Source organism: Gobio gobio (assembly GCF_949357685.1).
Source record: "Gobio gobio genome assembly, chromosome: 19".
Classification (NCBI taxonomy): domain Eukaryota; kingdom Metazoa; phylum Chordata; class Actinopteri; order Cypriniformes; family Gobionidae; genus Gobio; species Gobio gobio.
In genome coordinates, this window is record NC_137112.1 from 42952606 (window position 1) to 43024694 (window position 72089).

The 72089-nt window shown below is 39.8% G+C and overlaps 2 protein-coding genes across 3 annotated transcripts; both read left to right on the top strand.

Annotated features, from left to right (window-relative positions):
* Nucleotides 1-1432: 1432 nt before the first annotated feature.
* Nucleotides 1433-9151, top strand: LOC307143638 (uncharacterized protein; the record flags this gene model as incomplete). Its single annotated transcript, XM_079845365.1, has 12 exons — nt 1433-1487; nt 2221-2508; nt 3205-3246; nt 3338-3388; nt 3484-3546; nt 3768-3845; nt 4005-4023; nt 4204-4255; nt 5253-5322; nt 8396-8491; nt 8852-8901; nt 9003-9151. The coding sequence occupies 12 exons, from the start codon at nt 1433-1435 to the stop codon at nt 9090-9092; spliced, it is 954 nt and encodes a 317-aa protein (XP_079701491.1). The 3' UTR covers nt 9093-9151.
* A 4476-nt stretch (nt 9152-13627) lies between these two features.
* LOC307143366 (uncharacterized protein) lies at nt 13628-46987 on the top strand. 2 transcript variants are annotated; one of them, XM_079844876.1, is made up of 13 exons: nt 13634-13756; nt 22701-23000; nt 23359-23409; nt 24730-25026; nt 40314-40364; nt 40460-40522; nt 45272-45349; nt 45511-45529; nt 45664-45703; nt 45803-45872; nt 46232-46327; nt 46688-46737; nt 46839-46987. In XM_079844876.1, exons 1-13 carry the CDS (start codon nt 13702-13704, stop codon nt 46926-46928), a joined length of 1260 nt encoding a protein of 419 aa, XP_079701002.1. In that variant the 5' UTR covers nt 13634-13701; the 3' UTR covers nt 46929-46987. The 2 variants fall into 2 exon arrangements, with proteins under 2 accessions (XP_079701003.1, XP_079701002.1); XM_079844877.1 differs by lacking the exon at nt 40460-40522 and having other exon boundaries at nt 13628-13756.
* The last annotated feature ends 25102 nt before the right edge of the window (nt 46988-72089 follow it).

Genomic DNA, 72089 nt, shown 5'->3' on the forward strand with positions numbered 1-72089 from the left:
GTTTATTAACTGCTAGAGCGCAAAAAGTTACGAACTGCAGCTTTAATTTAGTGTCATATGTGCGGTCACCTTCTATATATTAGTATTTACATCAGCTTGTGGAAAAGCTTCTTGTGATGAACTTTGAATTTATTTATCATTTAACTTTCTCTTTGCCATCATTGTTATTATGGTGGATGTCATATATAATACAAAACATATTTGAGTAGCAGCGTGGCCTTGCTAATTCAGCAGAAGAGATGTTGAGATTTTTAAAAAAATATAAATTAGTTTAAATTATACAATTTACAGGTTGTTTTTTAAATATGTAAACATTTTTACAGAAAAGCAACCACCGCTTTGTAATAATGACAGGATTTTTGTAGTGTTATTTTCTGTTAAACAACTGTCTGTTCAATGAGCAACTAATGTTTTAGTCTGAAGATGAAGATAGACAAGGCCAAAATAACAGCATTGTTTATTCTATGCAAAACTCAGGCAATCCATAATGATAGCACAAACAAAACAGTGTGCAATAGCAATACCAGCCAATGAACTGAGGAAACTGAAGGACTTAAAGGGTTACTTTAGCAATTAGCATTAAAGGGATAGTTCACCCAAAAATTTAAATTAGCCCATGATTTACTCACCATCAAGTCATCCTAGGGGTATATATGACATTTTTCTTTCAGACGAATAAAATCTGAGTTATATATATATAAAAAAAAGGTCCAGGCTAATCCAAGCATTAAAATGGCAGTAACTCAGTTTTTGAAGTCATGCAACTGTCCATCAAATAACGTGCTCCACGCAGCTCTGGGGTGTTATTAAAGGCCTTCTGAAGCGTTTGTGTAAGAAAAATATCCATATTTAAAACTTTATAAAGTAAAGTTTTGGCCGACCAGCCGAAGGCGAGAGATTAAATACACATTCATCTTCCCAGCGCTGAAGTACCCCTTTAAACTCAAATACAGACAGGTGTGTAATTAAATGAAGCTGGAATATCCATGGCAACCAAGGACTGGCGGGAACAAAGGAGCACAAGAAACAGGTTCATATGAGAAACAAACTAAAACTCCATGAAAACAAAAGAAAAACGCAGACAGAACGTGACTCACGGTCTGCTGCTTTTATGCAGAGTAAACATACATAATAAAGTGACCACTGAGTGAACAATGTATTCCACATTATTAATTGTGATAGTATGATCTAGTCTTTCTTAAAGTCTATTAATGGTTCAGTTACTTTTGTTACTTTTACAAAACTACCTAGTCTGTGAGCCTACAAACAAATGTTACATTTGTGCCAGTTCTGCTGTACATGTGGTCACATGATGTACGCTCATCTTCATAGTTCTGAATGCACAAGTATTTAATAGTTTCCTGTGGTCTGATGTGTTACTTCCTATAATTCACCCATTGTGTGAGTCTTTTCTCTTTTCACTCTCGCTGTAATGGAGTTGTTCATCTTCATTGCTTTTCAGCTCCTTATGGAGGTTCAGTCTTATAGTAAGTGGTTTCTGCTGTTTAATGTTGATTAAATATTGAATGTCCACATTTTAAATAATGTCCACATTTGTAGTTAAAAAAGTTTAATGTTGTAAAATATTTCAGCATGTGTGATCAGTAGGTTTTTGTTTCAGTAGAGCAAACACATGAACTTACAACCTCTGCTTTAAGGCATATTAGTTTTAGTTAGCAATGTCATTACAATGTTTTAAACTGATTGCTATTACCTGATTAAGCTAATATTTGGGTAACTAGAAATATGGAGAATATCTATATTATTTGGACATGTATTTGGAAAATCCACTGTAGTATTTTATATTTATTTTTTACTATTACATCCGCACATGTTCATATGAAAGTAATTCTGGGTGTTACCAGAAATTGAGAAGAATCCAGCTATCGAAAATAGAATCTTTTTAAAAAAGGGAAAAAAATTATAATTTTTCCCATAGATTTCACTATTCATTGTATAGTTTGGTGCTGTTGTAAAGCCATTAGGGATTAGATTAAGCCAGGATTAGGCTTTAGTTAAATTAAATTAGGACATTTAAGTATCTTTTTATTTAGTTATAACAGCTCAAACATGCATTTTAGACTGGTACTAGGCCGTTACTGTTAAAGCAGGCATTCATTTGTTTAAAGGTTAAACCAAAACATGGACCGCAGTTGGAAAATTATGCTTGCACACATGTTCAGATCTAATGATTGATTGATCTGTTTTGTGTTGTTGCAGAAGCTCCTGTTGTAAAAGTATTTCCAGAAGTCCTAAGAGAGTCCAGCTCAGTGAAGATGATCTGTGAGACGCCAGCAGATGTTACAGTCAAACAGTGTCATTTCTACACAAACAGAGAACAGAAGAATATAAAATACAGTTGGAAGTGTGAGCTGGATCTCACTGATGCTGAAGTGCTCAGATGGGCAGATGTAAAATCACCTGCATCTGTCGACATTTCCTGCTACTATGAGGTGGACAATAATAAATCATCATCTCATTCTCCTGCTGCCACAGTGACGGTTCTAGGTGAGATATTTCACTGCTGTTCTTCTAAGTTAGAAACCGTTGTTGAAATGTGTTTAGTAACTATGGATTATTTCACTTGAGAAACCCACCATCAGTGTTAGTGATGTTACATCTATAGGGCACTTCTGGATGGATATTATTTATAAAGACCCTTTCAATTGGCTGTATAATGTAATGTTGAAAGGACAAATACTAAATAAGAGCCGAGTATGCTATAGTAACATAGGCTTCCATTATGTTTTCTTTATCACTGGACAGTAGAAAAGTGAAAAAGTTAGCATTTTATTCAAAGTAAACATAAAAAATGTCATGTAGATGTGTTATAAATAATTACCGTTAATAAGAAAAATCTAAGAAAAATAAGCGTGCGCACACACACACACACACACACACACACACACACACACACACACACACACACACACACACACACACACACACACACACACACACACACACACACACACACACACACACACACACACACACACACACACACACACACACACACACACACACACACACACACACACACACACACACACACACACACATAAATAATACAAAAAGATACTTTCAAATGTTTTAAATGATTATTACTACAATGTTTAGTTCAGTACAATGTTAAGATTTATGCCAATCTTTGTAAAGACATTTTTTTCATTTTAAATGCAACCTATGATGTTCTCACTGCAGTTTCAACAGCAACATCCACTCACAAAACTAACACAGAAACAAGTGAGTAAAGTTCAGTGTATCTGACAATAAAAATATTATTTCATAGTGTTTATTGTAATTCATAGCTCATTATTTTACTCATCAATTTCAGCAACAACGGCAGCCATTTCCACTACTGAAAGCCCAGTGTTCACCAGAGCGGGTAACTTTTATAAATATCAGTAGAACCCCATATAAGAAAAACTGAGTCGGCTGTGTATTTTATGCATGATATAATTTGAGTTCTTTCTGTTGCAGCGGTTTCTAGTGTTCACAATTCAGCTGCTGATCGTAATGCTCCACTCGCACCACCATCCAGAGGTTTTATTCTATATCTTTTTCTTCCATTTTTGAAATGATTTGACCATTTCATTCTCTTTCAGATCCCTGTAGAACATTTACTTTTTTCCATGCACACAATAAAAGCAAAACAAATCTGGATCATTTCAATTGTCAGGACTGATGCATCTAAAGCACCCATATTAATCATCTTAATGCATATAAACAAAACATGGATTAAAGTGTTAGTTTTCTTTTGACAGAAGAATGGTTTATAGTGCTGGTTTCCACTGGTGTTGGTGTAATTGTGACTGGACTCATCTGTCTTTGCTGGTTTGCATGTAAGTCAAGTTTACAATTGTTCTCTCTGTGCTGTTCAATATAGAAATTATCATGTGAAATCATTTATCATGCAAATGTATCATTAAAACTATAGAGTTGACCAAAGTGCTGTACAGGAGTAAAAACTCAACATAATACAGTAGCTCATTGTTTTCTAGGTAAAAAACGAGGAAAACAGTAAGTTTTATTTCATGCAATTAATTTAATCTTCTGTGATATGTATTGTAGGCAGTGTTATGTTAGTATCACTGAAATACTAATATCGTTTTTTTGTTGTCGAGCTGTATGTGCAAATGTTTATCACATTATATATGCATGCATGAAAAGATGCCATAAAGATTAATATTTTATTCTTAGCAATAAAATAAGATTCATACGATCAGATGTGCCCAGTCATGGAATCGGTATGGTGAGTATCTTTGCAATTACTTTTTCAAATCACAAAGTAATACATATTTATAATATCATAATGATTAAGAATGGCTGAAATTGACATGACCTTAAAGGGTTAGTTCACCCAAAAATGAAAATTCTGTCATTAATTCCTCACCCTCATGTCGTTAGACACCCGTCAGACCTCCGTTCATATTCGGAACACAAATTAAGATATTTTAGTTGAAAGCTGATGGCTGAGAAAGGCTTCAGATAGGCCTCCATTGGCATTCAGTACATTGACACTTCCAAGATCCATGAAAGGCACTTAAAACGTCGTTACAAAGTCCATCTCACCACAGTGACTCTACAATAATTTTACGATGCGACGACAATAGTTTTTGTGCGCAAAAAAAATCAAAATAACACCTTTATCCAACTTGTTATTGCCTTCCGTGTGTGCCTCCACGACGCATGCGCGAGAATATGACGTAGCGCCAGCGTTCGGGAATCCATGAAATGCACACTTAAGCCCCATTTTGAGAACTACACCGAGACCTAAAGCACGATCAATGTAGAATCCAACAGCTTATACGCGCTTCTTCCTCTCCTTGTAAACAAATCGCTTCTGGGTGTAATGTGTCCGAACGCCGGATCTGCGTCATATTCTCGCGCATGCGTCGTGGAGGCACACGGAAGGCAATAACAAGTTGGATAAAGGTGTTATTTTGATTTTTTTTTGCGCACAAAAACTATTGTCGTCGCATCGTAAAATTATTGTAGAGCCACTGTGGTGAGATGGACTTTGTAACGACGTTTTAAGTGCCTTTCATGGATCTTGGAAGTGTCAATGTACTGAATGCCAATGGAGGCCTGTCTGAAGCCTTTCTCAGCCATCAGCTTTCAACAAAAATATCTTCATTTGTGTTCTGAATATGAACGGAGGTCTGACGGGTGTCCAACGACATGAGGGTGAGTAATTAATGACAGAATTTTCATTTTTGGGTGAACTAACCCTTTAATTATGTTTTTAGAGTTCTGGACCTGCAGAGACATATTCTCTGATCACTTCTGTACCGGCCACATCTCAGCCCATATCTGTAGGTGAGAGAACCTCATTCTCAGGAAATGATCTCAGATAACGGGAAGCTTAGTAACAGATTTCACCAAGAGAGATACATAAACCTGTTGAGTTAAAAACAACATACAGTGACCACAGAAACTGGTACCATTTCCTCTTTCAAGTATTCAGCAGACCAGCATTAATATTAACCACTCTCTTAAAGAAACTGGTACAAAGATCTCATCAGAAGTAAACAAGAAGATAATAAAGGTTTTAAGAGTTTAGAGATATTTTGCTTATTATGTTGGGTGTGGCTTTGGACAAATGGTCCAACTCCTACAGTCAATACAGGCATATGGGACAGTGATTCATGTAAATTCCCATTGTTAACACGTTTCCATTTGAAAGAGGTTTCTCTCTTGGTCACAGTATATAAGGAGAAGTAGGAAAAGGGTCAGGGCGCGATACTGTAACCAGTTCAGGCCATAACGCTGAGTGTCTCCTAGATGCTCAGCGTCATGTAATTTTCAGATGTCAGGTATGCATCTTTTACTCTTTACTTCAGAGTATTTGATGTTATGTATTGGTTATCTTTGAATTGATTATGTAATTGGCGTTATACATTTACCTGACTGTTAATAAGTTGTTACTTTTTGATTTATTCTGATTTACTCTGGAATTATTAACTATCTCTATTAGATTATGAAAGAGTATAATTTCAACAAAGGGTTAAACAGAATAATTCAATGTGTGGTTTACCATTAAATATAAATGACCAAGTAACCAATTGGCATTCTAACCTAAATTCGAGATTATGATACAATGGAGTCAGATAAAAGATGAATTGGGATTAAATCCTTTTTCCCAGCTGAAAAGACCGAATGCCCAGCGACCTTCACTCAAGGACCGTTATCCTCCATTGGAACGATTGAGCGGGCTTTGCAAATCAATAGTTATTTACTTTGGGGCCACTTACATGACACCATTTTCATCCAAAATAGAAAACTCTCAATGTGCAAATTATATACAGTGTACAGATGCATTGCATAGAATGGGAATGGCACATGGCCATGTTTACACATATTGTATAGTAAAATGGTATATCAAATTATTCTGTTATATCTTTCATAACATTGAGAATCATCTTTATACAAAGTTTGGATAAAAAAAGCTTGAAGCATAAAAATTGACTGGTGAATGAAAAAAAAATCCCATTGTTTTTGTCTATTCATGTCTTTTCATTTTCTCAATAAATAGTTCTGGTGTCCTCTACAGAGCAGAGGATATGGCATATAACATAGGATTTTTTTTATATACATTTGTGTTTTTTATGCTCCAAACAATGTAATGACCTAAAAAAAGTCTAAATTCACAAAACCTTTTTTTCTGGTTCTCAGGAAGATGATGTGTTAAAATACTAGTAACGCATTAAAGAAATGTAAAGGCAGACTAATAGATTAATAGACAATTTCTTGCAAAATATTTTCGAAAATCCAAGTACTGGTAAAAGTGAATAGTAAATAAATAATCATTCATTTTTTCTCACTGTACACTGCTATGGTGGAGCACATTTACTAGAGCACTCTCAGTCAGGGGCGTAAATCGCGGGGGGGACGGGGGGGACCGGACCCCCCCAATCTGAGGGCTGTCCCCCCCTAAAAACCATGCTGCGTATTGTAAATAATATAACAATATATACTTAAAATAAATGTGTATGTAGTAAAACAATACAAACGCAAACGGGACAAAAAAAAATGCATTTTAAGTTTAGAAACATTTTGAGTCCCCCCTCCCCCCTTGCCCCACAGTGGTTTGATCCACCGCGCACCTCAACTAACCTAGCGTTACCCATAGACCGTAAAAAACTACCACAAGTTTGGGGAGAGAACAAAGCTCTTCAGACAGCAGTTGTGAAACTCCAGTAAGCCTTTAAGGCTATTTTATTCACTTTAAACATCAGATGAAGTGATTATATTCTCTTTAATACAGATTAGGCAAAACACTGTTAACATCACTTGCCCACCGCGGCACCGTCGTTTTCATTTTTATAGTAATAAAATAATTTAGTTCAGTTAGAGAACAGACACAACAATTAAAAACTGAACGTGTCTGCTCAATACAGCACGAGCCGAACGGGCAAACAGCTGACAGACAAGATGATCGAAGATTTGGTTTCAAAGCGAAATGTAAAAGCGCCTATTTAAGGGAGTGTGTCCTTGTAGTTTTGTTGCTGTGTTGTTCATTACGAATAATAGGCTAATGAACCCGAAATTCAAGCAACCCGCCCCCAAATTCTAAAAAGTGGCGCTAATTCTAAACCGAAAGTATATGCGCACGGCCGTTCTGTCAGATCTGTGTAGGGTTTTGCTCAATATGAATCTGAATATCATAGTATAAAATACTATGTGGAGGACGCAAGATAATTTTATAATTATAATATGACTGCGTGGTGAACCTTAATTGTGTACCTTGATTGCAATGTAAGTCGCTTTGGATAAAAGCGTTTGCCAAAATGCATAAATGTATTTAAACAACTATCGCTTTGTGTTGTTGCTGTTCAGATAAAATTACAGAGTAAAGAAAAAACGGACATTAGATAATTTTTCAGTACACCAAAAAGCCAAATAAGTAGGTACGAAATGTTTTTTTTTGTTTTTGTGGTAGCCTATACATATCCTTACAAGTACGATTTTGGCTGTATTATTTGTGTCCCCTTCAAAAATTGCTCTTGAGAAATTTCATGTTTATTGTCCCCCCCAACTATAAGATGAAATTTACGCCCCTGCTCTCAGTGATTTGATTCTGGAACCGGGCCTGGGAAGTGTTCCCGGTTCCGGCTGACCATGTTAATGCAGTCTAAACAATCATTTGAAAAACAGAAATTGAAAATGTTCTATGCGTGTGCCAGGTTAAAGAGATGCGTTTTAGTCTAGATTTAAACTGACAAAGTGTGTCTGCTTCCCGAACACAATACAATAAACAATGAAAGTTGTGATGAGGGGGACTATTAAAGTTTCAATCTTTAGGTGATGCCATTTCACATCTGTCCTCTTGTTTTGGATGGTTTTCTATTGTCTCTGTTTGACTCTCTCTATCATGCTCTTCCTTCCAAAGGCCTCAAACACCCAGAGTCCCATAAGGACAGCACACCAGATCCCACAGCGACTTACTCTTTCATTATGTCTGAAAACTCTGTTTACCAGCCCTCAGGTAATAAACATGTTTCTTTCATTAAAGTGGTCATATCATGACAAATCAAATCGTTCTTTGTTCTTTACTATAAAAACACACTTTGGTTTCACAACTTACAACTTCCTCACTTGTCCAAAAACGGCATTTTTGATGCTCACAAAGCGTTGAGAAACTTAGCCCAACCGATCACGATGAGCTCATACGGAAGAAGTGGGACACACACAATTCATCATAACTGTTGCACAATGAGTCTGAGAAGAGATGATTCTGCTGTGCAAAGTGTCAAAGCTTAAAATACATTAAAGCTTTATGAAAGAGAGCTTGTTCATGAAGGATAAAACATGTTATTAACAGTGATATGATGCTTCTGCTTTACAGAAGTTTTGGTTAAAACTCAACAGAAACAGAAAAATACAGAGGAAAATGAGGTAATATGTGATCAGTCACCCCAAACCCACATAACCAACTGAACAGAAACAAACACATTCATCTTGTCTGTCTTTTCTATCTTCCTGTCTTCTTCCTTAAGAGTGTTTACCACCTGTACTGCACAATCCCTGACAAACCAGCTCACTCAAACGCAGAAGATCAAGTCTACAGTTTGGTGAAGATGCACTGATGAGCCTCAAGTCTTGTTTCATTACGTACATTCCCTGTAAATAAAGTATACTTGCTGACAAATAGATGTTTATTTTCATCATTTAGTGTTTGGTGTGGAATGCATCGTGAACTCTGTGACCACTCAGAAGATGTTCTCTGGCCAGGCTCTCTAGCTCAATATCGCCTTGTAAAAAAGGATCAATAAGTTATGACAACATATGTTTTTAAGTTAATTTAACTCATCAAAATAAGTTAAGCAATTTCAACTTTTTAATTTAAGTTATACAAGATTCAATTCAAAATTGTAAGTCAGTTTAATGTAAATTGTAGTATAGTAAGTTGAAATGACTAAATTTAAATTAAAGGCGGCAACTGAACTTAAGTTTTTAAGTTGAAATAGGTTGAATTTTTTTACAGTGTAAGAAGTTGAACTAAGCTGAACTAAAACATGTAATAATGAATAAAAAAATGAAGAGTTCAAATGAAAATGAAAAGGATAGTAGTCTATTATTGAAATGTCTTATTTTCAAAAATGTCACATTAGTAAATTCAATTAAATTCATTCTCTCTCTTGAAACCAACCCGGAAGTGACTTAAACTGTAATTCATCGACTGACCACTAGAGACAGGCTCTAAAAGGAAGTCAATCCCATAGACCCCACATGTTAAAATGCCCAACTTTACAGCAGAAAAAAAAAAATGTTTACAGTCTGGTACAAAAAGTGTTTTTGGTCGATATAGCTAATTTTGCCCTTCATGACAACTGTGAGGGGGGTGAATTTTTGTATAACTCATCCATTTAAATTATATTAGGCCTTAAAGTTCTACATAATTAAAGGCGTGGCCACTTGAGTGACAGGTGGATTGCCACTGCTGTCACGACTAGTCGTTTATCTGCTCCACCCACGCCCCGCCTTATCCAGGAGTGACGCTCGTTGACATGCTGCCATGATGGCGATGGCCATCAAAATGCTTCAACGGCTCCATCATTAAGTGTGGCAAGCAGCGAGGCCCAGGGACCGTGAGAGCGGGACGTGCCTCACAGAGGAGCTCGTCACATAAAAGGAGGAGCGACAACAGTGAAGGACGAGAGAGGACCAGGCCTGGACTTTGTCATGTTTTTGTGTGCGCAGCAGTCGTCCGTGAGGGCCTGCCACTTTTACTTTCTCAAAATACTTTAATCAAATAAATAAACAAAATGAATGTTCGCCGGTTCCCGCCTCCTCCTTCCCTGAACAAAGAACTTCATTACACTAAGCTTCCGACAACTCTTCCAGCTTCTATCTAAAAACATTTTCCCAGAAAGTTTGATTTAGACTAGTAAATAAGAGCACAATTATGATCATAATGAGGCTGTAAAAGCAGACTGGGTTTACCTTTTTGGCGTGATGACGTTTAATCTCCTCGACAGCCTCTGTAGTAGGGATGGTACCACAATCTAATACTGAAGTACCGTTATTAAATCGATACCATACAGGGTCTGAATTTTGGCGCGGGTATTGCGCATCATTTTACTCATTCTCGCACGTTTCGCTTTTATAACGCGAGAAATTACCGCAAATGTGTATTAGTAAAATGATCAACACAGATTATCAAATCAAATCAGTCAAGAGGAAAGTTTAGAGCAAATAGTAGCATTAGCTTTTAATTCAACAATAACGGAAAGAAACAAAGCAACTGCGTGAACTGAAACACATTCAACACTAGACCATGAGTAGAGAGAACTGAAGGACTTAAATAGACAAGTAAACAAACTCAATACAAAACAGGTGGGGACTAACATGAGTAACCAGCAGTGATACAGCCACCCGTTCTCTCAGGTCAGCTGATCAACTGCTCATGAATGTGCCCAAAACAAAGTGTAAGCTCAGAGGGGACGTGCCTTTGCTGTGGCAGCTCCTAAACTGTGGAATGATCTGCCTCTTCGCGGTCTATTTATAAACTGCAAACCCACCTTTACTCCTTGGCCTTTGACACCTGACGTTGATATTTTGTTTTATTTTATTGTTTCTATGGTTTTGCGGTTTGTCTCAAATCTGTTTTATTTGTATTTTATGTATTATGAGTTATGGATTTTTTGCTGTACAGCACTTTGGTCCACTTCGGTTGTTTTAAAGTGCTTTATAAATTAAGTTTGATTGATTGATTGACTCTGACAACTAATGATGACGGGAACATGGTGGGAACAAAGACACGCAAACGTCTATAATGAAAATGAAAGTGAAACGAAAGGTGTCTCCTGGCGCCGAAACAAGGATTGGTAGTTGAAGAGATCTCCAGGGTGGCACAGGTGGTGGGAGGACTGGTGGTGATAAAGACTTTGCGCTGAACCGTACCAGCCATGATAAAGTCTTTGAGCTCAGTTGGACCAGAGGCAATGAAGGCTTTGAGCTGGATAGGAACAGCCATGAAAAAGTTATTGAGCTGGGCAGGGCCAGCAGCAATGAAGACTTTGTGCTGGACAGGACCAGTGGCAAATGAAGACTCTGGACTGGGCGGATTCAGCAGAAGAAGGCTGTCATCATCCTCAAGCTCTTCTCTATTTCCCATTGGCTCATATGTAGAAGTCGGCACACACACTTGGTCAGTCTGGACAGTGACTCCAGGATGGACGTGGCTTCAAGCTCTGGCTCCGTTGTGGGCATTGGCTCAGGTCTGTGGGGGGTATCAGTGCCATCTCCAGCTCTGCGGTGGGCGCAGGCTCCTTTCCTGCCATGGGCTTAGCGCTTATGTCAGCCGAGGGTATGAGCACTGCAGACATCAGCGGATCACCTCTCCCCAGTTTCCTTTTCCCATGGTAAATATAGGGAACTGTAATAGTTAGCCCATGTCCAATAAAGAGATTTTAATGTGGCCTTGCTAATTCAGCAGATTTAATGGTTTAAAATGTTTTTGTTTGTTTTGTAAATCAGTTTATTCAATAAATATGCTGTCATTAAAATATATTAATATAAAAATATATTTTAGAAACGAGTAAAGATTCTGAAAGCATTAAAGGAAATCCCATAATAATTTAATATAGATTTACAGTAGTAACAATAAATCATATTTTATTATATGATATGCTTAATATCATATTTCTAAATATGAGGGTTTCATTATAAATATGGTGATTATCTCTAAGGTGGACACCCAACTTAATATATGATATTTACCATCTGAATCTAACCATCGCATGTCAACAAATGGAAAAGTCATCCAGATAAGTTTTTTTTTTTTTTTTTAAACCTTTATTTAACCAGGAAAAAGTCCCTTTGAGATGTAAATCTCTTCTACCAGGGAGTCCTGGCCAAAATGGAAGCACAGAGTAATCACAACAAAATAAAATAAGTACAAACGACACACAAAACGAGAAGTACAAAAATACAAAAAGTTCTGTCCAGCACACATACAATTACAGTTCTTAATAATTGCTAAAACATATAAAATTAAGTAAAACATGAACATGATTTTTTCAGATAAACCTCCAAAAGGTTTCTAAGAATAATTAAAGATGGAAGCACTTCTAGCATCAAAATACTCTGCATTTCATTCCATAGTCTAGGAGCATAAGAGAAAAAGGCTGTTTTGCCCAATTCAGAGTACGATATAGGCACAATTAAAAGTAATTTAGAGGATGATCTGGTTTTATAAGTACAAGTGTGATAAAAGACTACAGATGTATGGGGGCAATTTGCCTAACAGAGCCTTAGCAGTAAACAGCAGCAAATGCATTTTTCTCCTCTGATACAAGGAAACTCATACAAAGTACAATGATGGTTACGTGTAGGAACACCAGTCAAAAGCGTATTGCAGCATGATATATACAATCAAATTTTTTTAGTGAAGATAGGTTTGCATGCATATAGATCACATCACCATAATCCAGCAAACCGAGGAAACAACTTTGAATGATTCTCTTTTTAGCTTCAAAGGGAAAACTTTATGCACATTATTATTATCGTGTTAATTATTGTGGCTTTAGCCCTGACAGAAGGGGTGCCTTTTACCCCAAATACCATATTTATATTCGTCCATTATTGAAAAAGCAAGTTTTTGTGCCATCTAGTAGTTAAAATAAAATCAAAAGGCACCTTTAGCCACGTTGTGCCCTACCACTGAATCAATAATGTATTCCACTCTTTTTGGCAAATTTAAATGTTACGGTTACACTTTATTTTGATGGTCCCTTTTGAATATTCTGTTGACTATAAGTAGCGTTGCACCTACATGTCTACTAACTCTCAGTAGAATATTAGTAATGTATTAGTAGACTGGTAGGGTTAGGGTTAGAATAAGTTGACATGTAGTTGCAAAGTTACTTATAGTCAGTGTAATGTCTGTTGGATGACCATCACAATAAAGAGTTAGCAGATATTAAGCAGACGGTCTACTAATACTCTAGTGAGAGTTAGTTGACATGTAGTAGCAAAGTTACTTATAGTCAACAGAATGTTCAAAAGGGACCATCAAAATAAAGTGTTACCGTTACCTGTGACCCTGCTGTACATGTGGTCACATGACGTATGCTCATCTTCATAGTTCTGAATGCACAAGCATTAAAAATAGTTTCCTGTGGTCTGATGTGTTACTTCCTATAATCCACCCTTTGTGTGACTCTTTCTGTCTCTTTTCTCACTCTCGCTATAATGGAGTTGCTCATCTTCATTGCTTTTCAGCTTCTTATGGAGGTTCAGTCTTCAAGTAAGTGATCTTTGTTGTTTAATGTTGATAAAATACAGAATGTCCAGATTTTGTACTGAGAAAAGTTTAATTGTCAAAAATATTTCAGCATGTGTGATCATCAGCCTACGGTACATGTTTTAGTAGAACACAGCAAACCCATGAACCGACCTCTTTCTTTAAGGCATATTACTTTTACTTCAGCAATGTCATGAAAATTCATTCACTGTTGCAATAACCAGATTAAGTCAATATTTGAGTAATAATGCCTATTATTATTTGGACTCCTTTATGTAAACACCTTGTCTGGAATATCCACTGTAGTAGCTATTTTTTTTATGTGAACATAATTCTGGGTGTTACTTGATATAGGCATTTGAGAAAGTGCATTGAAGCATGTTTCTGCCATGGGTTAAAAAGTTAAAGGGATAGTTCACCCAAAAATGAAAATTAGCCCATGATTTACTCATCCTCAAGTCATCAGGTGTATATGACATTCTTCTTTCAGACGAATACAATTAGAGTTATATTAAAAATGTCCTTGCTCTTCCAAGCTTTATTATGACATTGATTTGTTGCTGTTTTTGAAGTCCACAAAAGTGCATCTATCCATCATATAACTGCTCCACACGGCTCAGGGGTTAATAAAGGCCTTCTGAAGCGAAGTGGCGCATTTGTGTAAGAAAAATATTCATATTTAAAACTTTATAAAAGTAAAGCTAAAACTAGCTTCCACCAGATCACCTTCCATATTCAGCTTACGGAAAACGTGTTGTGCTCTCGCAGTTCAAAATGCTTACGCTACGTCTGACGACATTGCACACCAGTTACGCTTTTTTTTTTCGATCTGGCGTTAGCTAGATATTTTACTTTATAAAGTTGTAAATATGGATATTTGTCTTACACAAACGCATCGCTTCACTTCAGAAGGCCTTTATTAACCCCGTTATATGATGGATATATGTACTTTTATGGACTTCAAAAATGGAGGAACATTCACTGCCATTATAAAGCTTGGAAGAGCCAGGACATTTTTAATATAACTCAGATTGTATTCATCTGAAAGAAGAATGTCATATACAACTAAGGTTGACTTGAGGGTGAGTAAATCATGGGCTTATTTTCATTTTTGGGTGAATTATCCCTTTAGTTGCGATAACCTTCTTATCTTGCAATTCTGACCTTTGTTCCTCAGAACTGTTAGATACAAACTTGCAATTACGAGTTATAAAGGCAGAACTGCGAGATGTAGGCCCTATAAACTTGCAATTGCAAGAAAAACAGTCAGAGTATCATGTATTATATATATATAAATGAAATTAAAATACCAAAGTCTACATTTTATCAGTCATTGTGTAGTTGGATGCTGTTGCAGACATGTATGAGTTTATAAAAGCTGAGTGATACTGTATATACATCTATAGGGCACTTCTGGACAGACACTATTTATAAAGACCCATATAGGAAAGAGTTGAATATGGTTAATCATAATCCCTGTGGTGTGTTGGGACTCATTCATTGTAGGTCATTATCACCCATGAAGTCATAAACAATAGTTGTGGGAGGCTGTTACTGAATAATTACAGAAAACTTCTTACACAGAATAACTAGTTCCTTTTCAGACAAACACCCAACCACAGTGTGACTTTAGCAAGTGAAATATCTGATACATTTAAGGAAGAGTCACTTGATGTGTTGATCATGTGATCAGGTTGAGATGTCAGAGCAAATCTAAGCTGATTGTGAGATCTTTTGAACTCTGTGACTACAAAAATAAACACATTAATGTTAAATAAATGTTGGAGTCAGACATATTTCATCAAAATATCTTTCTTATTAATTATGACTTGATTTATTATGATTTCTACACTTCACTTTATTCGATTATGTCCCCGTAGGGCAATTTGTTTTGCAACAAGAGCAACATACATACATACATAAAAACATAAAAATACCTAAAAAACAACACCACAAGACGGCAGCAGCCCAAAAGTTTACCTACTTCCCACAACTCCTCCCATTCCCGAATTTAACAAAGAAACCGCAGTAGGAATAAATTAATGTTTATACCTATTGCTTCTAACAGTGGGGAATCAGAATCTAAATCTAAGTCCCGAAGGTAGAAAATTAAATTCACACTGTAGGGGATGGGAAGAATTCATTAAAATGGATTGGGCTTTCCTTACAACCTGACAATTATACAAGTCAGTAGGGTAACTCTGATGAGTTCCTATAATTTTACTACTGGTATTGACTATTTTTACCACCGCATTCTTAGCTTTGACACTAAGACCGCCATACCAGCATAATAGAGAGAAAGTCACAACTGACTCAATGTAAGACTTATAGAACAAGATCATCAACGACCTGTCAATATTAAACTTTGACAATTTCCATAAACAAAACAGGCGTTGCTGTCCCTTTTTACAAATCATCTCCACATTGGAATTGAAATTCAACTTATTATCATTCACACACCCCAAATACTTGTAAGATTCCACCAATTCAACATTCTGCTGTTTAATAATTGTACTCAGTTGATCATTTTGATTACGTCTAAAATTGATACGCATATCCTTTGTTTTAGACACATTTATTTGCAGACATGCCCTGTCACACCACTGCACAAAATCATCCACCACTGGGCCATGGCCATTGTCATCAGCACCGAGGAGGCTAACAACAGCTGAATCATCTGCATATTTTAAAATAAATCTATGTTCATGCCTACTTCGGCAGTCATCAGTATATAAAATATATAAGAGGGGAGAAAGGACGCACCCCTGAGGGGACCCTGTGGAGGACGACAATACCCCTGACAGACACCCATTTACTCTAACTCTCTGTGTTCGATCAGTTAAAAAATCCAGAATCCATCCGACAATACTAGAGTCTAGACCAAAGCTCAAAAGCTTCTCTATTAAGATATGTGGTTGTATTGTATTAAAAGCTGATGAAAAATCAACAAATAAAATTCTAGCGTGAGTCTTGATTCCTTCCACATGCTTAAGTATCAGATTGAGCAGGGTAGCTGTAGCATCCTCCACCCCTCGCCCAGGCCTATAAGCAAAGTGAAGGGGGTCAAGAGAGTCTTCTTTCTTCGTAAGAAGCTCTTTTTTCAATAATCTTTCAAAACTCTTCATTACCAGGGAAGTTAAAGCAACTGGCCTAAAATCATTTAAAATAACTGGGCGAGTAATTTTTGCCACAGGAATGACAGTTGAAGTTTTCCATAATCGCGGCACCTTTTGTTGAGTGAGTGACAATTCAAAGATGTAATAAAAAATGGGTCCCAGTTGTTCTGCACATGAAATAAGCGTTCAACCCTCGATGTTATCAGGGCCAGGGCTTTTCCTGGCTTTTGAATGTTTAAACATATTACATCTTTTTCAGCAAAAGGGATAAGACCACTGCCACGAAACATTTCTTTTTTGCTCACTAATAATATCACCAAAATCATAAATATCAAACCTTGCATAAAACTCTTTAAATGTCTGTGCCAGTTTAAAATCATCACTAGTTCCTTCCAATACCACCTTAGAATGTCTGCTATGCTTACCAGCAACAATGGTTTTCAAGCCCTCCCAGACTGAGCCCAAATTATTATTCTTTAACTCCCATTCTATCTTTCCTTTATACTGCAACTTTGCTTTAGTTATTTCCAGTTTCACTTCCTTTTTCAGCCGATCCAACTCAATTTAATTTCCTTCCTGAAATGCCCTCTTTCTTTTTTTAAAAAGCATCTTAAGTGATTTAGTTATCCATGGTTTATCATACATTTTCACAGATCTTACAGGAATAACATTATCCACACAGTAGGTCACATAGCAGCTAAATCAGGGTATCTTGCGTCCATTCCAAATCCGTTTTCAATTAAAAAACAGAAAACGAAAAAAACAAATCATTTTTCTTTTTTTTTTTCATTATTTTCAGACAAACGAAAAACGAGATTTCTGCTTGATTTTTCGTTTTTCATTCAGAGGTAGAAAAATTTATAAACAGTTTGAATATTCGATTTCTACATGTGGGCGGGAATTATACGCCCTTTCTGCTGATTGGTCAGCCGAAGATCGAACTATTCCGTCATCGGTTCTTCCTCAGTTCCGCACAGCAGAACAAAAGTCCTGCGCTGCCAAAGCTGTGTGGATTCTTAATGCTTTTATTGCAACTACATTTCATATATTTTTCTCATCAACAACCAGACTAACGAATGGCTCGACACAACCCGTACTGGGGCAGAGCCTAGGCAGGGTTTTCTTCTGTAGACCAGCGGCTTTAGACCAGCAAAGTGTCAGGGGGTCCACGAAATAATTTGCTAGGCTATCCTACCGTATTTTCCTGACTGTAAAGTTAAGTTTTTTTATCACGAAACATGCTCTGATATATTCCATAATGACTTATATAATGTATTGAACATCAAATAATCTAAATGTTGACTTTTTTTAAAGTAGGCGCGTCTATTCGCTGTATTTTAGTTCATGTTTCTGGTGTGCGTCAGCCGCGTTTCCATTACCCTTCAAATTGCGCAAATTGAAATTGCGAATTGAAAATACGCCTAATGGAAACGCGTCAATTTCGCAAAAACTCCCATATATCGCAAAAAAGTTTTTACGCTGGCATGAGGTGGTTTTTCAGGCAATTCGAAAAAGGACATTTTCGCAAAACTGCAATGGAAACAGTTTTTTGGCATTTACAGGTCACCTGGTAGGCTACGGTCACGCATTGCTCTCACATAGGGCCTACATATAATTTTTTTTCCACTCAAGTATGTACGAGATCTTATGTCGTTAAAACTATCTATAGGCCTACTGACATATATTCAAGAAATGTATTAAAACAGAAAGACGCTATAGTTTTAGCCTTGCTCAAAGACTAGGTCAATCCATTCCCGACAATCTTGGTTTGCTTCTTATTTATTAAATATAGCCTGTACAGCCAAATAGTTGATTAAACATTGATCAAAATTAAAATACGGTTTATACAAAACGAAATTAATTTTAAAGAAAGACTTTCTAGAAAACACAATTCAATTGTGCTCAAAATCCATGTCTCCAGACATATGCGCATCTGATTATGTAGCCTTACTCATGCTGCTCACTTTTCATAATCAACATATGAAATTAAAAGATTATAATATTTAGACATAGCCAACTATATGAAACTAAATAGGCTACGTTTTCTTTAACCCTCTTTCCGACGAAGTCGTTGTCGCCTTTTGATGGATTTTTTTCCTTATTCCAGCGGAAACTCAAAATACTCCGTCATTTTTAGCCATACAGATAAGTGCAAGACATAATTATAAACTGTCAACTCTCTACTTTTATTTTTGTACACTCACGATAACAGCAAAGGCCGTGGACTCCGGGAACGGATTATTTTGCACTCCACTGACTCCAAACGCTGTCTTCATTTTTTCATTTCAAAAGCATTTCTAAATTCAGTTTATATTTCCAAAAAACGAAATTCCGAGCCAAAATAACGAAGTGGTAAAAAAAACGTTGAGTTACCACCATGCAAATTCAAACTTTTCGCTCGTCTCTGCATGTGGCAATGCGTCACAATAACCTGGCGTATGTAAAAGTCGATCATTCTTTACAGATGATGGTATGTTTGGACAGAAGACGAGTTCTTTATTAAACTCATAAAAAAACGATAGAATATAAAATGCCACAATTTATCATAACACCTCATATGTGCCGCTCAAGTATAAGGTGCTTTCCTTGCCATCAGTGCTATAACACGCACGTCTCTTTCCATTAAAAATAATAGCGTGCGGTGGCTGGGATATACATAAACCTAACAACATACGTAGCATGTTTTTTGGAATGATTTATCACGAGAGGAAAAAAAATGTTTTAGTCGCATAACATCAGTTAATGGAAACGCTGTCATTTCGCAATATTTTTTTGTCGACTTCTAGAAAATATCGCAAAAGTTTTGCGCAAATCTGTAATGGAAACGCGTAGAGATGTTCATATGAGACCGCGAGACGCGCTAAAGCAGCGCATCCTGTTTTCTTTATTTTACAAAAGCTTGACCTTTTGTAGTAATTTTAAATGTACACAAATAAAATGAATATTGTACTGCTTCCAATGAGGAAAAAATGAAGTGATGGCGCCGGAGACTAGCGCGCTCACATAACAGTTCTGGCATTGCTGACTTGACATCGCAGCCTGTTCATTATCAAAATAAAACCAAACATATAAAACGTTATTCTGCTTAGCCTTAATATATACAACAGACAAATTAAATTGTGCCAGTCAGTAGGCTACTTGCTTTTATTCCAAACTCACACCTATCTCTGCATGTAAAGATACCAATTTAGCCTATGCGCGTATGAGACTGGACGAAGCCTTCTTTACATAAATAGGCCTAGTAAATAAACAAATGTTACATTGCAAATATGGAAACTTTGGACCGAATGAAAGATGTCCGATACAGTCCAACGTCGATACAGTTTCTATTCAAATAATTTCATTTAGGCTTGGTATTTAAACTAAATGTTGTTTGTAATAAATGGCACAATATATAGGCTACTAGACTATTTTTATATAGGCTTCTATGTATATTTTTTTATTATATGGCTACTTATATTTTTCATTCTTGTTGTTTTCTTAAAGCAGCACTAGGTAACTTTTCAACCTTCATAATATATTTTCAAAACTCTTGTGATGATACATCGACTTACAATAGGTTGAATGACACGTCTGCCATAGCCTGACGGGGTCTGTATCGTTTTTAATCGTACTTTTAAACTTCGGGTTTCGGGTAGTAACCCGAGAACAAAAAGAACTACAAAATTAGACTGCTTTACGGCATATACGTCACTTCCACCACCATCCCCACTTCCTTAAATTCGGACGTGCGTGAAAAACTATCATTTGTTTGCCGAATGTTATAGTCATGGCCGAAGCAGCACAGAAAAATAAGAAAGCAAAGGTTTTGTCTGAGGAAAGCAAAAAGAGAAAACGAGAAAGTGATCGGATTAAAGGCAGGACGAGGATCAACATTGGGCCAGCGTTTGCTCGTTGCGTGAGCTGGAGGAGGAGGGGCTACATTCTGGCAAGTAAATACATAATACATACAAAATCATATTTTAGGATACCTAACATGTCTGTGATATTGGTTTATTTGTCTTTCCTCAAGCTTTATTGCAAATCGATTTTTCAAATTTGCAGATTCATCTATGGTAGCTTGATATTATAATATTGACGATATATGGTTATTTCCTACCACTCAAACAATGAATTGAAGTATCATATAGATTCTGTAAAACGGGAACCAATAGACTAGGCTACTATAATGACGCTGGCTTGTAAACGTGAGCATCGCGATCATTTGGCGTTTGAAAAAAATAAAACCCATGAAATTGTATTCTAATGACATGCTGAAACATATGCCACTGTACCTGGGATGAAGACATTTCACACGCGACGCAAGCAGAACACCTGAATGTGAACTCCTGCAGTGTTCAGGGCTATCATGGTTGTCATGTCAACAAATGCACGTGCGATGCATCCCCTGATGTAGAGTGACAGTTTACGACAGTAGTAGAGGACAATACTGTTTCACAACTGTAGGGGGAGCCCGAGAGCAAAAGTTACCTAGTGCGGCTTTAATAACATTAATTTAAGGATTTGTCATATAGCGAGGGGAAGTAAAATACGCATAGCCGTGTTAATAGTGTTTATTAGGCCTATATGTTAATGTTGTATTTTATACTAGGCTACTTCTGAATGTAGGCTAATAATAAAATGCAGATTTTACTACAATGCAACGTTCGCGTGTCTCTCTCTCAACATGACCCGGCGTGTGAATTAGGCTACACTCGGTGCGACTTTTCTGGCAAATAGGCTACGGTCAATTATAAAATATGCTGTATTATTACAAAATGCATAGGATGCATTATAGGCTATAGACATTGTGTTAATTATCCTCACCCACATTAACTTTGTCTCTGCCTAATTATATGGGGGTCATTGGACATTTATTTACTCAATATGAAATAAACTCAAAGTATAACTGCTGCGTATTTCCCGAACATGTCCCCGCCCGACTGGTGCGTTTATCTGCAGTTTATTACGTTTATTTAACCCATCGCAATTTATTGGAACTGAGTGAAATAGGGCACCTACAAAATTATGTTATGCTTATTACTTTCTTTTTTTCGGAACACACACACACAGACACAAAAAACAAGTAGAAATCGAATATTCAAACTGTTTATACATTTTTCTACCTCTGAATGAAAAACAAAAAATCAAGCAGAAATCTCGTTTTTCGTTTGTCTGAAAATAATGAAAAAAAGAAAAACGATTTGTTTTTTCGTTTTCTGTTTTTTTAATTTAAAACGTATTTGGAATGGACGCAAGATACCCTGATTCAGCTAACAACATCAGTGAGATCATCTATATCAACACAGGACTCTATAATATAAATATTTCCCAATCAGTACATTCAAAACAACCTTTTAAATTTGAAATTGAATCTTCAGTCCAGTTCTTAAACTGTCTGATTAGAGTTTTCCCCCTCTTTAGGGCTGTACGATACAGTGGGATAAGTTGGATACAATTATGGTCAGTCCCACCTAGTAACGGGGGTAAAGGGAGAGATTTATATGCACCCTTTATCGAACCATAACACAGATCTATAGTCATGTTATGTCTAGTTGGCAATAAAATGAACAGGATGGAAATAAAGAGCAATTGCTCGGTGTGTGACTGACAGCTAGTTTACATGAGTGCCAACTAAGTGTTAATATGATCGTACAAATGTTTGTATTTTGTTGAACCAACTAATACCACAAAAATCACAGAAATCATTCAATCTATTTCTTATGTCTGTGCTGTTGTTTCCTCTCCAAAATAACACTAACATAACATAACAGAAAGTTAAGCACGCAGATTTTGCTGCTTCTAATCTGAGATCTCAAGATGAAAACAATGTTTTTGTTTTTTTTCATTAGATCTTACTCAGGCCAAGTTAACAGCATCAGCTTCAGTTATTCTGGAAACAGACACAGTTCAGCTGAGCTGTGAGAATACTGAACATCTGAAGATGGGGATGTGTGGCTTTAACATAAATGGAAGAGAAGGAAACTCAAAACTGAGCACATCATGTCAGCTCTCACTCACTGGATCTCAGATCAGTATTTGGTCAGGAGGTCAGAGTTCATCTGTGAACATAACCTGCTACTACACTGTGATGGATTCACAACAACAAACACCATCTCCTCACTCTGATCCAATTACAGTAACAGTAAAGAGTAAGTTTAATACATTAATGTGAACCAATATGATTGATGTGATGTCAAGTTATGTGACGTATGGTATTTTGTATTCGAAGGACCTGTACCTTAACATTTTTTTTGTATATATTTTTGTATATATTTTTGTATGTATATATATATATATATATATATATATATATATATATATATATATATATATATATATATATATATATATATATATATATATATATATATATATATATATATATATATATATATATATATATATATATATATATATATATATATAAATAATTTTAATTTATATATAAATTATTTATATATAAATAATTTTAAATGACCATATAATGCTGGTGAATTGTCCCTGCAGGTTCAACTACAACCACCACTGCACATACAACTACAGCAGCCATGACAACCAGTAAGTTTGTGATAACACCTTTTCTGGTTATTGTGAACAATTTCCTTTTGAAAAGTGATTCCCCTTGCAATGTGCCAACAAATAAGGCAAATTAAACCATGTGTAAGTTAATTTACTCTTCCTCAGTGATAACTGTCACTGTGTAGAATTAATATGATTCAGATTCAGATTAAAAAAATTATAGCTGGGATTGATTTTTAAAGTATCTGTTCACCTGTAAATTATAGTGGAAGTCTTTGAAGGTAAGCGAGCAGTACACAGAGAATTCAGAAAGACAAGGCTCATGATTGTGCTGCTTTTTTCAACATGGTTACTAATTATTTATGAATTGTGTATCATTTTTCAAACATTCCATTTACTATAGCTACATACCGTGGTACTGTTTTTTTTCCTGCAGTTTGCACGGCAACTTCTACTCTTCCTTGTAAAAGAAGTATGTCAGAACATGGTAGGCTATGTAGATGCCAAGTTGCCAAGCAAATAGAAAAATTGTTTCGCTCCAAAATGATAAGTAATACTGGATGACCATTGCATGTTTCATCTAATATGTTAGCCTATTTTAGTGTATTTTTACACATACATAGAAAAATAATTTAGATCCATCCTCCACTTTCCAATTATCTATTATCATGGTTATTACTACAGTGATTAATTCAGTACAATATTAAGATTTATGCCAGTCTTTGTAAAGATAAGTGTTATTTTAAATACAACTCATGTTGTCAGTGCAGATTCAAGAGCAACATCCACTCAAAAAGCACATGTTCATATGAAAGTAATTCAGGGTGTTACCAGAAATTGAGAAAAGTGCAGCTGTTGAAAATATACATTTTAGGAAAAGTAGGGGGAAAATATAATTTTTCCAATACATTTTACAGTTTGGTGCTGTTGTAAAGACATCAATGAGTTTAAGGATCGGTTTCAAAGACAGGGTTTAGATAAAGTCAGGATTATTCTTTAGTTAAATTATGGCATTTAAGTATCTTTTATAAAAGTGCCTTAGAAAAAACATTACTGGCATGCATCTGGGTACAAAACAATGGCACTGACATATTTTAAGATATGTCAGTGCAGGATGCTTTTTTAGTTAAGACAGCTCAAACATGCATTTTAGACTGGAATAGGTATAAGCCATGAACAGGCATTCATACAATACATTGCACAATACATGAGCACGGGATTAATAAACCATCATCTCATTCTCCTGTTGTCACAGTGACGGTTCTAGGTGAGATATTTCACTGCTGTTCTGGTTTGGAAACTGTTATTGCAATGTTTTTGTTTTGTTTTTTTAATTATGAATTATTTGACTTAAAACAGGTTCACTTCAGAAACCCTTCATCAGTGTTAGTGACAATGATGTCCAGATCAACATAGCCTGTGAAATACCACTTTCAGTCAGAGATGATTTCAACTGTAGTCTCTACACTGAGGATGGTCTTCTGCACAGAAGTGTTTCTCAGAGGATTCAGTCTAGAGAACATTCCTGTGTGTTTCATTTAAGTCATAGTGAACTCTTCACACAGTCAGTGAACAGCAGACGGCTGAGCTGTGATTATTCACTCAACACTGAACCTGAGGTCAGATCACCACGCAGTGACACACACACTGTCAGAGGTGAGGACTTTTTACTGTAACAATTTAACTTTTTTTTTTTTCATACATCTGCAGAATTCTGATGCCAGTATAATTTATGTAGGTCATTAGAATGTTATGAAAGTTTACTCAATAAAAGAAAGGTTCAGTATATACAACAAATTCAGAAACTAATTCAGAAAAGTTGAATAATTCTGTGCATTACATCTATTCTGAATGGATACTATTTATAAAGACCCTTTCAATCAGCTGTATAATACAGAAACACAGAAAGGATAAATATACTAAAGAGTTGAGTATTGTTGATCACAATCCCTGTGGTGTGTTGAGACTCATTCATTGTGGGTTGGTGTCAGACTATGAAGTCAGAAACAACTGAAGCTGATTTTAGCAGTGGAAAGTTTGAATCAGTAAACATGATCTGCGAAGACAAACAAATGTTTCCTTCAGTGTGACTTTGGCAAGTGAACAAGCTGATACATTTAGGCAGGAAGGAAGAGTCACTTAAACTGATCATGTGATCAAAGTTGAGATGTCAGAGAGCCAGACAATATCTGACAAATCTATAGACGCTTATTGGGTCATTCTTTTCTGCAGCACCTTTTGAACTCTGAGACGTTACACAAATTAATACATGAATTGATTAATTATAGTTTTAAACAATGGCAATAAAATGAGCAAGATTAAAATAATGAGCAAGTGCTCATTGACAGCTAACCCTTCCGAAAATAAGTATACTTAAGTAATGTTCAAGTATATTTTTAAGTATACTTTATGTAGCAAGCATACTAATATCAATATGTACTAGTAGTACATTTGTAAGTGTACTATTTCAATACTGCTTGGTACTAAATTGGCCCACTTTTTAGTATATAAACGTATACGTTTAAGTGTACTATAAGTGTAACAGTAGTAAACTTTAAGTGCACAACTAGGTTTCTCATTTGTAGCCTACTGCATCTGTACAAGTGAATTTATAATTATATTAGTAGTGTACTATTTTAATACAAGTAGTAATTTGTTTAGTTTATGAAAGTAAACTTTTGAAGTAGTCTCTCAGTAAACTATTAGTTTAGTAGTTTATACTGCATGTATGAGTGAACATAACATTATACTTACAGTTTACTATTTATATATTATTTTTGCACTTTCAGTATACTACTATGTTCAAATGTAAAAACAAATTTATACTTGAAATATACCTTTAACTGTACTTTAACTCATTTTTAAAACATTTTATTCTAGCTTCATGCATTCTTTTTTTTATCAACACTTGAATGTGTGTAAGTTTCATAAAGAAAGGCAACATTTCAAACAAGAGGTTGAGAAAATCGCATTTTTGTCGAAGACTACGCCTTGATCAGATTCAGAACGATGATCAAAACACAGATGGAGTAGGCCTAGATTGAGTCCATCAACATCCCCAAAACTTCACAGTCGTTTCCTCTTCATGGGGTTCGACATTTCATTCAGTAACATTTTGATTTACATGCTGTTTAATGTTTAATGTTTAACCTTTGCGTGAGCAATTTTCCAACACTTGTTTCAGCTTCTTCTCCTGTATTTTGACCCTGAGATTCTGTACTAGAAGATGTGTCATAGCGCCCCCTACCGTATAAGAGTGAAAACATGGATATCAGGAAAATTCAGTCAATTGCAGGGAAAAGGCCAATTTATACTTCTGCGTCGAGTGTACGCCGTAGCTACGCCAGGCTGTGTGATGCGCGCGTACCCTACGCCGTACCCCGACGCACACCTCTCCAAAAATGTAACAACGCGTCAATTCTACGCGGACCGCAAGCGTTGTGATTGGCCTGCCAGAACCTCTCCCGCCTCAGGTCAATACATAAATACATCTGCGATAGGAGTGTGTGTGTCCAGAAATGGGATGATAGTTTCTTCCTTACGTCTGCTATAACATTATTTTGTAGTGCAGAGATTCTTTATGTTAGTAAATAAATACATAGATCCGCTGAGTATAGTTTATTTATTTTCTCATTAAAACCAAATATGTTAATCAGTGATTGCATATCAAGAACAGGGACACATTAGGGTACATTTCGTGAATGAAGTCTCCGCAACAGCAATCGATTGCTCGAGCCACCGCAAACGAAAACAGCGGCCACAAGCTCTGCATGATTTCACAAACGCATTCCAGCGCCAGATCGCCTTATTTAACTCTACTAATCAACTAGAGATGCTTAATTTGTATTAGATACAACAACACAAGCTGCAAGAAAAGCTGCTCTCTCACTGCTGATACTCCGACAATGAATGTACACATTCTACACAACAAGCTGCTTCTTCTTCGGCTTTTGTCTTTATTACACCATCATGCGCGAGGACACTGCCTACTAGCATCTGCATGTGTAATTGCACATTGACGTGGACAAAAATGCAGAAGTATAAATCAAAACCAACGTGTAACCAATGGCGTAGAGGGTACGGCGTAGGTCCGACGCAGAAGTATAAATTGGCCTAAAGAGTAGCCTGACGTCGTCATACTCAATTCAGAATAGACCCCTTCAATGTTTGTAAACATCGAAAACCTAGGTTGGGTGCGCACACAGTATGGGGTCAGAAAAACAACGCAATCTACTGTTATCATAGTGAAAGCGCTAAAGTAAAGATAGTCAGTAGCATGCCACAGGTCACAATTATTGCCAGATATCAAACTTCACCTAACTATTAAATCAGTCTACAGTTTACAGAAAACATTTTCCCCCGGTTTCACAGACAATGCTTAAGCTAGTCCTAGACTAAAATGCATGTTTGAGCTCTTTTAACTGAAAGAATCTTGCACTGACAAATCTTAAAATATGTCAGTGGCATTGTTTTGTCTCAAGATGCACACCAGCAATGTTTTTTTCTTGGGCACGTTTATAAAAGTTACTTAAATGTCCTAATTGAACTAAGGCCTAATCCTGGCTTAGTCTAAGCCCTGTCTGTGAAACCGGGCCTTTGTTTACTTATCATGGCTTAACTCTACCGTTGTTGTCACAATGTTGGCGCTAGCCTGCGGCTAACTACTACCACTTTTTGTAACACTACTCTTTTTACCTTGGCTTAGTCACTGAATTTCAGAGCACCAGGTAATGGGCCAGTAGCTTAGGTTTGCTACAGAGGGCAAGTATTTATAAGGCACATATAAAACACAGACAATGACTAGAAACGTACCAATTTATATTGTTTGTGCAAGATTAAATGAATATGCAAAAGCATCGTTAGCCAACTATGGTTGAAAGTTCCGTCATTATCAACATAGTTTAACGAGTCGGTGTTTCCCGAAACCATAGTTCGAACGAACATTCGCAAAGAGCATCGCAAAATTGTTGTTGGAACGACAGCTCTCGACCTGTGGTTAGAAGCATAGGTTCTTGTTTGCATGACTTGGACTTAATAAATCCTTATCTTGAGCAAAATAAGCAAGCTGACATTCAGTACAACCTATATCTTTTATTTCGACTACATACAGATTTCATTAATGTCTTTTATTTTGTAAAGAGATTTAAAGCACCTTTTTTGAACAGTGTGCATGTAGGCTACGTACGTGCCCTAGTAAGAACGAGCTTATGATTCAATCTGGAAATAAAGAAAAAAACGGAGAAAAGATACCATGTCCATAATTTATAGCAAAAAATCTGGCATGAATTCGATCTCAAACTCATTCATTAAAAGCAGTTACGCAAGTAGGCATTTTGTTTATTGGGACAATGGGATGGAATTAACTTTCTGACCCTGACATGCGCACTGCGAACTTTCCTGTGACATGAACTGTGAAGGGGTCTATATGAGTCTGATACTGCTTCATTGGACTGTGATTATGAGGCGTGTTTCAACCGAACCAGGAAAGACCTCAATTGGATAGACCTACAACCAATCAGAGCAACGGAGCGACGCATAACGTTAGTTGTCAACAGAACTCAACTGCACACATGCTGGAAGAAGTAGAAGAAGAAGATAAGTGTAAAAAAGTCTTTGCCGGTGTTATAAAAAAGAATTGGATCAAAACAGGGCAAATACATTAAAGATAATTAGCAAATATGACTATATGTTCAGGTGGAAACTGTCAAAACGGCAATCCCTCAGAAAAACACATGCATCATTTTCAACGTCAACAGTAAGAATAAGCCAATATAAGTGCAAAAAGTGGCCAATATAAGAGATCGAAATAAGCAATGTAAATAACAGGCCTTCACACACGGACTTCAACGAAATCAAACCAAGCGCTCTTTGGTGACGTGAATGCTTATGTTACTGTTTATCAATTGTCCATGATCGTATAAAGCCCGCTCTGACAATTTCATTGGTCAGAACAGCTCCTGTTCGAGCATAGTTGCTCCACAACAGATCAAGTCCAGACAGAATTTCCCGAACTCAAATGTTGTGGGCGGGGCTAAATTCGGCTGGCATCCCAGCTAGGGAAAGAGTAAAGTAGACTGTAAGAAAATTCCTATGAACAATGTGTTTGTAAATAAAAAAAAACATTATTATTATTAGTCGAACAACATTCTTTCCTGCTCATACTTGTTGAACATTATACTGTACATGACAGCAAATTTCACAATGTCTTTTCAACAGCATTAAATGTACGGTCCACTTCTGAAACCACAACATCCAGTAAAACTGGTAAATACTGATCACACATTTTCTGGTTAGATCAAATTTCAGAAACGATTGCGATGTTATTTTTATAGTAGACCTCCTTTCTAAAACAAACCTGCCAACAAACACAACAAAGGAAACCATGTGTTAGTTCATCCACTCTTCCTCAATGGTTAAAGTGACTGTGTGTAGAATTAATACGTTGGATTCAAATGACAGGTTCAAAAATATAGCTGGGGTTCATTTAAAGTTTATTTGTACATCTGTAACTCAAAGAGGAAGTCTTTGAAGGTAGACGGGAAGTACACAGAGAATTCAACAAAGACAACGATTGTGCTGCTTTTTTCAACATGGTGACCGCTATTATGTCTGCTCAAAATGTTAAGTCATGGATGAGCATGGATGATTCCTGTGTCTCACCCAATATGTTTGTCTATTTTGGTGTATTTTTTTTTTTACACACACAAATACATAATACAAAAAGATCATTTTGGATGTTATCATGGTTATAACTACAATCTGTAGTTCAGTACAATGTTAAGATTTAAGCCAGTCTTTGTAAAGACAATATTTTACACTTTACAACTTTATTTTACAGCCCTGTTCCCCATGTACATACATACAATGCGCCTCATTCACGAAACACGAGCAGAACGAATTTGTGTGTAAATCGTTCGTAAAGCCGCTCTGACGTACATTTTCGGATTCATGAAAATGTTCGTATTTTCAAAATGTTAGTTGGTACAAAGGAAATTTACACCTGTTCCCTACCACGTGTAAATGGTGCGTAAAACATTTAAACGTTCTATGTTCTAATTTAGGCAAAATAATGATATTGCATTTTGATGCACTATTTACCATAATAATATTTCAAGAGTTGATTTTTAACACATTACTGCCATGGATATTCTCTATAATAGCAAACAAAGTACCCTTACAAAGCGCTTTCAAGCGCCACCAGCTGGCCGTTTTCAGAAGAGCACCAGGCGTTTTTTAGCTGGCTAATAATGCTTTGGTGGACACACGATAATTGAAAATGTATTGCTAGGCATATGGTCAATTAGTCTCTTTAGCATTTATGCAACATACTGGAGCCAAACCTGAGAAAGAAGTCCCAAAGATTCCACAGCGTTTCTGCAAACTTGCAATTGTAACACATGGGCGGGGATTATGCTAATTATGAATGAGCATGCACGTGCATCCTATTTACGAATGTTTGGAATTCATTAATATACACAAGTTTAACTAATTAATATAATAAATTTAACCGAATCCGTGGTATACGAAGCGTTTGTGAATCTGGAGAAGAGTTTTCGTAAAGGTCCATTTTACGCGGCAATTATTCAGAATTTGCTCATATATTTACGAAAGTTACATGAATGAGGCCCATTGTGCGTATTACAGTAATTACAGGAACCTACCCCAAAACCTAACCTTCACCCCTGCAGTTACCTTATATTAAATTACCCAGTATTTTCATAGGTAAAAGTACACTGTAAAAGCTTCACAAACGAACACAGAAACATGCAAATAAAGTTTAGTGTACCTGTGTTTACGCGTCTGTTTGCAGCGGAGATGAAACTGGATCTAAGTGCAGCAGTATTTATTAATAACAAAATAAACTAATAGAAATACTCAGAATTCTCAGGGATTCAAAAACAAGTACAGAACAACCAGCTAATAGTGACAACGACAGAAAACTGAACAGGGGGGTATTCCAGAAAGCAAGGTTAACTTACCGTCACATATACCTTGAACTCTCAGTTGATTAACCCAAACCTTGCTTACTCGAGGTATGATGGTTCCAAAAATGAGTCCGGGAGTAAGTTCAGACAACTCAGAGTATGTTAACCGTGAAGAGACAAGACATTCTCAACAGAGCGACGAATCAATGATTCACCATGGAAACAGACGCTAAGAAAAAGCGCCCCATTCTACTTTCTCTTCTTCTTTTGTTCAATGGCGATTTACATAACCTACTTAGTGCACATCGCCACCTATTTGGTGGTTATGCAATCATCTTTTCGTTTAGTAAGTAATCTTTAAAAAATGATATTGTTTGTTTGATGCTAATAATAAAAATATTTTAATTAAATTAACATTTAAACTTATTTTTTATTTTTATTCTAATTCTTTAGAAAAAATATAATATTGTATATTATATAACTGAAACAAATTTGGTTATATTAATATAACTATATTAATTATATAACACACATCTGAATAGCTCTTAAGCAAACTAACCCTGGAACATAACCTGGTCCGGAGCAGGTTATGCTCAGAGAGTGAGTTGCTATGGTTACTTACATACCCTGAAAGTTACCTCCGTTTTTGGAACCGAAACTTGAGGTTATCCGCTTACTTATCCTTAAACATACCCGAGTATGTCACATAACCTGCTTTCTGGAATACCCCCCAGGACTTAACACTGTCAGTTCAAAATCGTCCCCTATAGGCTACCCTCATTCCCTACATTACTCCACTAACATAGTCCACTTGAAGGAGTGATTGAAAACGAGTGTGCCCGGGAAGGGCTGCCGCTTTTGCATAGTTTGTGCTTGATGTTTAATAATAAGAATTTGAAACTGGCAACTCCAGTAGTACTGGAAAGATATATCTTGAACTCTGTCATGGAAACAATCATGTATGAACCGTAATTAATGTAATAATCAATAAAAAAGGAATGTATACCTATTTGGTAAATGTATGGATGATTGATTCAGCTGCGGGCGCCATCTCCTGGTGAGACACAGGATTTATGCCGCCTTCACGTGCTATCGGAAATGCCTACTTCCCACTTCAGAAGTCATGATTACGAACTTGTTGCATTCAAGTGCTTTGTTGTCGGAATGAACAGGAATCAAGGAGGACATCATGTTTATTCTTGCCTATATTTATTGGGAAAATCTTATTAAAACCAAAATCATATGTAGTGTCACATGCATGCACTGAAAACCATAAACATTTACGATGCCAGATTCTGTCATTTCGGTCAAATGCAGACAATTTTCGCTTTGTTTAGAACATACAATAGCCGCCTACGCTTCAAATAATTACTTGTGTATGTAAATATGCACTACATTAAAGACAAGACTAGACGATCTAGCTGTTTTGGGGTAAAAACGAATACATCAGATACCTGTCACAGCAGTAGTTCTCCCCGTCACCATGTTTAAAGTTTATGGCACGCCCATCTTGGGAATTTGGGTATCAAAATTATTTCAGATCTTCCCAGTGTTAAACACGACATCAGAGGGCGTTCAAGTGCAATTTTTACCTCAGTATTTACGATAATTCCGATAGCACGTGAAGGCAGCATTAATTCAGCGAGTGACTCTCACAGTGCATTATGGGTATAGAGTGGTGTAAGTATGAATTCACTTTGTAGGCCATCCAGCAGTTAGCATCACGCTGGTTCTGTCAGGAAAAACCCAATAGGATTTTCCCATAGGCTTTTGGGTTATAGCAAAAAACAAGCTATCAACAAAAGTTTATGATACTTACATGTTTTGTCCATCAAGATAATTATCACAGATGAACACAACTTTTTGAAGCCTAAATGCAGTCGCCAGAAGTAAAAAGCTAAAAGGTAGGCTATAAAACGGACTACACCATGGTCCCACGACTTCAACGTTACCATCACTAAGTTTCCCATAACTCTTCCAGTGTTTATCTAAAAACATTTTCCCAGAACGTTTGAGTTAGAATAGTTTATAAGAGCAAAATTATGATCATAATGAGGCTGTAAAAGTGAACTGTCTTTACCTGTTCGGCATGATATTTATAATCTCCTCGACTGCTTTTGAAGTCCCATTTAGCCACTTGTTAGCAACCACCTTTTCCAAGACATGTAGCAGCTTCCAAAAAATCACGAGTGGAGTAATACTGATGTAACCTATTTTATGTCATAGAATAAAATGTGAAAGTGTCTTGAGCTTGTGTTCACCACAGACCTTATTTCAGCCATTTAAACAAAATCCCAATAAAAAAGAAAACATTGACTTTGGGACGAGGGAACCGGAAGTGCTAAAATACTAACTTGCTTCCGCATTTGGCCTACAAAGTGATGTCATACCTGCATCACTCTATTCTCCAGCCATTGACTGTACATTGGTTGGACACTCGTTATTGTGGTGCATTGTGGGATTAAATGAGTACACTCAATAACGTCCACTATGGTTTCGGACAACACTACAAATGGCTGTCCCCTCAAATAGTGCCCTATTTAAGGGTATAGGGGGCGATTTCGGACACAGCCAGGGTTTTAATACACAGCAAACAAAGCGAGGGTAAATTAACGAGGGTATTGAAGCGAAGGTAAATTAACTACACACACCTGAACAGAACGTCTCGGTTACGGATGTAACCCTCGTTCCCTGAGGAGGGAACGGAGACGTAACGTTAGTGACTAACGAATGGGGGTTTCGCTTAGAAGCCTATCAACTTCGAGTTTTGAGAAAACGCCCAATGGCGTGCCAATGCCATGGGGCATGCGGAATTTGCATACGTAGCTCCGCCTCACTGCGTGAGTATATAAGGAAGTACGAGGCAATATCGCATTATGTTACCTGCTTGAGGAGCCAAGACTGAACTCCTGCGTTCCAGGCAACACAGCTGATGTGGCAAGGGGACGTTACGTCTCCGTTCCCTCCTCAGGGAACGAGGGTTACATCCGTAACCGAGACGTTCCCTTTCGTTCAGTCACTACGACGTAACGTTAGTGACTAACGAATGGGGGTCCCAATATAATCCCGCCACTCAGCCGTCTTCCAGCGCCCTGCGTAAGTGTGAGTTCCCTGTCGTAAGACTAGTACGGACGAAGGACTCCCACTTAACACAGGATTACCAAGGTACACTGGGAAGCATATCCCAGTGAGGGAATGCCAAGATGCCTACCCGTGGGGAGGACTTAAGAGACACATATGACCCGGAGAGGGTTGCATATGGAAGATCTCTAGGGTACCAGCCGAAGGTGGATTTTTAACCCTAGGGGTGGCGGGGACACGCCAAGGGAAGAAACCCGCTCACTGCGGAGACTTACGGTGAAATACACATGTGGGGGTCGCCAGAGGGAACCATGCACATGGGGCACCTGGCCGGACATGAGGGTCTGGGCTCGAGAGGGCAGACTGAACTGATGTCGGCGTCGACAGTGCTGGAGGAGCTCAGGGCTCTCGGGGAGCTCACCTGAGGAAAATATCGCACGTATCCAGTCCGTGGAGTGGAGTGGCGAGCAAGCGAAGACACCTGAGCCTGGCCCATCACCGGCCCCTCGGGGGGGCGAGTACATAGTCGGACACTGGCTCCACTCGGAGATTGTAGAATCTGGCGAATGTGTTGGGTGTCGCCCAGCCTGCAGCTCTGCAGATGTCTGCTAGCGAGGCGCCATGCGCTAGAGCCCAAGAGGAAGCCACACTCCGGGTGGAGTGTGCCCTCACACCAAGGGGACATGGTCGGCCTTGCTGCTGGTAAGCCAAAGCAATGGTGTCCACTATCCAGTGAGACAGCCTTTGCTTTGAGAGAGCACTTCCCTTCCGCTCTCCACCGTAACAGACAAAGAGCTGGTCTGAGGTCCTGAAACACTGCGTCATGTCTACGTAGGCGCGGAGAGCGCGTACTGGACAGAGCAATGCCAAGGCTGGGTCTGCCTCCTCCAAAGGCAGCGCTTGCAGGTTCACCACCTGGTCCTTGAACGGAGTGGTGGGAACCTTGGGCACATATCCAGGCCGGGGTCTCAGGATCACGTGAGAGTTAGCCGGCCCGAACTCCAGGCATGCTTCGTCAACCGAAAATGCCTGCAGGTCCCCGACCCTCTTGACTGAGGCCAATGCGGTCAGCAGAGCCGTCTTCATAGACAGAAACTTAATATCGACCGACCGCAAAGGCTCAAAGGGAGGTCTCTGCAGAGCAGTTAGTACTACTGCGAGGTCCCAAGAGGGTACGAGAGGAGAGCGAGGAGGATTCAGTCTCCTAGCTCCCCTCAGGAACCTGATGACCAGGTCGTGCTGACTTACCTTTTTGTTCTCCTAGAGATCGTGGTGGGCAGATATTGCGGCCACATATACCTTGAGGGTGGAGGGAGACAGCCTTCGCTCCAGCCCCTCTTGGAGAAACTCAAGCACGGACCCGATCGGACATTTCCAGGGGTCTTCTTGGCGGGAAGAGCACCAGGTGACGAAGAGGTTCCACTTCAACGCATAGGCATGCCGAGTGGACTCTGCCCTAGCGGAAGTGATGGTGGCGACCACCGTAGGTGGTAGGCCACTCAAACCTGCCGGGTCCCGTCTAGGAGCCACACGTGGAGGTTCCAAAGGTCGGGACGCGGGTGCCAATGGGTGCCCCGTCTCTGAGTGAGGAGGTCCGGTCTCAGAGGAATAGGCCAGGGAGGGGCTGTCGCAAGGAGAATGAGTTCGGGGAACCAGGTCCGGCCGTGCCAGTACGGGGCGACCAAAAGGACCTGCTCCTTGTCCTCCCTGATCTTGCACAGAAGCTGTGCGAGTAGGCTCACTGGGGGAAACGCATATTTGCGTAGGCCCCGCGGCCAGCTGTGCGCCAGTGCATCCGTGCCGAGCGTGCCCTCGGTCAGGGAATAATACAGGCTGCAGTGGGAAGAGTCGTGGGAGGCAAACAGGTCTACCTGTGCGTCGCCGAACTGTTCCCAAATCAGCTGAACCGTCCGGGGATGGAGTCTCCATTCTCCCGGGAGATGCTGAAACCGCGAGAGCTCGTCGGCTGCGTGGTTCAGGACTCCCGGAATATGGACAGCACGAAGGGACCTCAGGCGCTTCTGACTCCATAAGACGAGATGGCGGGCGAGTTGAGACATGCGGCGGGAGCGTAGACCGCCCTGGTGGTTGATGTACGCTACTACGGCCGTGTTGTCTGTCCGGACAAGCACATGTTGACCCTTCAGCAACGCTCGGAAGCGGTGCAGGGCGAACCGTACTGCCAGCAACTCGAGGCAATTGACATGCAGGAGGCGCTGGGGTCCTGTCCAGGAGCCCGCGGCTGCTTGTCCATTGCACATGGCACCCCAGCCCGTGGCAGAGGCATCCGTCGATACGACAACATGCCTGGAAACTCGTTCTAAGGGCACACCGGCCCGTAGAAAGCTGAGGTTCGACCACGGGGTGAGTGTCTGTAAGCAGGCCCGAGTCACTTGGATCCGGAGCGTGCCAGACTGCCATGCCCATCTCGGGACTCGATCGCGAAGCCAGTGCTGAAGCGGTCTCATATGAAGCAATCCGAGCGGCGTTACCGCGGCTGCAGATGCCATATGCCCCAGGAGCCTCTGAAAAAGTTTCAGTGGAACCGCATTCTTGCTCTCGATTTGTCGGAGGCAAGTCAGCAGAGACTGCGCGCGCTCGCTCGAAAGCTGCGCGTACATGGCGACCGAGTCGATCTCCATACCGAGAAAAGAGATCCTCTGCACTGGGCAGAGTTTGCTCTTCTCCCAGTTGACCCGAAGGCCCAGACGGGTTAAGTGGTGGAGAACCAGATCTCTGTGTCCGCAAACCTGCTCTCGAGAGTGGCCTAGTATGAGCCAGTCGTCGAGGTAGTTCAGGATGCGGACCCCGTGCTGCCAAAGGGGCGCAAGGGCTGCCTCGGCGATCTTCGTGAAGACGCGAGGGGACAGAGATAACCCGAATGGGAGAACTGCGTACTGGTATGCCCGCCCCTCGAAAGCAAACCGTAGGAACGGTCTGTGTCGAGGAAGGATGGAGACATGGAAGTAGGCGTCCTTCAGGTCGATCGCTGCAAACCAATCGTCCGGACGAACGCATTCGAAAAGGCGTTTCGCAGTCAACATCTTGAACGGAAGCCGGTGAAGGGATCGGTTCAAGATGCGAAGGTCCAGGATTGGCCGTAACCCACCGGTTTTCTTGGGTACAATGAAGTAGGGGCTGTAGAACCCCGACCTCATTTCGGCTGGAGGGACAGGCTCGATCGCACCCTTCGCCAGTAGAGTGGCAATCTCCGCACGCATGACGGGGGCATGGGCCCCGGTCACGGTATAGCGGACTCCCCTGTAACGGGGAGGAGCCTGCGCGAACTGAATCGCGTAGCCGAGCCTGACGGTCCGGGCAACCCAGCGGGACAGCCCCGGAAGCTGAAGCCAGGCTTCCAGAGACTGCACCAACGGGGTCATACGGACAGTAGGCGTACCCCGGGTGGGGCAGCGAGGCAGCGTTACCGGCGCGGACAGGGGAGGCTGTTGGGCGTCCCCGGGTCGGAGCACGGTTAACGGCTGCGCCCTGACAGAGGAGACCAGGGAAGGACTCGCGTTCCACGGGGGTCTGCTCTGCCAGGGGGCTGGCGACAGAGAGGGACGAGAGTGGCGTGACCCGAGGGTGGCGCGCACTGCCGTCACCGATCTCTGGGGGCTCAGGGATGGGTTTGTCAGTTCTTTCTTTAACCACATTAGGGTGCTGCTGACCCGGGGGCCAGCAGCTGAACAAAAGATTCTCCCCCGGCCCTCCACCGGGGGAAGGAGCGGCCCTGCCGCCGTCTCCTGGAAAGAACTGCCCATCCCTGAGCCGTCCGCATCAGGAGCGCCGCTTAGCCTGGCGTTTCTTCGCGGGCTGCGGGGCTGGAGCGGACTTGGACGCCTTCCTGCGGCTGCCTCTGCGCGGCCCGGGTGGAGGCTGCTGCTTGGGTGGCGCAGAGGCGGAGGAAGCCGCGGGAGGACGTCCTCGGCGGCGAGCAGGCTGAGGCACCTGCGCGGGCGGTGGGGTGGAGGCAGCAGCTGACCGCCGGGGCAGGATGTATTTTATTGCCTCAGTCTGCTTCTGAGCGGCCGAGAACTGTTGGGCGAAGCTCTCGACCGCTCCGCCGAATAGCCCATCCTGTGATATGGGGGCGTCGAGGAAACGTGTTCGCTCGGCGTCGCGCATATCAGACAGGGTGAGCCATAAGTGTCTCTCCTGGACCACATTTGTGGACATCACCTGACCCAGGGAGCGCGCGGTCACCTTCGTCGCCCGGAGAGCGAGGTCGGTGGCGGCACGCAACTCATTGCTGAGCCCTGGATCAGCCCCTCTCTCGTGCATATCGCACAGCAACTTGGCTTGGTAAGCCTGAAGAGTTGCCATGGTATGCAAAGAAGCGGCGGCCTGCCCCGCAGCTCTATAGGACTTCGCCACCAGAGATGACGAAAACCTACAGGCCTTGGAGGGGTGCTTTGGGTCACCACGCCAGGACGAAGCGCTCTGTGGACACAGTTGCATCGCAACAGAACGTTCGACTGGGGGGACCCCAGTGTACCCATGAGCCGCGGCTCCATCGAGAGAGGTGAAGGCGGAAGAGGCCGCCAAACGTTCACGGGAAGACAACGGGGCCTTCCAGGAACGCGCGACCTCTTCATGCACCTCGGGGAAGAAAGGTATTGGAGGAGCGGCCGGACGGGTGTCCGAACGCGCCGCCCCCAAAAACCAATCATCCAACCGCGAACGCTCGGGCTGAGGCGGAGGGTTCCACTCCAGTCCAAGCGCTGCGGCGGCCCGAGAGAGCATGGCTGTCAACTCTGGGTCCGACTCGGGCAATGCTGGGACACCCGAAGGTGGCAGCACAGCCGAATCCTCATCCTCAGATGACTCCAGCCCACCTTGTGATGCGGCGATAGACATCACCTCCTCCTCCGCCGCGCCAAACGCCACAGTCGGGACAGCAGGAGCCGGCCCCGATGTAGACGCCTGAGCGCGGGCCGGGTCAAGTGCCTGAGAGGGGGGTGTGGGCCGAGGAACTAGCGTCGGAGCTTTATTCCACACCGTCACCCTCAGATCACCCTGGTCACCAGCCAAAGTGCCGCCTCCAGAGGAGACCGCAGATTGGGGGGGGACGGAGGGGACTCTCGTTCCGGCATCAGCACGGAATTCACGGAGTCTCGATCGTAGCACTGAGATGGCCAGGTTCCCGCAGAGAGAACATGAGTCATCCACGAGCGCTGCCTGAGCGTGCTGAAAGCCCAAACACGTCACACAGCGCTCGTGCCCGTCGAAAGAGAAAAGCGATCTACCGCACCCAGAAGTGCACGGACGAAACATCCTGAAAAGGACGCGTCACGTGCAAGCTCTTTTGTGAGAGGAAACTTCACAGTCGATGCCGAAGCGCCCAGGGAAACACACACCAGCTGGATGCAGACCACTGCACAGATCAGCAGGCAGGAAGTATGCGATCACTGGAACGCGCCGTCACACCAACACCGACTGGAAAGCTGCTCGTCTCGAAGAAGCTGACAGAGTCTCAGAAGGCTGTAGGAGTGAAGAGGTAGGTACTCTTGGCTCCGAAAGCAGAAACATAATGCGATATTGCCTCGTACTTCCTTATATACTCACGCAGTGAGGCGGAGCTACGTATGCAAATTCCGCATGCCCCATGGCATTGGCACGCCATTGGGCGTTTTCTCAAAACTCGAAGTTGATAGGCTTCTAAGCGAAACCCCCATTCGTTAGTCACTAACGTTACGTCGTAGTGACTGAACGAAAGGGAACTAACTCAACCAGTAACCAAGAAAAAAAACAGGGAACGGACGGAGGAGAACTGAACCAATTAAAAGGCTAGAAGATTAACAAGGAAATTCAAACATGAACACAACAGAGAAACATATCAAAACATTTTAAACGTGACAACCTGACAATACAAATATTATTTCATAGTGTTTATTGTAATTCATATAGCTCATTATTTTACAATTTCAATTTCAGCAACAACAGCAGCCATATCCACTACTGAAGCCCCAGCATCCACCAGAGCGGGTAACTTTTATAAATATCAGTAGAACCCCATATAAGAAAAACTGAGTCAGCTGTGTATTTTATGCATGATATAATTTGAGTTCTTTCTGTTGCAGCGGTTTCTAGTGTTCACAATTCAGCTGCTGAAACTAATGCTCCACTCGCACCACCATCCAGAGGTTTTATTAGGGGCCAAGCACCGAAGGTGCGAAGGCACCTATTGAAACCGTTCCCGTTCTTATTATTAGGGGCCAAGCACCGAAGGTGCGAAGGCACCTATTGAAACCGTTCCCGTTCTTATTATTATTATTCATCTTCTTCTTCTTCTTCCGCCACGAAGTCTATGGCAGCCCATAGAACCGTATGGTAAAAAGTTGTGAAACTTGGCACACTAATAGAGGACAGTCTGAAATGTCACCGTAGCAAATTTGGAGTCTCAAACTCAATCCCTCTAGCGCCACCATCAGTCCAAAATGTGACTCATGTTTATGCTAATAACTTTTGAACCATAAGGGCTAGAAACAAAATTCTTTTTTCCTCTGATTCCTTTGCTCAAGACGATTCGATTGCACCATATGACGTCATTTTCCGTCATAAAAATTTTCCCGCCATTTTGAATTTTTCGAAAAACCTACTTTTACGAACTCGTCCTAGACGGTTCATCCGATTTGCACGAAAATTGAACCAGATCATCTTCAGACCATGCTGACAAAAAATCTTGCAAATCAAGTTGATTCGTCAAATCATTTGCGATAAACGCGCAAACAAATTTTACGTAGCGGTTGCAAAAACACACTTAAGGCAATATCTCCGCAACGCTTTATCGTATTCAAACCAAACTTGGTACATGTCATCACAAGCATGACTTGAGGCAACATGCAGTGTTTCGGCGCAGCGCCACCTACTGGTCCGGAGATACAAAAAATGGCTGTTTTTGCTTATAACTTTTGAACCGTTTGTCCAAAAATCATAAAAGTGGTCTCGTTAGATTCAGGACGGCATGCCGAGTCGTCTGATATTCAATTTTACCATATCGGCCATTTTGGCTGTCGGCCATTTTGAATTATGTGCTAAAATGCTATATTTTACAAATGCATTAGTGTATTGTTACTAAACTCGGTATGTGACTTCCACTCCATGCCCTGAAGGTACTCAAAAAGTTTTGGGGCAGTGCCACCTTGTGGTCAAAAGTTATAACAAACTTGACAAAAATGCTAATAACTTTTGATTTAATTAGCTTAGTATAATGAAACTTGTCATAATACATTCATTGGCTCATGCCGATTCAATTGCATCCTATGACGTCATTTTCGGTCATGATAATTTCCCCGCCATATTTAATTTTCCAAAAAACCTACTTTTGCGAACTCGTCCTAGACGGTTTGTCCGATTTGCACAGAAATTGAACCAGATCATCTTCAGACCTTGCTGACAAAAAATCTTGCAAATCAAGTTGATTTGTCAAATCGTTTTTGATAAACGTGCACACAAATTTTACGTAGCGGTTGCAAAAACACTCATAAGGCTATATCTCCACAATGCTTTATCGTATTCAAACCAAACTTGGTACATGTCATCACAAGCATGACTTGAGGCAACTTGCAGCGTTTCGGCGCAGCGCCACCTACTGGCCCGGAGATACAAAAAATGGCTATTTTTGCTTATAACTTTTGAACTGTTTGTCCAAAAATCATAAAAGTTGTCTCGTTAGATTCAGGACGGTATTCAGAGTTGTCTGATATTCAATTTTACCATATCGGCCATTTTGGCTCTCGGCCATTTTGAATTATGTGCTAAAATACTATATTTTACAAACGCATTAGTCTATCGTTACGAAACTTGGTATGGGTCTTCCGCACCATGCTTTGAAGGTACTCAAAAAGTTTTGGGGCAGTGCCACCTTGTGGTCAGAGGTTATAACAAAATTTACAAACATGCTAATAACTTTTGATTAAATTAGCCTAGTTTAATGAAACTGGTCATAATACATTTATTGGCTCATGCCGAGAACATAGATACTAATTTTGCCATATTTGGTCAAACATCCTGTCCTCAATGTTCTTATTTGATCAAAACCTACTTTTTCAAACTCATCCTAGACCGTTTATCCAATTTCCACCAAAATCGAATCGTATCATCTTCAGACTATGTCAACAAAAAGTTAGGGATTTTGCATCAATAGATGAAACCGTTTTTGTAAACCGCAGTGACGAAGTTGAGCCATGATGCCAAAATGACTCTTGAGGCTGTATCTCTGCAATGCTTTGACATATTGGCATCAAACTTTGCATGTGTCATTGTTCCCTTATTCTGACTACACCACATCAATTTCGTAACTGTGCCACCTATTGGTCAAAAGTGATAAACCATTAACTTATATTATCAGTGACTCTATATATGATATTTCAGCCATTTTGCCTAATCTTCTTAAACTGTATAATTGTTAATTGTTGCAGTTGGTCTGACACTCTCAGACTACAATGCATTTTTCAGCCTTTTGCCTAAAATCATCTTAAAACGTGATTAATTGCTCATTGCTCCAGTTGATCTGACACTGCCAGCCATTTTGGCATGTCTTGTCTTCTTCTTTGCGCTTGGCCCCGGTATTGCTGCTTGCAGCTATATTTATTATTCATCTTCTTCTTCTTCTTCCGCCACGAAGTCTATGGCAGCCCATAGAACCGTATGGTAAAAAGTTGTGAAATTTGGCACACTAATAGAGGACAGTCTGAAATGTCACCGTAGCAAATTTGGAGTCTCAAACTCAATCCCTCTAGCGCCACCATCAGTCCAAAATTTGACTCATGTTTATGCTAATAACTTTTGAACCATAAGGGCTAGAAACAAAATTCTTTTTTCCTCTGATTCCTTGGCTCAAGACGATTCGATTGCACCCTATGACGTCATTTTCCGTCATAAAAATTTTCCCGCCATTTTGAATTTTCCGAGAAACCTACTTTTACGAACTCGTCCTAGACGGTTCATCCGATTTGCACGAAAATTGAACCAGATCATCTTCAGACCATGCTGACAAAAAATCTTGCAAATCAAGTTGATTCGTCAAATCATTTGCGATAAACGCGCAAACAAATTTTACGTAGCGGTTGCAAAAACACTCTTAAGGCAATATATCCGCAACGCTTTATCGTATTCAAACCAAACTTGGTACATGTCATCACAAGCATGACTTGAGGCAACATACAGCGTTTCGGCGCAGCGCCACCTATTGGTCCGGAGATACGAAAAATTGCTATTTTTGCTTATAACTTCTGAACTGTTTGTCCAAAAATCATAAAAGTGGTCTCGTTACATTCAGGACGGCATGCCGAGTCGTCTGATATTCAATTTTACCATATCGGCCATTTTGGCTGTCGGCCATTTTGAATTATGTGTTAAAATACTATATTTTACAAACTCATTAGTCTATCGTTACGAAACTTGGTATGTGTCTTCCTTGCTATGCCCTGAAAGTACACAAAAAGTTTTAGGGCAGTGCCACCTTGTGGTCAAAAGATATAACAAACTTGACAAAAATGCTAATAACTTTTGATTAAATTAGCTTAGTTAAATGAAACTGGTCATAATACATTCATTGGCTCATGCCGATTCAATTGCACCCTATGAAGTCATTTTCGGTCATGATAATTTCCCCGCCATTTTTAATTTTCCAAAAAACCTACTTTTACGAACTCGTCCTAGACGGTTTGTCCGATTTGCACGAAAATTGAACCAGATCATCTTCAGACCATGCTGACAAAAAATCTTGCAAATCAAGTTGATTTGTCAAATCGTTTTCGATAAACGCGCACACAAATTTTGCGTAGCGGTTGCAAAAACACTCATAAGCCTATATCTCCACAACGCTTTATCGTATTCAAACCAATCTTGGTATATGTCATCACAAGCATGACCTGAAGCAACATGCAGCGTTTCGGCGCAGCGCCACCTACTGGTCCGGAGATACAAAAAATGGCTATTTTTGCTTATAACTTTTGAACTGTTTGTCCAAAAATCATGTCTTCCGCACCATGCTTTGAAGGTACTCAAAACGTTTTGGGGCAGTGCCACCTTGTGGTCAGAGGTTATAACAACATTTACAAACATGCTAATAACTTTTGATTAAATTAGCCTAGTTTAATGAAACTGGTCATAATACAGTCATTGGCTCATGCCGAGAACAGAGATACAAATTTTTCCATATTTGGTCAAACATCCTGTCCTCAATGTTCTTATTTGATCAAAACCTACTTTTTCAAACTCATCCTAGACCGTTTGTCCAATTTCCACCAAAATCGAATCGTATCATCTTCAGACTGTGTCAACAAAAAGTTAGGGATTTTGCATCAATAGATGAAACCGTTTTTGTAAACCGCAGCGACGAAGTTGAGCCATTATGCCAAAATTACTCTTGAGGCTGTATCTCTGCAATGCTTTGACATATTGGCATCAAACTTTGCATGTGTCATTGTTCCCTTATTCTGACCACACCACATCAATTTCGTATCTGTGCCACCTATTGGTCAAAAGTGATAAACCATTAACTTACATTATCAGTGACTCAATATATGATATTTCAGCCATTTTGCCTAATCTTCTTAAACTGTATAATTGTTAATTGTTGCAGTTGGTCTGACACTCTCAGACTACAATGCATTTTCAGCCTTTTGCTTAAAATCATCTTAAAACGTGATTAATTGCTCATTGCTCCAGTTGATCTGACACTGCCAGCCATTTTGGCATGTCTTGTCTTCTTCTTTGCGCTTGGCCCCGGTATTGCTGCTTGCAGCTATATTTCTATATCTGTTTCTTCCATTTTTTAAATGATTTGACCATTGTATTCTCTTTCAGACCTCTGTAGAACATACTTAGTTCTTCTTTCATACTTCTTTATGCACATAAACATGGATTAAAGGTTTTGTTTTTGACAGAAGAATGGTTTATAGTGCTGGTTTCCACTGGTGTTGGTGTAATTGTGACTGGACTCATCTGTCTTTGCTGGTTTGCATGTAAGTCAAATTTACAATTGTTCTCTCTGTGCTGTTCAATATAGAAATTATCATGTGAAATCATTTATCATGCAAATGTATCATTAAAACAATAGAGTTGACCAAAGTGCTGTACAGGAGTAAAAGCTGAGCATAATGCAATATAGCTCATTGTTTTCTAGGTAAAAAAAGAAGAAAACGGTAAGTTTTTTTAAAATGGTTGACTGTGGGTTTTTTTGTGTGTAGTCTATGAGCTGCATGTGCAAATGTGTAGCACCTTATCAGATATATGTATAAATAAAAAGATGTCATACAGATCAATATTTGATTCTTAGCAATAATATGAGATTACCATCAGATCAAGGAATCGGTATGGTGAGTATCTTTGCAATTAATCTTTAAAATCAAAAAACAATAAATATTTATAATACCATAATGATTAAGAATGGCCTTAATTATTCTTGATGTTTTTAGAGTTCTGGACCTGCAGAGACATATTCTGTGATCAGTTCTGTCCCGGCCACATCTCAGCCCATATCTGTAGGTGAGAGAACCTCATTCTCAGGAAATGATCTCAGATAACGGGAAGCTAAGTGACAGATTTAACTTAGAAATTTGCTAAGTTAAAAACACCATGTAGTGAGCACAGCTTCTCAGAAACTGGTACCATTTCCTCTTTCATGTCTTAAGCAGACCAGCATTATTAGCCACATATTTTCTTAAAGAAACAGTTCACGCCAAAATGAGCTATTTTGCAGAATGTTTGCACTGTCTACACAATGAAAGACTGTAAAGCTACTAAGTTTCAATCTTTAGGTGACGCCATTTCACATTTGTGCTCTTGTTTTGGATGGTTTTCTATTGTCTCTGTTTGACCCTCTTTATCATGCTGTTCTTCCAAAGGCCTCAAACACCCAGAGTCCCATAAGGACAGCGCATCAGATACCACAGCGACTTACTCCTTCACTATGTCTGAAAACTCTGTTTACCAGCCCTCAGGTAATAACATATTTCTTTCACTTAAATGGTCATATCATGACAAATCAAATCGTTCTTGTTCTTTACAATGAAAACACACTTTGGTTTCACAACTCACAACTTCCTCACTTGTCCAAAAACGGCATTTTTGATGCTCACAATAAGCGCTGAGAAACTTGGCCCAACCGATCACGATGAGCTCATACGGAAGAAGTGGGACACACATAATTCATCATAACTGATGCACAATGAGTCTGAGAAGAGATGATTCTGCTGTGCAAAGTGTCAAAGCTTAAAATACACTAAAGCTTTATGAAAGAGAGCTTGTTCATGAAGGATAAAACATGTTATTAACAGTGATATGACGCTTCTGCTTTACAGAAGTTTTGGTCAAAACTCAACAGAAACAGAAAAATACAGAGGAAAATGAGGTAATATGTGAACAGTCACCCCAAACCCACATAACCAACTGAACAGAAACAAACACATTGATCTTGTCTGTCTTTTCTATCTTCCTGTCTTCTTCCTTAAGAGTGTTTACCACCTGTACTGCACGATCCCTGACAAACCAGTTCACTCAAACGCAGAAGATCAAGTCTACAGTTTGGTGAAGATGCACTGATGAGCCTCAAGTCTTGTTTCATTACGTACATTCACTGTAAATAAAGTATACTTGCTGACAAATAGATGTTTATTTTCATCATTTAGTGTTTGGTGTGGAATGCATCGTGAACTCTGTGACCACTCAGAAGATGTTCTCTGGCCAGGCTCTCTAGCCCAATATCGCCTTGTAAGAAGTTGAACTAAGCTGAACTAAAACATTTAATAATGAATGAAATTTTTTTTTTACACAAACATAATTTCATAATTTCAGTAAAGAAAATTCATGTCTGCCAAGAGTTTTATAATGGATGCCGGCTGAAGAAGCCTTTTGGAGGAGTTTGCAAGGGTCAATGTGTTTATGTACAAAGTTTCCCACAGGATTTTGTGAGACTATGAGGGTTGGACCTCGGTCCCTGTTGGGGGGCATGTCCAATCTAGTGCATTTAAGCGATTAAATTTAAGTGCTTAACCCCAGGTTATCGTCGATCTAACCCTCGTTTTTAACCCTGGGTAAAGGAACAATTCACACTTCTAATTTAGAAGCAAGGTTAGCACTGCTTTTTACCCGGGGTTATGAAACCCTGCTCTGTAGTAGGGCTAGCACAGCTTTTGCAGTGCTTTGTAAAATGATGTGGTGTTATGTTACGGCTTGATGCTTCAGAAAACAAATTGCGTGTCTCATATTCGACAGGCTGCTCAATGCAGAGCCAATGGGTGGAGCTTAACCATGGCCGTAGCCAGCTATGAGGTCACCACACTTTTCAGAGGTGTATATAAATGAATCGAAATATTTCCTAATATTGTATTAACACTACTTTAGTGTTGTAAAGATATTGCACAGCACAAAGATCGTCTCATCTGAGCTGCCTCTACAGTCTGTCATCGCTCGTCAATGTCAAAATATTTGAGACAACCAATCAAATCAAAGTAGGTAGGATTTTATGATCACAGAAGCTGGTGGGCGCGATTTCGTGCAACACTGTGTAAACGGTCATAAAGTGCTAGATGAAAGTAGCTAAACTAAATATTTCATATTTGACAGCTGTTTTAGGATAGAAATGTTAAACCACCGACGAAAATAATCAGGCAAACTAATAAAATTGTCTAACTTTGCCATTTTGAATGGAAAATAGGCCTATCATTTACGTGATTCATGTAATGCAATAATTAGAAACCAAATTACTCAAAATGAAATAAATAAATAATGAATTAAATAAATCAACAATTAAATTTACCAGTTTATTCTGAAATAATTAAATCATTATTAAATATATATTTTTCTATGAAAATACAACATTTATTGTTTAATATATTTCATAATATCCTCTTTCACAGACTATTACAGTTTAAATATCAAATATCATATTTTTTTTCATAATAAAATGTGCTTTTACAAAAAGCTAAATTTAAAAAGCTTATTTACGGATGACACCTATTTGACAAATTATGTATTTCCAAAAGCACGATTTCCCCCAAAAAATTTTTTCATAATAATAGAGACATTTCACAAATGCCAATCAACAGGCAGTAGGTGGTGCTTAATAGTAGCACCAGGTGGCTAGCCATTTATCTGCTGTCTGTTAGTGATCCCGCCTTTTTGCCCATTTTCTGTTATCCGGGAGTGACGCGCTGCCAAGATGGCAACGGCCATACTTTGCACTACAGAACGGCTCATCAGAATCCTATGGGTGACGTCACGGACATTACGTCCATATTTTTTTACAGTCTATGGTGTGAACGCAGCATTAAGTTCCTAAACATAATTTCACAGTCTGGCTCACAGTCTCCACTCTAATTCATCCCAAAGGTGTTCTATCAGGTTGAGGTCATGACTCTGTGCAGGCCAGTCAAGTTCCTCCACACCAAACTCGCTCATCCATGTCTTTATGGACTGACGCTTTGTGCACTGGTGCGCAGTCATGTGGGAACAGGAACAGGCAATCCCCAAACTGTTCCCACAAAGTAGGAATCATGAAATTGTCCAAAATGTCTTGGTATGCTGAAGCATTAAGAGTTCCTTTCACTAGAACTTAAGGGTCAAAACAACACCACACTATAATCCCCCCTCCACCAAACTTTACACTTGGCACAATGCAGTCAGGCAAGTACCGTTCTCCTGGCAACCGCCAAACCCAGACTCGTAAGATAGATAACCTGTTTTCCCATAGTTTAGAATGGCCCAGGGTTAACAATTTCAAGTGTGAAAAGAGTTTAAGTTGTGTTTCCAGTTGTGTTTTCCTGGGAACTAGGAACTTTGGGGTGGTACTCTGTGTGTTTCGACCGTAGAGGGACGAGGGTCTAAATGAAGTTATAGGTAAGATGTCATGGTTATGCTTAGTTTTGGTTTCATTTTCATTGTGGTCAGTCCCTGTTTTGTCTGCCTTAGTTATTTAGTTAGTTTTCCTTTGTCCTCAGTTTCCCGCCACTAGTTTGTCACCATGATTATTCATTAATTAGATCATCTGTTTGTATTCAGTTCATTATCTTGTATATTTAAGCCCTTCAGTTTCTTCTGTTCATCGTAGGGTGTTGTGTATATTTCACACTTGTTGTACCTTGTTGGATTTGCCTCTGCTTTGTTTTATTAAAGTTAATAACCTCATTTGTACTCCATCTTCCTTGTCGTCATACTTTGTGGAGCTACTCATGACAAGAGAACAGTTGATGGACATGTGGATTAAAACTTTAAAGTGTTAAATATTTATTCCTAAAATGTTTGTTAAATGAGATTAAAAAGGTAATATTGTATACATAATTAAAAACTAAAATATGCTTAAAATAAACTAGTATTACTGTAAATATGAAATAGCATAAATTGATGAATTATGCTGAGGTAAAAGAACCACAGAACATGCAAGGTTTAAATAAACCACCTTTGGCTTTTTTGACCTAAATGTGGGTAGCAAAACAACCCACATGTAGGTTATTTTCAGCACATCGGTTTTAGAGTGTATACTCATCTACATAAAACTGATCAGTGCATTAAATGGTTTCTTTCAGTGCATGAAATGCGCTGCTTCCTATATTCACCTATTATGCAAGTCTCATTTTGTCTCTTTTAAAAAAAATTCCAAAACAATAGTTGTTCATTGTTAATGTTTTCTTATTTCTTGGGCTTCACTTTCTAACTTTCCTAAGATTTGTCTGTAAGGGTAATGTTTAAATGCACAGTTACCTGACAAATATTTTTTGAGTACTCCCTCCAGTGCGAGGAAGACCCGTTTAGATCTGCTCTGACGGGTAAACATTCTGAGATAGCCCTCCAGTAGGAGGAATGACCGTGTAGATCCGCTCTGACGGTCAAACTAAGTGTTGACGGGAATATTCTGTTTTGACAATTAATAAAATTACTAAATATTTGACAAATTGATAAAGAGACCCCTGTGATGTGGTGTGGTAAACTAACAAAATAATCGAATCAAAATTGATTAAGTGAAGGATGGGTCAAAAATATCAAGACCAGAACAAGGGGAAACACCCCGAGATTGGATGTTTAGAAATAGTTGTGGATATTGGACCGAATTGTATTTATCAAATTTGAAAGGGTGGACTCAGGGAAAAATACAATTTGAAAATTTCCCTGAAGATGGTTATTTTAAGCCAGGGGATATGGATTGTGCAGATTCGATGATTAATGGGGAATGGGGAAATCCAGAATGGAATTATAAGTACATGAAAGAGGCATACAATAAATGGAAAGAAATGAAAAATACTGGGATAAGGGTCCAGAGAGGCCAAACTCAAAAAAGAAAAACCAGTCTGATGAGTCTCGATTTCTGTTGAGACATTCAGATGGTAGAGTCAGAATTTGGCGTAAACAGAATGAGAACGTGGATCCATCATGCCTTGTTACCACTGTGCAGGCTTGTGGTGGTGGTGTAATGGTGTGGGGGATGTTTTCTTGGCACACTTAGTGCCAATTGGGCATCGTTTAAATGCCACGGCCTACCTGAGCATTGTTTCTGACCATGTCCATCCCTTTATGATCACCATGTACCCATCCTCTGATGGATACTTCCAGCAGGATAATGCACCATGTCCCAAAGCTCTAATCATTTCAAATTGGTTTCTTGAACATGACAATGAGTTCACTGTACTAAAATGGCCCCCACAGTCACCAGATCGAAAGTATAATGACTTTTTTCAGGTTGGGATGTCTGTAACACTGTCTTAATTACATTAAGCCATGTTAAGCGTTTTCTTATAACATTTTTTTTAAAATATTTTATTTATAGTTTTCATTTTTTACAAAAACGCAAAAACAAAATGAAACCACGAAATAAGACAACAAAAACCCTCTCTCCACAAGGCAAGATATTAAATAATCATAAAAATAGAAATAAACAGTAATAAGCATATATTTACATCTAGTCTGTCTACATTTGTTGTTTGTACATTTTAATTTAATTGTAACTAATTACTTTTATTTAAAATTGATTAATTTTTTTTAAAGTATAAGAAAAAATGAGAATCGTGTAAGAGAATCGTGATCTCAATTCCCATGGAGAAAAATCGTGATTCACATTTTAGCAAGAATCGTGCAGCCCTAATACACGATACGCACAATTGACAGGTCCAGATTTTAAAGTAATAGGCTACTACTCAGAACTTTGGGGGAGGACGTGACAGACAGAGACAGATATAATTGAAGGGTGTCCTTCTCTGAGAACAGAAAATGATAAAATGACTGGTAAAGGTACCGCAGATAATCCTAATAAGCTGCTTTGGGAAGAGGAAGAGCATTTAGAGACTTTTTATGAGGAGTTACAAAAAATGTTAGAAAAACGGGTGGTTTGAACGGTAAGTAAAATTAATCAAACTTACTTAAACATTAATGATTGATTCCATGAATTCAACAGCAGCATGCACAATATTACGTAGTACCTACGGAGTAACGTTAGCCTACTGCATTAAAAATGCGGACAAATAATCAAAAGGAAGAAAATGAATTAGTACAACGTGGTCACGATTTATCTGTAATTCTAACAGAAGAGAACGAATTCTTCATTCATGGCCACGGTATCATCTCTCTTTTCCTATCTTTATATGAATATGTATTTATATAAACACGATTCATCTATTTATGATCTTCTTATAGACACACGTGTTCACGCACTACTAAACACGTTACGTTAAGCTTCGTCGATTTGATTAAACTAAGGGATCGAATTATTACAACAGACCCACGATTTAATTAAAATGATGTAACAAATTATTAAAACGAGTTCAAATATTCTTTACATAGCTTTGTTTAATGTGAGGACTGAACCGATGTAATTTGTCTAAGTGATTAATGTGAAGAAGCCATCTATAACTTAATTAAGGAAGGGTTTTACAATCTCAAAGCGAAGAAATAACAACTTTGTTTTTATAAAAAGGATTTTGTCAAATAATTGTCAATTGTCATTTTAAATTTTAAAATCTTACTTATTACTTACAAAGCACTAAATGGTTTAGCTCCCCAATACTTGAGCGAGCTCTTAACATATTATACTCCATCACGTCTACTGCGGTCTCAAAACTCTGGCCAGTTGATCATACCGAGAATATCCAAATCAACTGCAGGCGGTCGATCGTTTTCCTATTTAGCACCTAAACTCTGGAACAGTCTTCCTAACATTGTTCGGGAAGCAGACACACTCTGTCAGTTTAAATCTAGACTAAAAACACATCTCTTTACTGTGGCATACACATAAATACTTTTTCAATTAAATGATTGTTAGGCTGCATTAACTAGGTCAGCCGGAACCGGGAACACTTCCCATAACACCTGATGTACTCGTTACATCATCAGAAGAATGGCATCTACGCTAATGATAGTCTCTCTGTTTTATCCCGAGGTTTACTGCAGTCAGCCAGATCCGGGCCGTATCCAGATCAGATGGTGGACCTGCGCCCAGAGAAGACCAACACAGGACCCTGAAGTGTCTGGGAGACCGTGATTAGACTCCCCCTGCAACTGCCTCATCGACACGGCATCTCAATGAACCCGTCTCCGGCGTGTTGACTCAGATTGTTCGAATATTACAATTAAATAATACTTAAATCGATATGTCATCCTCAATAAACCCGTCTCCGGCGTGTTGACTCAGATTGTTCGAATATTACAATTAAATAATACTTAAATCGATATGTCATCCTCAATAAACCCATCTCCAGCGTGTTGCCTCCGATCATTCGAATATTGCACTTTAATAATTATTTAATCAACATCATCCTCAATAAACCCGTCTCCAGCATGTTGCCCCCGGTCCCTCGAATATTCTGATCTATTATGACCTCCGAGCTGTAAAACTGCCAGAATAATAATAATAATACGCTGTTTGTTAATTGGCCAGAGGAGAACTGGCACCCCGACTGAGCCTGGTTTCTCCCAAGGTTTATTTTTCTCCATTAGGTCACCTAATGGGGTTTTGGTTTCCTTGCCACTGTTGCCTCTGGCTTGGCGTGCTCAGTTGGGGACACTAAATTTTTCAACTAAACATCGAAATACATCTAAATAATAAACTAAATTAACCATTTAAACTAAATTACTGATCAAATTATTGATCTAAAGCCCACACTGTCACTGTATGACACTTGAAATTTTTCCAGAATGGCTATACAGCTGAATAAAATTATGCTGCATTATTTTCCTGTTTAACACTGTAAAGCTGCTTTGAAACAATCTACATTGTTAAAAGCGCTATATAAATAAAGTTGACTTGACTTGACTTGACTGGAGGAAAAAGAAAAATGATGGTGCAAGTCTGCGTTGTGACTTGCGCGCATCCACACATCGTGATATTGACGCTTGCTGAAATGATCTGTCGTGCAGCCATACACAGTGGTCTTCATGTACTTCGATTTACATTGTCAAATGCCTTTGCATGTTACAGTGAAAATGCTGGTCCAGGTCAAGTACAGGGAACAACAAAAGTATGTGAAGCTGGATTGTATTGATGGACGGTTTGACTTTTTGCAACTTCATCTAAAAGGTTTGTTTTATTTCACTTGATTAAAACGATTACAATATGATAAATATGTATCTTCCTAGCTCTCATGTTGTTGACTGATTTCTTTACATGCCTTAAGCTATACTATTTTATAGAAGGGGGTACATTGCACAACATTTTCTTAAAATTAGCCATATTTAAATTCTGCTTGCATCTGAATGATGCATGTATTCAACTCAGTCTTTTGTTGTGAAAGCAAGACATTCAGTTTTATCTTCACATCTTTTTCAGTCATCGAGAGATTTTGCTTGCCACCAGATGCAAAAGTTATATACAAGGATGCAACAGGGACAGAAGTCGATGAAGAAATATTCAGCGACCTCGTTGGACAAGGCAATTTGGTGCTGACTGTTTTCTCAAACGATGGTGAGTTTTATTGAATTTGAAAAGAGGGAGTATCAAGCAAACTGAATAAATATGATAAATTAGCTATTTCATGTTTCCACCCACTCACTCATTTCAGACCCACCCACTTTTTAAGACCAATGATATTGGACCCACTCAAATTTACCATCTCTAATTCAGCACGGCTGTTTACCTAGCACTAACCTAATAAACACTTTATTATTAAACACACGTTAGATGCTTTATTTCCACATTTTGAACTTTTTCCTTATTTTTATTGAAAATAAAATGCCTTTCCGATCTGATATGTGATGGGAAAAGAGAGTAGAGGAAAAGGCGGATTTGAACCTCGGGGCGATTTGCATTAACTTTCTGTCTTACCCCTACACTATTAGCGCTGAAAATAATTTGGTGACTTTTGTTATTTTGTCTGGCCCAACCAGACGTTTAGTAAGCAAGGCGAGCAATGTACACTTAATGTACATTAGGGGTGTAATGGTACACAAAACTGACGGTTCGGTATGTACCTCGGTTTTGAATCCATGGTTCGGTACGGGTTCAGTACAGCAGTTTAACAAAATTGCTTTTTATTTATATTTATTAAACAGTGGTTTACTGAAAAACTGTGTCTGTCCTTAAATTAATAGAATTTTTTCTTTATTGAAGATATTGCTGTAAACTATATAGGGAGCCCTTACTTACACATTTCTATTAAAGTTTAACAATGGAGCCCAAACTATTAGCCTAAATTCAGTAACAGTTGCAATTTATTTTTAGATATAATAATCAACACTCAAATAACATATTGTATGCAAACATGTAAACTTCAAACGAGGCAGTTTTTGCAATAACTTCTAAATATAATTATAAAATGTATAATTTAAAATGTATAAAACATATCGTTGTTGAAGTATAATCATTACAGTGTCTGTTATTTTCATGACTGATTTATTTAAACATACATTAAATAATCAAGACATCAGTAACAGGTTAAGTACAATATAATAAATATATAGGCTAATACAGTACATATATTTAGTGAAAGAGTTGATTTCTCTAGTGAATAACTTCAGTGGACACTGAATGACTGCCTGAGGTAAATGCAATGCTACATGACATTTAGTTTACAACAGTTAGTGATGTCTTTCTGCTGTTGAAACACTGATTGAGCGCTTACATCACATATGATACGTGACAGTAAGTTGTAATTTATCCTTCATTCATGTTTATTCTTTAGGAAGAGATGATCAATCGCGTTCACAGATGAGTGCGTTCGCGCACACGCGAGTGTCACACGACCGCTTGAACTGACGTGCCTATACAGTCAGTGATCAGTCACGCCACATTAAAGAGCGTCAAAACGGCATTTATCGTTTGAACTTCGGGATAAAATGGACTGAATACTTAATACGTTTGTGTGGGAAATAGGATTGAAGTATTCCACGCTTAAAACAAGCCGATTGTTAACTGTTAAAGATTGCATTCGTGCACCGTACCGAAAGCCCTGCACCGAAACGGTTCGAAGCGAATACGTGTACCGTTACACCCCAATTGTACATGTAATCTACTCCTGTAAATAGTACAGTAATTTTAACTACTCCAGGACCCACCCACATTTTTCTTGCTTCCGTTGCCATGCATGTTTCTGATCCTTGTGCTAGTCATCAAAATATTTTAATGTTTTCTCATTCTTTAGAATTTTCGGACTCGTCTCTTTTGTCTGAGACGTCTGACTCAAGCAGCAGCTCAAGTGCGTCAACTGTAATCTTAGATGAGGTTCCTAACAAGAGACAAAGAACTGAGGATACATCTGCACTGTATGCTAAACAGGTTTGAACAAAGCTTGATTTTTGTGAGTCTCTTAAGCGTGCCATGAGGTTCTGGGTCTAATACACCTCATTATTCTAATTAAATTGTCAGAGATTGTGTATTGAGAGCAGTAGGCTATTTGTGTGCATTTTCTTTTGTGATTTATAGAATCACTAGTGATAGATTGAATCGTTTGAACACTATGCAGTGAGCATATAGCGCCAAAAGAACACAGTTGCCTTCCACCACTGATAACAGTGGCAATGAGCACACATTCACATTCCAGCGCCAGATCGCCTCTTTTTTAACACAAACGAACAAAGTGCTAATCAACTGGAAATGTTTCTTTTAGGTACATCCTGCTGCTGTTTCAAAAAGTGGTGGAGACAATATTGACCCTGGAAAAAAGTGCTGGGGACATGTCCGACCAGCACCTGAAACCTATGTATGTTTCCCAGAACTGCCCTCTGTTACAGTGAATACAGCTGAACATGTGGTCTCATGATGTGCATTCATCTTCATAGTTCTGACTGCACACGCATTAAATGGCTTCCTGTGGTTTAATGTGTTACTTCCTAATTCACCTATTGTGTGGGTCTTGTTTCTTTTCTTACACTCGCTGTAATGGAGTTGTTCATCTTCATTGCTTTTCAGCTTCTTATGGAGGTTCAGTCTTACAGTAAGTGATCTCTCATTTAATGTTGATTAAACACTGCATGTCCACATTTGTAGAGAAATTTTTTTTGGTTTAAAATATTTCAGCATGTGTGATCAGTAAGTTTGTGTTTAGTAGAACACAGCAAACACATGCACCTACAACCGTAAAGAAGTTTATAAACTTATAGCATATAAACACCTTATTTGGAACATATGTTCATATGAAAGTTATTCTGGGAGCTACTGTATCACTCTAAAAAAAAAAAAGGTTCTATTTTGCACCAAAAATGGTTCTTGGCTCGTAATCATAGGGGAACCTTTTTTAGTGCTATATAGCACCAATTTTGGTGCTTCAGTGGTTCTTCAGCGGTTCTTCAGAGGTTCTTCAGCGGTTCTTCAGAGGTTCTTCACCGGTTCTTTGACTAAGGTGCTATATAGCACCTCTGAAGAACCGCTGAAGAACCACTGAAGCACCAAAATTGGTGCTATATAGCACTAAAAAAGGTTCCCCTATGATTACGAGCCTTTTTTTTTAGAGTGTAGGCTGATGAAAGCTATCAGGGAAATGCATTTTTTGAAGTGCATGAGAAAGAGACTTTTTTTGTGATAATCTGATAATCAAGTTTTTTCACATTGTTTATATGTCTATGTGGTGTTTTTAATATGCTTTATGCCAAATCATGTGCAAATTCATCAGTCAACGCCATTGCTGAGTATTTTCTCAAGAGTCCTTACAACAACTGCAGTGAACTAAAGACAAGGTTTGAAACCGACCCGGTTTCCTACTGTCACAAACATGTAATGAATCCTGTCAACGTGCAGGGCTAGGCTTTTCTTTTCTATCATGCTCCGTTGATAGAATCAACGGAGCATGTATTTGAACAGTGAGCACAAAATGACCTTTAAGAAGTAGTGAATAGTAGTGTACATTTAGCAATATATTGTGTGAATTATGTATATGATGCATGTCATAATGAACTCTTTCTCCGCTGACGTTCTATGATGTTCAAATCATTTCTAAGGATGCTGATTGTTAGAAGGCAGCGGTCTGACTCTGAGATGGTGAACCGGACCATGGTTGTGTAACATTACCAACGCATTATTAGCCATTTAATAAAATAGTCAAGCCAATGGCTAATCTTATCAACTGATAGGGTACATGGAGGCTAAAGGCGCACCGAGGTAAATGGTGCCTTTTTATTTGTTTCTAAACCAATAGATGGCTCAAAAATGTGGGGCAGCACTTTCCAAATCCGCTTTTCAAGATGCACAATTCTGATCTTTGACGTGATCGCGGGTAGCAGCGCAAAATTGATTATGTGCTAACTTGCAACATTTATTAATTTATTTTGAGACAAAGGTTTTCTCAATGATTTTCAGCTTTTTTCAAGGTAATTAAAGCAACAGTTTTTCAATAATGGAAGAATATGTCGAAGTAAAAGGCGCCTCTTCTGTTGGGGCTAAAGGCACAATGATATACATGATAAATAGCTGGATGACCATTTGTTCACATGATCAGATTCAGATATATTAGGCTGGGTGTCCACTAGGGATGTTAACGATTAATCGTCGATCGATTGTGACGTCACCCATAGGATTCTGAAAAGCAGTTTTGAAGCGTAAAGTAGGGTCGAGCTGGCCATTGCCATCTTGGCAGTGCGTCACATCCGATAACAGAAAATGGACAAAGAGGCGGGACGTGGGTAGAGCTGAGGTGACATGATGACTAACAGACAGCAGACAAACGGCAATCCACCTGTCACTCAAAGTGGCCACGCCCTTTATTATGCAGAACTTTATAGCAAGGAACACACCAAACCGATGCCGACCAACTAGTAGCGACGAAAGCAGACTGCAGAGTTGGCTCACGTCGGCAGTGTCTGGGTCCAAACAAAGTTGACATCCGACGGCCACGTAGCACGTCTGCGCCTGCTTAAGAGTAAATAGCTTTCTGTACCAGCTGCTGGCAGTAGTCTGTTTTCGTTATTCAAAGCGGGAAACCGGAAGAGCTACCCTGTATACCCTATAAAAACAAAGCACCTCATAATCTCGCTCACCACAGACGGTCACTTCTGTTTTGTTTTTTTCTTGTGCACTGGTTAGCTAGCAGAACAGCCAATCAGAACACACAGAGAAAACTTGTTGGCCAACGCACGAAAACTGCCCGATGGCTGACCGTTGGCTTGATGTGTTCCAGGCTTAAGGCTTTATATGATGTAAACAAATGAGTTATAAAAAAATTCACCCCCCTCACAGGTGTCATGAAGGGCAAAGTTAGCCGTACAGACCAAAACCACAATTTGTACCAGGCTGTAAACATGTTTTTTTCTGCTGTAAATTTGGGCATTTTAACATGGGGCTCAATGAGATTCTGCTCCATTCTGGAGTCTGTCTCTAGTGGCCAGTCGATGAATTACAGCTTAAGTCACTTCAGTATTGGCTTCAAGAGAAACTGGGGGAGGTTACCGCTTGACTATAAGCCACACACATTGCAGTATTTAGGCTAACGATTAATTGATCTTTAATTTAAACAACGATCAATCATGAGAATTTGTGTAAATTGACATCCCTAATGTCCACCTTAAAGATAAATCACCATGTTAATAATGAAATCATCATATTTAAAAAATATGATATTAATCATTTGTAATAAAATATAATTAATTGTTACTACTTTAAATTAAATTATTATGGAATATCCTTCAATGCTTTCAGAATCTTTAGGGTATATTTATTGAACATGAAGATTGGATCAGTTGTGTTCCTTTTTTTTTTTTTTTAAACTTGATGCAGCCCAGCCTGACCAAGGGTCTACCTCCAGCGGACCCAGGTAAATTGAGTTTGAGACCCCTGTCTTAGGGTGTGCTTTTAGCCTTGTTGTACCCTGTGTGTCAGACGTTGTAGAGAGCGATAAATAAAATGCATTACCATTCTGATACATTGTCTTGTAGATGACTGAATTTTCTGAAGTTTCTGGTTCAAACATACAGGTGCTGGTCATATAATAAGAATATCATCAAAAAGTTTATTTATATCACTAATTCCATTCAAAAAGTGAAACTTGTATATTATATTCATTCATTATACACATACTGATATATTTAAAATGTTTATTTATTTTAATTTTGAAGATTATAACTGACAACTAAGGAAAATTCCAAATTCAGTATCTTAGAAAATTAGAATATTGTGAAAAGGTTCAATATTGACGACACCTGGTGCCACACTCTAATCAGCTAATTAACTCAAAACACCTGAAAAGGCCTTTAAATGGTCTCTCAGTCTAGTTCTGTAGGCAACACAATCATGGGAAAGACTGCTGACTTGACGGTTGTCCAAAAGATGACCATTGACACCTTGCACAAGGAGGGCAGGACACAAAAGGTCATTGCAAAAGAGGCTGGCTGTTCACAGAGCTCCTGTGTCCAAGCACATTAATAGAGAGGCGAAGGGAATGAAAAGATATGGTAGAAAAAAGTGTACAAGCAATAGGGATAACCGCACCCTGGAGAGGATTGTGAAACAAAACCCATTCAAAAATGTGGGGGAGATTCACAAAGAGTGGACTGCAGCTGGAGTCAGTGCTTCGAGAACCACTACGCACAGACGTATGCAAGACATGGGTTTCAGCTGTCACATTCCATGTGTCAAGCCACTCTTGAACAACAGACAGCACCAGAAGCATCTCGCCTGGGCTAAAGACAAAAAGGACTGGACTGCTGCTGAGTGGTCCAAAGTTATGTTCTCTGATGAAAGTAAATTTAGCATTTCCTTTGGAAATCAGGGTCCCCAAGTCTGGAGGAAGAGAGGAGAGGCACACAATCCACGCTGCTTGAGGTCCAGTGTAAAGTTTCCACAGTCAGTGATGGTTTGGGGTGCCATGTCATCTGCTGGTGTTGGTCCGCTGCGTTTTCTGAGGTCCAAGGTCAACGCAGCCGTATACCAGGAAGTTTTAGAGCACTTCATGCTTCCTGCTGCTGACCAACTTTATGGAGATGCAGATTTCATTTTCCAACAGGACAGGACCTGCACACAGTGCCAAAGCAACCAGCACCTGATTTAAGGACCATGGCATCTCTGTTCTTAGTTGGCCAGCAAACTCGCCTGACCTTAACCCCATAGAAAATCTATGGGGTATTGTGAAGAGGAAGATGTGATATGCCAGACCCAACAATGCAGAAGAGCTGAAGGCCACTATCAGAGCAACCTGGGCTCTCATAACACATGAGCAGTGCCACAGACTGATCGACATCATGCCACGCCGCATTGCTGCAGTAATTCAGGCAAAAGGAGCCACAACTAAGTACTGAGTGCTGTACATGCTCATACTTTTCATCTTCATACTTTTCAGTTGGCCAAGATTTCTAAAAATCCTTTCTTTGTATTGGTCTTAAGTAATATTCTAATTTTCTGAGATACTGAATTTGGGATTTTCCACGTTTACAGTGAACCAAGTGGAAGTGGGTGGAGGCAGGGACTAATTTGCATATTCATGGAACCCATATATTAAATACTAAAAGAAATGGTGTTTGTTGTTCTGATTATATACAATGAGTTTTAAGGGATGCAATTATTGATTGCAGGGCGGCTTTAATCTAGTAAACAAACACCTGCTGGCCAACATCTTCCATTCACTAGTTGGGAGCTGTTGCAAGGATAATTTATGAGTTTACATCATGTTTAACCAAAACATAGATGATGGTTGGAAAATAATGCATGGAAAAGTGGTCAGTGAGAATATGTAATATAGTGATTGATCTGTTTTGGTTGTTGCAGAAGCTCCTGCTGTAAAAGTGTCTCCAGATGTCCTAAGAGAGTCCAGCTCAGTGAAGATGATCTGTGAGATGCCAACATTTGTTACAGTCAAACAGTGTCATTTCTACACAAACAGAGAACAGAAGAATATAAAAGTCATTCCATCATGTGAGCTGGATCTCACTGGTGCTGAAGTGCTCAGATGGGCAGATGTAAAATCACCTGCATCTGTCGACATTACCTGCTTCTACTCAGTACATGAGCACGGGATTAATAAACCATCATCTCATTCTCCTGCTGTCACAGTGACGGTTCTAGGTGAGATATTTCACTGCTGTTCTGGTTTGGAAACTGTTATTGCAATGTTTACATTAATTCTGAATTATTTGACTTAAACAGGTTCACTTCAGAAACCCATCATCAGTGTTAGTGACAATGATGTCCAGATCAGCATAGCCTGTGAAATACCACTTTCAGTCAGAGCTGATTTCAACTGTAGTCTCTACACTGAGGATGTTCTTCTGCACAGAAGTGTTTCTCAAAGGATTAATTCTGGAGAACATTCCTGTATGTTTTATGTAAATTATAGTGAACTCTTCAGACGGTCAGTGAACAGCAGACAGCTGAGCTGTGATTATTCACTCAACACTGAACCTGAGATCAGATCACCACGCAGTGACACACACACTGTCAGAGGTGAGGACTTTTTACTATAATTGTTAAGTTGTGGGATGCTGTTGGATAGTGAATAAGTGATCTGTGAAATCTTACACAGAGTAACTTGTAGGTTCTTTTCAGACAAACGCTTCTGTGTGACTTTAGCAAGTGAACTATCTGATATATTTAGGCAGGAAGGAAGAGGTCACTTCAGTTGATCTTGTCAGAGCTAGACAATGTCTGACACATCTATAAAAATAAGTTTGTTTCTGCATAGGCATTATGGTGAAAGGGAAAAACTGCAAGCAATTTATTTTATATTTTTAAAACTTTGTTTTGTCAATTCTTTTTGTAATTCCTTATAGTCATTCCTGTTCTGAAGCACTTCCTGAACTCTTTTTTATTATTAAACAAATGAAGAAGTCAGAAGCATTTCAATTTAAGTATCTTTCAGAAATATTCTCTGGTTAAGCTCCTCATATGACATTATGACTTGATTATGATTTTTACACATGCAAATACAGAACCACTGCAAAGTGAGTGATTGACAATCAGTTTAAAACAACATTTGAAGTGCTGATATTATCATACAGATTTTTTTATTTTGTCAAACCAACTAATACCACAAACCATCACAGAAAATAAGTCATGTCACTTCCTGAATGATGATGCCATAAAAGAACTGCCTTTGAAATAGCTTAAAATTATAAAAGAGTAACATGATGATGTTTTTTTTTTCTTTTCTTTTTTTTCAGTTTTTGCAACTTTCAGTAGAGTCACTTGCTTCTAATCTGATCTCTAGATGAATATTTTTTTTTTTTCATCAGGTCTTCCTCAGGCCAAGTTAACAGCGTCAGCTTCAGTTATTCTGGAAACAGACACAGTTCAGCTGAGCTGTGAGAATACTGAACATCTGAAGATGGAGACGTGTGTCTTTTTTATATATGGAAGCAAAACTACGTCAAAACCGAGCCCATCATGTCAGCTCTCACTCCCTGGATCTCAGATCATTAAATGGTCAGAAGTTCAGAGTACATCTGTGAACATAACCTGCTTCTACACTGTGATGAAGTCACAAAATCAAAAACCATCTCCTCACTCTGATCCAGAGACAATAACAATCCAAAGTGAGTCTTGTGATATTTATGTATTGATTAAAATTGTATTTTGTATCAAAAAACAAACACCAAAGTCCTTTACACATCTGTGATTTACTGAAGCTCATTATTCAGCTTTATGAGTCTGTTCACTCTTGTAATATTTCTCTGTACAGTATTATTAAAAACAAAATTAGTGTCTGTTTATATATAACTAAATGTCTAATCTCATTGTCTCATTCTTAAAAGTTACAGAGCTAGTTATTTGGTTCTGTATTATCCTTATTGGATATAAACCAGTACAGGCCAGAATTACATCATATGGCATACTAGTATGAAAGAAGTTGTATTTGAAGTCTCTGTATCTTTAACAACAATGACTGTATTATCGTTTGCTACTTCAAAGTTAAGTATTGCAATCGCGCCCTCTAATACTAGTAAACTGTATTTTAGCAGATGTGTATGTAACGACAGCCATGACAACCTGTGAGTAATTGAAATGGTAAAATCAAAAATACATAATTCTTATTCCACATTGAATGATGTGGTAATTGTTCATTCAGGCTCATTATCATCTCATTATTTTACCAAATTTTTTTTTTTTTTTTACAGCTTTACATTTAATGTCCACTTCTGAAACATACAGTACATCTGATAAGTTACTAATAACACTTTTTCTTGTTGTTCTGGATTAAAACTGATTCCCCGTAAACAATGTGTTATTTTTGTATTATCAGACCCATATCCCAAGTCAAACCTGCCAACCAGCACAACAGAGGAAACCATGTGTAAGTTCATTCACTCTTCCTCAATGGCAAAAGTAACTGTGCAGAATTAATATGTTTGATTTAAAAGTCTGATTCAAAAATATCCGTTTGCTCAACCGAGGCTCAAATGTGCACAGGTAAAGATTCCAGATGAGCAGCATGAAAGTATTAAAGTAATTTACTGAAGCTCATTATTCAGCTTCATGAGTCTATGATATGGATTGTTCACTCTTGTAATGTTTCTCTGTACAGCAGGATTATTGAAAAAAAAAAAAACATAATTAGTGTCAGTTTTCAGGATATAACTAATCAACTCACTCACATTTGGTTCAGTAAAGTCCTCATTGGATATAAACCTGTATAAGATCTGTACATAGAATGAAAAGTTATTTTTGTATGAAAGCTCTGTACCATAAACAACAAAGACTTGATGTTTGCTTTAAAGTTAAATGTTGCAATAATGGTAAACTTTATCTTTACGGTTTCAACACCAGCTGCACATGTTACGACAGCCATGAAAACCTGTGAGTAATTACGTTTGTAAAATCTAAAATAAATTATTATTACACCTTGAATGACGTTATAATTGGTATACAGTATTTACAGCTGATAAATTACTGATAACACTTTTTATGGTTATTCTGAATTAAAATTGAAAACTGATTCCCTTCTCAAAAGTGATTCCCCCCTTGCAATATGTTATTTATATATTTGTAGACTTTTCCACGTCAAATCTGCCAACCAGCACAACAAAGAAAACCACACGTAAGTTCATCCACTCTTCCTCATTGGTAAAATCACTAGGCCTGTAGAAAAAAAGTTTTATAATTAAGTTATATTGCAATTTCTGCCTGTAATACTGGTAAATCATCTTTACAGTTTCAACATCAGCTGCACATGTTAAGACAGCCATGAAAACCTGTGAGTAATTGAGTTTGTAAAATCAAAAAGAAATTACCTTTTCTGGTTATTCTGAATTAAAATTGAAAACTGATTCCCTCCTCAAAAGTGATTCTCCTTGCAATATGTTATTTATATATTTGTAGACTTTTCCACGTCAAATCTGCCAACCAGCACAACAAAGAAAACCACACGTAAGTTCATCCCCTCTTCCTCATTGGTAAAATCACTAGGCCTTTATATTGGATTTATCTGGGATCCGTTTGCTCAACCGAGGCTCAAATCTGCACAGGTAAAGATTCCAGATGAGCAGCATAAAAGTATTAATGTGATTTACTGAAGCTCATTATTCAGCTTCATGAGTCTATGATATGGATTATTCACTCTTGTAATGTTTCTCTGTACAGCAGGATTATTGAAAACAAAATTAGTGTCAGTTTTCAGGATATAACTAATCAACTCATTCTCACATTTGGTTCAATAAAGTCCTCATTGGATATAAACCTGTACAAGTCCTGTAGAAAAAAAGTTATATAATTAAGTTATATTGCAATTTCAGCCTGTAATACTGGTAAATCATCTTTACAGTTTCAACATCAGCTGTACATGTTAGGACAGCCATGAAAACCTGTGAGTAATTGAGTTTGTAAAATCAAAAAGAAATTACCTTTTCTGGTTATTCTGAATTAAAATTGAAAACTGATTCCCTCCTCAAAAGTGATTCTCCTTGCAATATGTTATTTATATATTTGTAGACTTGTCCACGTCAAATCTGCCAACCAGCACAACAAAGAAAACCACAGGTAAGTTCATCCACTCTTCCTCATTGGTAAAATCACTAGGCCTATATATTGGATTTATCTGGGATCCGTTTGCTCAACCAAGGCTCAATTGTATATGTCTGTATATCAGCACGGCTGTGAGTCGGCCGTAGGTAATCACAGCGTGCTGATATACAGCCATATAACACGGCTATGAGTGTGATTTTTATATATGTAGTTCTCTTTCAAATCTCTGTAAAACATTTATATGCACACAACAAAAGTAAAACAAATCTATATTCTTTCTCAATCTTTTATGTATCACTTCAATTGGCAGGTAGACTAATATAAAACAACCAAATTAAACTTTACCATAATGCACATAAACATGGATTAAAGTGTTGGTTTTGTTTTGAAACAGTCATATGGTTTATAGTGCTGGTTTCCACTGGTGTTGGTGTCATTTTGTCTGGACTCATCTGTCTGTGCTGCTTTGCATGTAAGTCAAGTTTTTAAACGCATGTTCCTTGTTTGTTCTGGTGAATATACTGGCCTTTATTTTGTTCAGTACAGAATTTATTATGCAGGCTAAAATTTAACATAATGCTCATTGTTTTGTAGGTAAAAAAAGACGACGACGGTAAATTTTTTCACTCATTCAATTCAGTCTGAATTATGACAGAGCTTGTTCATGAAGGTTAAAACATTTGTTATTTAAAGTGTTATGACTATATGCAGAATACCTTACATCTTTTTCAGTAGTCTGTGATATAAATATATTTTTTGTAATCTATGAACTATGAGTGTAAATGTTTAGCACCTTATCTGATGTATGAAAAAATGCCATAATCATGATCAATGTTTGATTCTTAGTAATAAGATGAGATCAATAACATCAGATGTGCCCAGTCAAGGAATCGGTATGGTGAGTATTTGTGCATTTACAATCTTTAAAAGCACATGGTAATAAATATTTAATACCATGATGAGTAAGAATGTTTTAAAGGGACAGGACCTTTATGTTATTCTTTATGTTTTTAGAGTTCTGGATCTGCAGAGACATATTCTCTGATCACTTCTGAACCGGCCACATCTGTAGGTGAGAGAACCTCATTCTCAGTAAATGATCTCAGATAACGTGAAGCTTAGTGACAGATTTCACCAAGAGAGATAAATAAACCTCCCAAAGTTCCGCGCGCGGTTATATTCACTGATGATTGAGCGAAATGATACAGAAATAACATTCCAATCAATCGCGGGTGGATGAGAGATGAATAATTGTGTTTGTTTGATACAGACATTTTGCGAGCCCTGGCTGTGGGCTGGGCGATTCATTCCGGTTGCCGTTTGCCACACGCTCTCACTGACACGGGAGCAGAAGCTCATTAAATATGCAAATGTTATCCAATCCTAGCTGTGGGCGTTTAATTCCAAGTCTTTAGTGCGGCACGCCCATCAAAACTGACCGTTTTTCAGAGAGCTTCAAAACCAAGGCAGAAAGTAGCTTATTACTTATAATGATGTTTTTGAATGTAAAAAACATGCGAACGTCATAAGTTGACCTCAGACAACAGTATAATTTTTTTTTAAAGCCAGTTCATGACACCTTTAAATTGAGCTTGGTCAGGTGATAGCCAGACAAGAGATTTATTGTTTTAGTGCAGGGTGTTGGATCTCAGCTTCTTTCTTAGCAGTAAAACCAATCCGGGGGGTAAAATGTCCCCTACTGTTTTCCCAAAATAACAACTAGATAAAATCAAGATAAGTTTTTGTTGTTGCTATGAACTTCTTTGACCAGAGTGATGTAGAAGTTTTCACTGCGAAGCTTACACTGGTGACGTACCTGAGAGAAAACGGATTTCACGTTAAGTGATATAATTTTTAATAGTAAGAAAAAAAGTGTTTTAAAGCTTGTTGTTTTGCAGAACATCACAGTTTTATATGATATGAGAAGAGGAAGGCCTATAGTTAGTGAGTACTTGTTATTTTAGGAAAATATAATTGTATTTTCAGAATGACATAACTTTTTTTTTCAAATCTATTTTGGGTAAAACATCTAACTATGTGGTTGAATAAAAATATTAGGACTTTATATTTAAAAATCACCTCACATTAGCATCAGCTAGTTAGCCAGCCAGGTAGCATCAGCTAACAATATTTTTCAAAAAGGTTGATTTTCAAAATGAGTCATTTATAATATTCATTTTTATCTACTGTTATTTTGGCTTGTCTTTTTAATTTTAAGCTAAAACATGCTTGTACTCTGATTTTGCTGTAAACTCAGAGTGGGGGCATTTTACCCCACCTAAACAACTTCACATTGTTTAGTAGCATGTAAAAAAATCGATTTAAATTGTGATTAAACTACAAAGAATGCTCTCTTTATAACGTCTGAAGCTGTCAATCACACAGCGTGAGTTTATATGGACACTTGCCAAAACTCCAGCTGTTTTCAAAAGTTAGCGTTTTCAGGCCCCCAAAACACTGTTGTTGTGTAACTGAACGGCCAAAATGCATAAAACGTTTTCTGTTTTTACTGTTTGTTGAAAACGTCTCAGGTTACGAATGTAACCATTGTTCCCTGAGAACAGGGAACGAGACGCTGCGTCAGCTTCGACGCTACGGGGAACGCCTCCAGCGTGACTGGTGCCTGAAATCACATTGAATCACCTGAAATCAATTGAGCGGCGACAGCCTATGATGTCATCAAGGTGCGACCAGGAAGTATATAAGGGAGCCTTGCCAACATGACAGTATCTACTCTTCTGAAGGGACTGTTTTTCGGCAGGCAGGCCCTGCGGCATGGCACAGCGACGCAGCGTCTCGTTCCCTGTTCTCAGGGAACAATGGTTACATTCGTAACCTGAGACGTTCCCTTTCGAAAGGGAACTCGCGCTGCGTCAGCTTCGACGCTACGGGGAACGATATACCCACGCCGCCATGCCGACGGGAGTGCATGCCCACTGGCAGTGACAACTGTCAAGACAAGCAAATCTTGCTGAAATGCCTGAACCACTCCCCTTCTGGTCACGTTAGGCTGTCAGTGACAGCGCTCCCTACGGTCATAGCCCAAGCTATCACCTGAGAAGGAAACCTTCACACACATGAGGTCCTTCCCAGGCCTTGCTCGAAGGCCTGGAACCAACCCATTCGACTTAGAAGGGGTTCCTTTAAGGGAGCGTGGCAAGGGAACTACGAGGGAACCCTATGCCAGTCACTATTCGGGAGATTATCACCGAATGCCACCAGGGAGACCTGACCAGGTGACCCAGTCTAGTATGGGACACGTAATACGGTCAACCCTGTCTGTACAGTACAGAGCCTCTGGTACTCGCCTCCGAAGAGACATCCCGCTAGGGTGCTGCAAGAAAGGCAGTGTCACCGACTAGCCGGACCTCAGAGACAGGTTATCCCGGAGAGCAGCGCTCAGCGAAGTGCTATAAGACCCTTGCTAGCGAGGGGAGTCAAGCCGCTCAATCCTCGGATCTACCAAGCACTTACTTTAAAACGTGCTTAGGAGGCCAAAGGGCCTTACAGGCTGATACACCAGGGAGGCCCCGAGGGGCCTACAACCATAAATCAGCGCCAGGCAGCCGTAAGCTCATAGCAGACCCTCACTTGAGGGGAGCTCATAAGCGTGCCCGGTAGGAAACCATGCCGTAGGCAGACTATGAAGGTCCCGCTCCTGCATGGACCGCATAGCCGCAGTGACGTCTCGTCATGCTAGGGTAAGAACATCGCCTACAGGAATCGCGAACGGCCAGAGACCGGCGCCTGATAGCGGGTGACCACTAGCTGTCAGCATAAAGCCAGTTATGTGTTCCCGCCTGGGGAACTCGTTCCCCAGGGAGGCCGGGAGGGGCCTCCACCTGGTAACATGTGTCGACTGCTCGCGCATCTAACAGGAGCGCTCGCCCTCAGGTAGGCCAAAAACGGGCCAAAGACCTGATCACAGTCTCGCTAGCCCTCGAGGTAGCTGGGAAGACCAGGGACTCGCTTCACCAGGGAGGCCATGCGGGCCTACCAACTGCAAAGAAATCGGGCATTCCTCTGTCACAGCTTAACTGGACGTGCTACTCATAGCACTTCATGCTCATCCACAGCGGCGGGGGACCGGGAGCTGGCTTCAGGGAGGTACCATGCCTACCATCTGATAGCAGAACGTGCTTTCCATTCATAGCACTTTATATCCACCACAGCGGCCGGGGAGCCGGCCTCTGCTCAGTGACTGGAACTGACCAGGAACCACGAGCCAGAGCGTGCCCTCAGAGGAGGCCACGTGGGCCTACTATTCCAAAGCGAATCCCCTCAGGGAAGCCCGTGCAGCTTGCCTGATAGCAGCCCATGCTACAATCCGTTACCGAAACTGGGGACCGGGGAACGATTCCAGGGAGGCGCAATGCCTCCACCTGGTAGCAGAACATGCCGTCCATAGCGCTTCGCTAACCGTCTCACTTCTGCGCCTGAGAAACGGGGGCTCGTTTCAGGGAGGCAGCAATGCCTACCAACTGATAGCAGAGCACGCCGCGCATAGCTCTTCATTCCGCTAGTCGTCTCAGCGCCAGAGAATCGGGAGCTCGCTTTCAGGGAGGCAACCATGCCTACCAACTGATAGCAGAACGTGCTACTCACAGCACTTCACGCTCATTACCACAGCGACTGGGAACCGGGAGCTTGCCTTCAGGTAGGCCACAATGCCTAACAACCTGATAGCAGAACGTGCTACTCGTAGCACTTCACACTCATTACCACAGCGACCGGGAACCGTGAGCTCATCATCAGGGAGGCTACCGTGCCTACCACCTGATAGCAGAGAGTGCTACTCATAGCACTTCATGCTCACCGCCACAGTGGCTGGGAACCGGGAGTTTGCCTCCAGGGAGGTCACTCAGGGAGGCCGGATGAGGCCTACTACCTACTAGCACTCGTGCTAGCCATCCAGTGACTGGGGCCCAGGAACGCCATCCGCAAAGGAGGTCGAGTGAGCCTGCTTCCCCACAGCAGGCCCATAGGGAGGCCCGGTAGGGCCTACCACCTATTTAGCAGCTCGTACCAGGCGTCGAGGGACTTAATGCCTATGGTGCCCCCTCGGGGGAGACCAGGCAGCGCCTGCTGACCACAGCAGGCTCTCAGGGAGGCCAAACAGGGCCTAGCTCCTGAGCGAAGGTAACCCAGACCGGGAGCCTACCCCTCAGGGAGGCCTGGCAGGACCTATCCCCCGAATAGGGGGTCTGCAGATTCCAAGGACCCTGCCGAGACTTTAAGAAGGCTGGCTGCTGCTACCTGGGCTGACGGCAGCTGTCTGCTGCTGACGAAGGCCTGGAAATCCAGTTAACACCTGGGGACTCATCCCCAGGGCCAAATGACGGGTCACTGCTGACGTCGACACCAGTGGAGAAGAGCCTCCGAGGCCCACTCGTGGGCCATGGTGTCGGGACTTTCCTGCAAGGAGGCCGGTTAACGCCTACTACCTGTCTTGAAGTCCTACTGCCCAGACCGCCCAAGCTGGCCGCTCACAGCCAGCTGGCTCCTATGCCCGCACCTGGGGCTGGCTCCATCCCAGAGGCAGCTAGGTACAACTGCTTCGCCGTGTCCTAGGGCCCCCAGGACGGCGCAGTCTCTCGGGCAGTGCCTACAAACATGGACCTAATCACATTGCCAACAGCAGTGTACTCAGCGGAAGTGCTTAAACAAAGACCCTCTAAAGCGAGGGGAGTACAACTTACGTCACCTGCATAGGGGCGGCTGCCTACTTTCCATGCAGCGGCCAACATAAGTGCGAGGGCGTCAGCCATTGGCAATGCTCGGGCCTCAGGGGAGCATCCGACCAGAACCGTACAGACAGAAGGATTATCCGATGTTCAGCTCGACCCGGGCCCTAAAGGAGGTGGAGCAGAGACATAAAGCAAGGGAACAATATCACAGAAATGTGAAATCCACCGGCCGTACCATCCTCCAGGAAGAGGCCGGGGGCCGCCAGCAGATGGCAGCCACCAAGCTCCGAAAGGCGGAAACAGCAGATAAAGTCTAGTCGCAAACCGGCGAAAGACGCTTAATTCCACCCCACGACCACTGGCAAAGTCGCTGTCTCCTGCAACACCTCGTCTGCATTACACGTGACCCCAGAACGCAGAGAAGGGGGCGGGCCTTGGCCGGACGACTCTGTAACAGAGGAGGCTGAAACAAGGATGCATAAACAAAGCCATGTTCTTAATAAAAAGACAGGCCAGGGGCGAACATCTTCATTAAAAGGGAACGCCCCCATCCTTGACAAAGCCTAGGCCAAGTGGTGCGACATAAGTCCGCACTAGATCTACTCAGGGCCCGGGAAAGAAATATTATCACCTCTAATATTACACAATGAGGCCCCAAAACCCTTTTCCCAAAGCCCCGCAGAGCTGGGCGCAGATCTCACTACAGCTTGTGCATTAGCGCGT

What these genes read in the sequence shown, in the direction of transcription:
- LOC307143366 (XM_079844876.1), top strand. Translation starts at nt 13,702, where the DNA reads ATGGAGTTGCTCATCTTCATTGCTTTTCAGCTTCTTATGGAGGTTCAG. An exon ending in ATCTCAGCCCATATCTGTAG is followed by an intron (nt 45,873 to 46,231) that starts GTGAGAGAACCT and finishes GTTCTTCCAAAG; the next exon opens with GCCTCAAACACCCAGAGTCC. An exon ending in CTCTGTTTACCAGCCCTCAG is followed by an intron (nt 46,328 to 46,687) that starts GTAATAACATAT and finishes TCTGCTTTACAG; the next exon opens with AAGTTTTGGTCAAAACTCAA.